At 42.7% G+C, this 72,089-nt stretch overlaps 1 pseudogene; it reads right to left on the bottom strand.

Annotated features, from left to right (window-relative positions):
- Positions 1-14,235: 14,235 nt before the first annotated feature.
- LOC141171642 (phospholipase A2 inhibitor NAI-like) lies at positions 14,236-60,228 on the bottom strand (annotated as a pseudogene).
- Between the last annotated feature and the right edge of the window lie 11,861 nt (positions 60,229-72,089).

The raw sequence follows: 72,089 nt of genomic DNA, 5'->3' as shown, positions 1-72,089 counted from the left end.
AAAAAAAGTGCAAAACCACAGATGTTTTTTATTTATTTTTTTTACCACGTTCACTGTATGCTAAAATTGACCTGCCAATCTTATTCTACAGATCATTACGAGTTCATAGAGACCAAAAATGTATTGGTTCTTTTATATTTAAGTGGTGAAAAAAAAATCCAAAATTTGGTAAAAAAATAAAATAAAAATAGCGCCATTTTCCGAGACCTGTAGCGTCTCCACTTTTTGTGATCTGGGGCTAGGTGAAGGCTTATTTTTTGTGCGCCGTGCTGATGTTTTTAGTGATAACATTTTGGGGTAGATCCGATGTTTTACTCGCCCGTTATTGCATTTTATTGCAATTTTGCGGCAACCAAAAAACGTAATTCTGGCGTTTAGAATTTTTTTCTCGTTACGCCGTTTACCGATCGGATTAATTATTTTTTATTTTGATAGATCAGGCGATTCTGAACGCGGCGATACAAAATATTTCTATGTAGGGTTTTTTTTTATATTTTATTTTGAATGGGGCGAAAGGGGGGTGATTTAAACTTTTATATTTTTTAATTTTTTTTATATTTTTAAAAACTTTTTTTTTCACTTTTTGCTTGCTTCAATAGTCTGCATAGGAGACTAGAAGCAGCAGTTGTCTGATCGGCTCTGCTACATACAGGGGACGAGCAGATCCCCTGCATGCAGCAGAAATGGTCCTGTGCTATGAGCGCCGACCACTAGGTGGCGCTCATAGCGACCAGATCATGACAACCACAGGCGTCTGCTGCAGACCCTGGGTTGTCATGCCCACCTATCGGTGACCCTCAATCACGTACGGGGTCGCCGATGGGTGGGGCTTATGACGCGCTACCCGGAAGCGCGCGTTAAATGCCGCTGTCGGAGATTGACAGCGGCATTTAACATGTTAACAGCCGCGGGTGGATGGCGATTCCACCCGCGGCTGTTGCGGACACATGTCAGCTGTAAGAATCAGCTGACATGTGCTCGGTTCAGTGAGGGCTCAGCGCAGCAGCCCTCACTGAATCGGGGGTACGCAAATGTGCGTACTAATACGGCATGGGTTGTAAAGGAGTTAATAATGTGGGACAGCCTACTTAAGTAGTCTTGCCTTTCATTGGACACACCTGCCAAACTAATTAGCACAGGTGTCTGCAATTGCTTACAGTGATATAAAGAGCCCTGACACACATCACCATCAATGAGCTTAACTGACAAACAAAAAAATTCTTACCTTATCACTCCTAAACACTTTTTGCATAATAAATTGGAAAACAGTGTACATGTGCTTTTCCACAAAACACCAGTGGTTCACGTAGTGAATCTTACAGTTCAAACTTGCCAACCGTGGTCTGTATGGATTTGTTCAATAAAGGGCCCAAAATTAAGATAACATAGACGGTAGAGGTCTCTATTAATACGAATTCCTAAGTATTTGATACCCTGTGAGGGCCAGGCAAAGGGAAAGTTGGACTGGATGGAATCCTGTATGGATTTGGGGAGGGAGACCTCGAGGGCCTCAGACTTCGCTGCATTGATTTTAAAATTTGACCATGTAACAAAGTGATCTATTTCAGCCATAACAGCAGGGATGGAGATATGTGATTGAGTGATATATACTAGGACATCATCAGCAAATGCAGAGCACTTGTACTCGGTGCCTCCCACCTCAATCCACCTAATATTGGGGTTATGGCGAATTGATGAGAGCAGGTACTCCATCACTAGGATGTATAAGAGAGGGGACAGAGGACATCTCTGCCTTGTCCCATTGGTGATTATGAAAGGTGATGAAAATGTTCCATTTATCTTCAGCCTAGGTGACCTATTGCGATACAGGGCCGTGATTTTGTCTATAAAAGGGTCCCCTAGACCCCTACCCCAAGCTTTTTAAGAGAATAATATATGGCGTGCCAGGAGACTCTATGGAATGCTTTCTCAGCATCCAACGAGAGAATCTAATTACAAATTTTTAACTGCATCTAGCCCAGGAAATACTTTGTGCCTAGTAGCAGTGTCTGCTAGTCAGCGGATTATCCCAGCTGTTACGCTAGCTACACCACCTGTAGTTTAGACACTTAATTTTTTCAAAGGAAATGGTTCGGGCACCCGGGACACTCAGTGAAGAGCATCGGGGAGGCACCCCAAGGCACAGGGGCTGGGACTGGCGGTAGGATGCCTTGCGGTGGACAGCCGAGCTCGATCCTTATAAAAGCTTTTTAACTGCAGCAGCTTTAGTGGACACTACTGGAGCTGGAATTACCACGGCTGCTGGCATGAGACTTGCCCTTCAATAGATCCTTGTAAAAGGATTTAAAGTGTACTCATTCAAATTAGAGAGACAATTTAAATTAAAAAGATTAGACCTGCCTCCACCGCAGGGGAGCTCGCTCGACCCCCCAGCGGACAGGCACCAGTATTGGGAGAGGGGGGCTGGCCGTCAGGGTCCACCGCGGCTCTGGCACAAACCCGGCGACACGGAGGTCGCACTGGCAGGAATGGACTGGCTGTGTCGGCTTCACACTTTTTTGGTTTTAGAAGGGCATGACATGCCTATATCTGTGTCTCCCCCTCCTTTTACTCCTCCGCCTCTTTTCTTTTCACATGACTATATGTACTTGTCACTTTTCCATGTGTTAGTTGTGTCTTCTGAGCAGTTTGTCAGCTTTTGGACACCTTTGAAGGTGTTTTCTATGTGTTTCTATGTGTTTTTGTTTGCCTGCATTGGTTTTAATGGTGTTCGAAGGTGTTCGACGAACAGTTCGACGAACAGTTCGGCGAACATACGGGTGTTCGACGAACCAAACCGAACTCGAACACTACAGGAGTGGCTCAACACTACTTGTTATGCTACTGTGACCTCCACATCTCTTCCAAGGTGCATTAAAACCATCTTGTTAAGCTACTGTGACCTCCAAGTCTCTTCTACGGGGCATTGCTATTGTCTTTTTATTCCACTGTAACCTCCACTACTCTTACAAGGGGCACTAAAACCGTCTTGTTAAGCTACTCTGACCTCCACGTCTCTTCCAAGGGGCATTAAAACCATCTTGTTAAGCTACTGTGACCTCCACGTCTCTTCCAAGGGGAATTAAAACCATCTTGTTAAGCTACTGTGACCTCCAAGTCTCTTCCACGGGGCATTGATATTGTCTTTTTATTCCACTGTAACCTCCACCACTCTTCCAAGGGGCATTAAAACCGTCTTGTTATGCTACTGTGACCTCCACGTCTCTTCCAAGGTGCATTAAAACCGTCTTGTTAAGCTACTGTGACCTTCACGTCTCTTCCAAGGGGCATTAAAACAGTCTTGTTAAGCTACTGTGACCTCGACGTCTCTTCCAAGGGGCAATAAAATCATCTTGTTAAGCTACTGTGTCCTCCACGTCTCTTCCAAGGGCCATTAAAACCGTCTTGTTAAGCTACTGTGACCTCCATGTCTCTTCCTAAGGGCATTAAAACTGTCTTGTTAAGCTACTGTGACCTCCACATCTCTTCCAAGGGGCAATGATAATGTCTTTTTATTCCACTGTAACCTCAACCACTCTCCCAAGGGGCATTAAAACCGTCTTGTTAAGCTACTGTGACCTCCACGTCTCTTCCAAGGGGCATTTAAACCGTCTTTTTAAGCTACTGTGACCTCAACGTCTCTTCCAAGGGGCATTAAAACTGTCTTGTTAGCTACTGTGACCTCCACATCTCTTCCAAGGGGAATTTAAACCATCTTGTTAAGCTATTGTGAACTCCACGTCTCTTCCAAGGGGCATTAAAACCGCCTTGTTAAGCTACTGTGACCTCCACGTTTCTTCCAAGGGGTATTAAAACCATCTTGTTAAGCTACTGTGACCTCCAAGTCTCTTCCACGGGCCATTGATATTGTCTTTTTATTCCACTGTAACCTCCACCACTCCTCCAAGGGGCATTAAAACCGTCTTTTTAAGCTACTGTGACCTCCATGTCTCTTCCAAGGGGCATTAAAACCATCCTGTTAAGCTACTGTGACCTCCACGTCTCTTCCAAGGGGCATTAAAACCATCTTGTTAAGCTACTGTGACCTCCAAGTCTCTTCCACGGGGCATTGATATTGTCTTTTTATTCCACTGTAATCTCCACCACTCTTCCAAGGGGCATTAAAACCATCCTGTTAAGCTACTGTGACCTCCACGTCTCTTCCAAGGGGCATTAAAACCATCTTGTTAAGCTACTGTGACCTCCAAGTCTCTTCCACGGGGCATTGATATTGTCTTTTTATTCCACTGTAACCTCCACCACTCTTCCAAGGGGCATTAAAACCATCTTGTTAAGCTACTGTGACCTCCACGTCTATTCCAAGGGGCATTAAAACTGTCTTGTTAAGCTACTGTGACCTCCAAGTCTCTTTCAAGGGGCATTAAAAACGTCTTGTTAAGCTACTGTGACCTCCACGTCTCTTCCAAGGGGCATTAAAACCGTCTTGTTAAACCACTCTGAACTCCACAGCTCTTCCCAGGGGTATTGAAATGTTGTTTTTAATTACCTCTAACCTCGACGACTGTTCCAATGGGTATTGCATTTCCTCATCATTTTATTCAGCTTTTACTTTTCAATGCATAGGCGAACACTAAGGGAGACCCACTCCCCAATAATGGGTAGAAGGTTTTTAGTACGCTGTAATCCATGTCTGTTTCAAGGGGCATTGCAGTTCCTCTTAATTTTTGGAAAGCCTTCCATTTACTGCTTAGGCCAACAGTGCACAGGAGACCCAGTTACTATAAATGGAAAAAACGGTTTAGTTAAAGCCCTCTGACCTCCATGTCACTTCCAAGGGGCATTGGAGTACCTCAAAATTTTTGGTAGGCATTGCACTCACTGTATGCCCTATAACTGTGTAGCCAAACCACTCATTTTAGTATAGAAACATATCCTACAAGACATGTGTGGTTGACTGGCCTGATATTGATGTGAATGGTCCATGTTCCTCCTGCTCTTTCTCCTTTGTCACCACCTCATCCATCATTCATCACCTGAAGCTTAGTTTTAACAGGAATCGTAGAACTGGGATAGCAGCAGGAAAACATCCAGCAATTCTCGGAGGAGGTAGGATATGCGCCAAAACGCTGACCACCTAGCCGCTACTACAAACATGCGCTTGCATTCCAAGGAACAGAAAGCTAAGGAGATGGATGGCTTCATGATCATGAATAATTTACTCTTAGTGTAGGAGGCCGACCACTGCTGCTATCTCCCTTCTGAACTTTGTGTTGAAGCCTGATTGACCCAGGACCCGCAATCCTCTATGTCTGGAGGACATGTTGCATCCCAGTGTCCAACTGTCTCCCAGCTTGCACAATATTAACTCAGTGTGAAGGCGTGAGATGGACCATCCCTGGCGATATTCACTTGTCCATGTGTTTGTGGTTAGGCTGTCCTTCCCACTAAATGCACTGGGGAGGGCACAGGTAATGTTTTGGTATGCGTGCTTCTGTTTAAAGCGCACCGGGACAAATAGGGGCGGCTGGAGACCGAGTATGGACACCCGGCCGCCCCCTGGTGGCTGGGGACCAAGCGTGGACACCCGGCTGCTGGGCGGCTGGGGACTGAGTATGGATACCTGGCCGCCGATGCAGCCATGACATGGTGGCCAGCGTATGCCTCCACAAGCCTAAAAGGCCTCATTTCAAGTGCAAACAAGCTAGCAGTATAGTATTGCAACCTGAGGTGGGTGGGTGGCAGGCTGCACACTTACGCTTGCATTCCGAGAAAACAAAGCAGATGCTAACTTCTATCATCATTATCATGCTTCTCGCCTTGGCACTCTCAACTCCCCTGATGGAGAAGCCAAGGCCCACCGGAGGAGTCTGGTTGTCTGGTGGGCTCGTCCAATGCTGCCCTAAAGCAGGCCAGGCTAAGAAAAATGTGGGGAAAGTTACCGGGCAAATAGTGGCGGCTTGGGACTGAGTATGGAGACCTCGCTGCCGAAGCAGATAGAGGTAGTGGCCAGCTTCGGCCTCCTCCAAACTAAAAGGCCCCATTTCAACTGTAAGCTAGCAGTATAGTATTGCAGCCTGCGGGTGGGTGGGTGGTTGGCTGCATATTTGCACTTGCATTGCAAATAATGTGGGAGGTACAATTGAACACTGCCCTGGGACAAGGACTTGCACGGGGATAGTTGCAAGTCGGCATCTTCTGATTCGGCAAGGATCACTTCTGATGGGCACACTTTCAGGCAGTGACCTAGGTGTCAGAGATCCTTCCAGAGGTCTTCCCCATGCTGTTCCCATATCTTTTCAGCACTGTATGCAGGTGTCACACAGCACATGGCCAGATAAAGTTGTAAAATGTTAAAATGACATTTCCCGGGAAATGCATTTGTCACGGTTGAAAGAAATACAAAAGTGCAAAAACGCATAAAAAATGCTACTTGTGAACATAGTCCAAGGTGTGGAGGAATATTTTTGTTTTTGGTTATTTATTTTACCTTATACACAAGTCTTTACCCTGGAAAGGATGTTCCTTAACATATTTCACAGGAAAACCGTTTCAGTTTCGTTTTTGAACGTTTTATTGTGAGCCCGTAAAAGTGGCTTAATACCTCTGACCACGTTGTTGACAGCAGTGACCTGGGGGTCAAAAATGCTTCTTGGGGCAATCCCCATGCTGTCCCCATGTCATTTGAGCACTGTCACTATGGTTTTGGGCACTTTTTAGGCTTTGTACAGACTGCCGAGGGTGCCGCCGCAAAAATGCTCGGGTCTCCCATAGACTAACATTGGGCTCGTTGCTCGGGTCGAGCACCCGAGTATCACGGTGAGCTCGGCCTGAGCTTCGAGCACCCGAGCATTTTAGTGCTCGCTCAACACTAGTGATATTGTGTGGTTCAACCTCCACCGAGCAGGGGCCTAAGGCCATGTGCCCACGTAGCGTTTTTGTAGCATTTTTGCGGCATTTTTACAGCTGCGTAAACGCCGCGAAATCGCTTGTAAAACCATCTGCAATGCAAAGCAATGTGAATTCGGATGTGCTATGCACATGATGCGCTAATTAGCACGCTGAATACGCATTGTGGTGCAAAACGCAGCATGACCATTTCTACTGCGATTACGCTGCAAATTCGCGGCCATTGAGGAACATTGAAACGCAACAAACCTGCAGGTATATGTGGATTTGCTGCGTTTCAATTAAATTCAATGGCCGCAAATTTGTGGCGTAATCACGGTGCGTGTGGCCCCCGGGATGAAGAGGAGACTACAACTCCTCTTCATCCCAGCTACCATGTGGTGAAGAAAAAGAAATAAAAAAGTTCAAAATAAACAAAACCTGTATATTCACCTGTCCGGTCTCCTCCAGTCTCCTCCCGGCAACGATGCGCTTTCCTCGGCGTCCCACGGTGTACTGGCAGGATCTGCGGTGACGTCATTTAGTCAGCTAATGGTCACGCGACCATCCCCTGACCACCGACGTGCAGTGGTCGTGTGACCATCAGCTGACTAAATGACGTCACCGCAGGTCCTGACAGTAAACCGCGGGATGCCAAGGAAAGTGCATCGTCGCCGGGAGGAGACTGGAGGAGACCGGAGAGGTGAGAATACAGGGTTTTTTTTATTTTTAACATTTTAATTATTTTTTTTTCTATAAATGCTGCATTTAAAGCGGTTGCATGGATTTATATTGTGTGACCAACTTGTCAAGCACTTTTCCAAGTGATGCTCAAAATCGCTTGGAAAAGTCCTTGAAAAAAGCGCATGCAAAAACGAATGTAAAAACGCTGAAAAAACGCTTCTCTCTGGCACAAGAAATGCATGTAAATCTGCATGCATTTTTTTCTGCCAGAGAGAGGCAAAAACGCTCTGCATCAAATCTGCTACGTGAGCACATAGCCTAATAATGACCAACTATCAAGGTGGTCTCGCTGGCCTGCAGACCATCCTCAGGCAGGTGAAAAGGGGAACATTTTGGAAGGGATGCAGAATCAGCTGGTCTTAATAATCAATGTCCAGATTTCAGGTGCAACAGGAAGAAAAACTCGCTTTTACTGGAGCCGTTTGGTGATGATGATATTGATTACAGCTCTCCTCATTCATTCCACTGAGCCAACAACCCCTCATAGTGTGATGAACCCAGCTTTTTTTCTGGCAATGTGTAGCAGCTCATCTCACTCCCGCTGCATATAGCACTATACGTGCACTAAAACTTCTCCTCTCAGCCTTGACCTTGGCATCTACGGCACCTCAGTCTTAACAGGAAAATACCTCAGCTCTCTTCCCACCACTGACAACTAAAGATCCTCCATAGACATCCATAGTCTGATCCCTAACTGACGTCTGGCAGTTGGGCACTTTTTGAACCCTGCAGGACACTAGGTCCCATGCGGCTGCACAGATTTCACTGTTTTACCAACATCGACCACAGCAAAGGCACTGGCTAGTCTCCTTGACCTTCAGCACCACTCAATCCCAGGAACAGGGTTGCTTCTCCTGGACTTAGTAGTTCTCCTTCAATGGCTGCTACCACCAGACTTCACAATAACCCTTACACTAATTACATGTGTGTATAAAAATGGCTGAAGAGTTGGTTTCTCACACCATCAGAGTTCACAGATATTTGTGACGCTTGTCTTTGCAGGGCGCCACACTACAGTATCAAATGAATTTGCAATGTCCAGATAAATCACATCAGCCGCATTACCAACATCCAGATTAGCGCTTACCTCCTCATAGAAGCCCAACATGTTGGTTAGACACAACTTATCTTTTATGAATCCATGCTGGTTGTCAGCTATATTATTCTCTGCAATATATTTCTGCAGGTCATCTCTTATAATGCCCTCAAAAACTTTGCACAATACTGATGTCAGACTTACCGGTCGGTAGTTGCCTGGATCCACCTTTGTTTCTCTGTAGATAACTTTGCAGCTTGATTTCTTATTTATTTATTTTACTCACTTATATAGGGTCATTAATTCCACAGCGCTTTACAGACATTATTGGCACTGTCCCCATTGGGGTTCACAATCTACACTCCCTATCAATATGTTCGGGTTTACAATCTACATTCCCTATCAGTCTTTGGACTGTGGGAGGAAACCGGAGAACCTGGAGGAAACCACGCAAACACAGGGAGAACATACAAGCTCCTTGCAGATGTTGTCCTTGGTGGTATTTGAACCCAGGACCCCAATGCTGCAAGGCTTCAGTGCTAACCACTGAGCCACAGTACAGTGCTAACCACTGATCCACCATACAGTGCTAACCACTGAGCCACCATGCAGTGCTAACCACTGAGCCACCATACAGTGCTAACCACTGAGCCACCGTGCTGCTCATATTGATATCTTTATACTCCTAAAATTCTATTCTATTCTATTCTCGGCTTTCAAGGTTTTGAATTCACGCTGTTTTTGCCTTATTTATCCATAATGGTTTATTTTCATTCCTGGACATTTTATTACCAGAGGGTATAATTTTTCTATAGGATTTTAGTAGTATATCCTTAAACATGCCCCATTTATGTTCGGTATCCCCAGTTACCACAACATGGTACCAATCTACACAATTAAGCTCTTCCCTTTATTTGTTAAAATCGGCTTTTCCCAAAGTTCCAGGTTTTTGCATTTTCCCTTTGAAATGTTTTATTGTAAATTACATTGAAACTTACCACATTTTGGTCGCTGGATCCCAAATGATACCTTACCAGTAGATCTGAAATAGTATCTGGTCTGTTTGACAGGACCAGATCCAGCAGATTATCTCCACTGGTTGGTTCATCTAACATTATTTGCTGTCTTTTTAATTTGTTGCAGCATTTCATCCTCAACCTGTTCCTACCTATATTAGATGGCTTGTAGCAAACTCCAATTAGCAGCTTTCCATTATTGCCATCCCCATGTAAATTTACCCGCACTGACTCAACATTGTCGCCGCTCCCCCAATGTCGTCATTGAGCAAAAGTCTTAACCCCTTAGTGACCAGACCAATTTTTTTAAATCTCACCAGTGTCATTTTATGTAGTAATAAATCTGGAATGCTTCAACATATCCCATTGATTTTGAGATTTTTTTTGTGACACATTATACTTTATAATAAAAATTGCAATTTTCAAATTTTGAATGACTATCCCTTTAATCCCGATTGTCATACAGCACAAATACATTAATAAATAACATTTCCCTCATGTCTGCCTTACATCAGAAACATTTGTAAATTGTTGTTTTATTTTGCATTTTAGAAGGTTTAAAAATGTAGCTGTCATTTTTCATTTTTCCAAGGAAATTTACAAAACTTATTTTTATAGGGACCTGTTCAGTTTTGGAGTGACTTTGGGGGTTCTATATGTTGGAAACCACCCAGAGTCATACAATTTTAAAAACCGCACCCCTCAACGTATTTAAAATTGCTTTCAGGTTCATTAACCCTTGTGGTTCTTTTCAGGAAGTAATGGAAAGTGGCATGACATGAATGAAAAAGTTTATTTTTACCACCTAAATTTTGATAACTTCTGAACAGGCCGCTATAGCCGTAAGACTCTAAGGCTGATATTTGGTCATGAACTGCCAAGGCAAACATCAGGACTACACAATCAAGATCTAAGGGTGCCAATGAGGTTAACTATTTAAATTCTGTATTCACTATTGACAGAATCTAATGGGTTAAACGTCCATGGTCTGTGCCAACACTGATTGTGACTGATGCAGCAAATTGTCACCTATGGTGTACAGGTGACAGCTACAGGATTGTCATCTGTCGGGGAATGCTAGTCTCTTATATCGCAGGTCAGTAAAAAGATGTCTAGTGGTCACTAAGGGGTTAAGAGAAATTTAACAAAAATACACACCCCTCTACCTTTTTCTCTCTTTCCTGTCCTTTCTAAATGTAGTGTAACCCCCTACATTTGTCACCCAGTCATGACTTTAGTCCAACCAGATTTCTGTAAAGCCCACCACATCGTATTCTGTGGTTGACATAAGAATCTCCAGTTCATTCATTTTCTTTGCAAGACTTCTTGCAATTACCTGCAGACATTTAATGCTATTAGCACATTTATTACTCTTCCTCACCTCCCTATTTTTCTACTCTATTTATTCCCAATTTTAGCACAATTACCATCCTCCCCCCAGATCCTAGTTCAAAAGCTCCTCCATCCGTCTCACCATTTTTTCCCCTAGCACAGCTGCACCTTCCCCATTAAGGTGCAGTCCGTTCTAACCATAAAGCCCGTAGCTGACAGTACCTCTAACTTTGTCATTGGTACTGATGTGTATCATGACAACTGGGGTATCCCCAGAACCACCCAGCAATCTGTCTATTTGATCCGCAATATGCCGAACCCGAGCAACCCGAAGACAACACATTGTTTGGCATTCACGATCTTGGCAGAAGATGACCCCGCTGATTCAGATAAATAGAAAAGGATTGTAGTTTATAACCAAGTGTTTCTAGATCAAACAAAGCTCTTTACCAGGGGAACCACAATTATGGAGGAAGAGGTCCATTCGACCTAGAAACGCGTTGGAAATTAACTACAATCTATTTCTATTCATCTGAATCTTGTGATTTTCTCACCAGCAGCGAAGCTCACCTGCATTTATTCCTTTTGGCATATATCAATGTCTGTTTATCCAACCAGCGGAGCAGCAACAGCTGAAATATTGTTATCTAAGTCTATTCAATTGTGGTGTTCTCAAAGCATCACAAGGTGAGTGCAAAAAAACTCAATAAAACCTCATAGTATTTGGTTATTGCCCTATGTGAATTTTTTACCTAATCCCAGAATCCTAATTCCATCCTTATATATGGTATTATCAACTTGACATAAAGTCATGCAGAGGCAACACATTGCTTAGTGAATATTTATTAAAGTGCTCAGGTAACCACATCCTAATTTAAGTCTTACGTTTCAGAATTGTCTTGTTTCAGTATTCATTCATGTGACTATGAAAATAAAAAATATATTACCTGATTGCCTTAAGGCAAATGATTCCTAACTAAAGATTCTCTATTATTAATATATATCTTTAATTTAACAACTTAATAAAATAAAATATGTGCAATGTTAAAATAAGCCTAACTAACTGATAAATAATTATAACTTGATTGAATTTTTTTTATTAAAAGTTCTCAATTATTGAATCTTACCTTATATAATCTCAAATTATAAGTATATTAGTCCCCGAGTTTCAAAAATCAAATCATGTGATTATCAAGTCTTGCTTGAATTATATACAAGTTTGAAAATATCAAATGCGCAAGCGTGGAAGGTCCTGTAACTAGCTATTGAATGGAGTAGACAAGTATCGCAGGTCCTATATTAAAAGAATATTGAGCTCACAGGTGCGGAAGGTCCTTGCAGTACATGGTTACAATTTACTAATCTCGCAGGTCCTAGAAGGATTTAGAGGACATTGAATATGCACTCGCAGTAGGTCCTGCAAGCTTGTTGGTCGCAGGTCCTAGAAGAATTTAAAGAATATTGAATGTGCACGTGCGTCAGGTCCTGTAAATTGTTAGCTACAATAGTAATATGTAAGTACTGAAGGTCCTAAGAATATTAGGACCTACATAGCAATGATTGCGCATGCGCAGACACATTCACATGATCTGAAGATTCTTTTCAGAAGTACACAGTATAATATGTATGACACGTGACCTAAAGGTCCTTAACACACTTCCCCCTTAGTCGTAATGACCTGGAAATAAACTTTAATTGGCCCTTATGTGGTGCCAATTGATACTGTTGGACGAATATTAATGGATTAACCTTGAGAGACCTTTTGATTGGAAGAAGTAAGTCAGTTCTAGCCTAATATGATTCTACTATCAGCCGGAGTTCCAAAACAAATACGTTTCGGAAGCTAGAAACGTGTACTCTACATAATAAATACTAACTCAAATTACCCATGTCTATTTACTTTCAACCTTTTTACACGATAAACAACAAAGTTGTCATAATTAATAACGGCACATATAATTGGCCATGTCCAAACACGGGCTCAGGCAAGTAAATGCCGACTCGTTCAAGTGTTTGTCCTTGAGACTTATTAATTGTCATTGCAAAAGCCATTTTTACTGGAAATTGTCATCTCTTCAATTTAAATGGTAGTCCTGTTTCTGATGGACATAAATCAAGTCTTGGTATAAATACCTTATCACCTTCAGCTGATCCTGTAAAAATCTCTGCCTCAAGAACATTTCTATTCAATGATGTTGCAACTAATTCTGTACCATTGCAGCTGATGTTTTTCTTGGACTCACCTCAACATTAAGCTCTTTAAGTAGTAAGATGGGTTGGGGATAATGATTGACATATTGTGGGCCTTTTTAACAGATTTATCTTTCCATCAGAAGCGTGGTGTGATTGGCCATTATGCCAATGCTGGTAGTTAGTTAACCTTTAAGACATCACAACCCACCTTATATAAGTTGGAGTAGCTCCGCCCATTGCTATTGCAGCCTCAATTTCCCAGAAGACGCCATTTATGGTGAAACATGTTGGGAGGCAGCTGGTTATATTTTTTTAAAAAGCAATATATGTTGTGGTCCGCCGCCACATCGAGCAGACTGATGATAGCATAATAATCTGTTTAGCTGAAGCTAAAAAGGGTACAACCAGTGGAAAGAGTTAGTCCATACTATGAATGGGACTAGATTGCACATGGGTGTGCGCATATATATGAACTCTTGACATTGACTACACTGTCAGTACTGAGAGTCAATTGTGAGTTGAATAACAACTGTTTAGACCCATACTATATGGGAAATAGTGATAGTGACTCAGTGAGTTAATGTTTTCTAGTAGGAGACGTCCTGTAGTGTACAAGATCACTGACAATGGTCATAGGTGATACCTTGAAGAAGACAATTTTGTTTCTCTCAATGGTGATGAATTAATAAACCTAGGATGCTTTACAGTGAGATTATATTAGTGACCAACACATTTATTGCAATATTAACATTGCACATATTTTTCATTAAGTTGTTAAATAAGTTATATATTAATAATAGAGAATCTTTAGTTATGGATCATTTGTCTTGTGGCAATCAGGAAATAAGTTATTAATACCCAACGCTGATTCTAAGAACAGTTGAGGTATTATGAAAAGAAAAAAGTCCCAACTCACAAATGAAAAGCCAAAAGTAATTTAGATGCCTCTATGGAAGACGCTAAACATTGTATCCTACATCATTTCCAATTAAGACAAATCAAATGAAGATTATTGGAATTGAAGGTGATTGATTCATTCTTGAAGACGTCTGGACTATGATAAGTCACCTAACACTTTAGATACTCCCTGTGCATTTCTTTTAGCGCAACGTCGATGTCAAAATTTAATCGGCAGCCATCAGTATTAACACAACCTTTAATGGAATATTTCTCCACTGTCCCATCTGCAGAGATAAAAACAGCAGACATCATTAGATAAAATAACCTATGTACAAAATCTAATTTTATGATATGATAAAATTGCTCTAAAACATTAATATTGTGAATTGAAAGGATCTAAACAATCAAATACTCCCTAGAGCTGTATGAACAAGACTGATGGATATTTTTGGGTCAAGATTATAAACTGGTTTATTTTAGATTATTTGTACAATATATTATTTATTTTACATAATTGTAAAATTAGAAAAAACATCAATTTTTCTCACCTGGATCCCTCGCTTTTCCGCTATATTCAGCACATGGGTTCATGGATCCAGTGCAGTTCATCATCTTGTCGCTCTTACATTCCTCTGAAGTGCTCTTACAGTGGGCGGTGGGACATATTACACCATTTGGCGTTGGATCTTCTTTAGGAACTGGAAATACACACATTTTATTTTAAATTAAATGTTTTGATTAAGTATTGTTTTAAAATGGAATTGTACCTCCAGCTTTGCATAATCTAGTGGTAATTAGAAATTTGAGAATCTATGTAAAAAATAATAATAGTGAAATCTACTCAGGTTCCAGAACCCAAATTTGAAATGCTGAATAAATTCACTCAACACTACTCATGAGCCACTTCTTCCCTCCCCTTCTTTCCTGAACTCATGATCCAATTGGAAGATCATCTCAACTGCAACTTGTTCAGACAAGATGGATTATCAGCTCCTTATGGTGTCATGTGGCACATTATACTCTATAGAGAGGGGAGAATAGGTAAGGAACAGAGTGAGGAAACATGGAGAGGGAGACACAGAAATTTTTTTTCAAGCTTACTAACAAGTCTTTTACCTCAACCCAAAGGTAGATTCACATCTACACTGATCATTAGGATTGTGCAATTTCCTCCATGCTGCTGCTTATTTTTGTGGGCTAAGAAATAAAATACAGGAATCCATCCCTGCATGCTGAACTGTGTATGGGAGACACAGGAGCAACTACTCTACTCCCACCAGCTCAGAGTCAATTGCAATTCAAGAAATACAACCTGCGGACTGGTGAAACTGCTGGATACAAATGAATAATGGCCAGATATAGTGTATTCCTTATAAATACATACAGGTCAACTTATTCTGAAAAGTTACTTGTCATTCCAGTAAATTCTAAGAATCTCTGCTTGATGTCAAAAAGTTTATGCTTCTTGTTTACCTTCTTAGTCCCAATTTGGAACAAAAAAGTAACTCAGATTACATAACTTTTCAATTACATAACACTAATACCTACAACACACCAAATTGGAGTCATAAAAGGATCCAGAAGTCAATAAATTTAGAAATAAGCACCATTTTATTGAACAATACTCATACAAACAGGATAAAAGAACGGTGTTCATTTGAACACCAGAGCAAGAGGAAAGTTCCTCATAAATAGTGTTGAGCCACCCCCGTAGTGTTCGAGTTCAGTTCAGTTAATCGAACACCCGTATGTTCGCCGAACTGTTCGTCGAACTGTTCGTCGAACACCTTCGAACACTGTAAAAACCAATGGCAGGTAACCAAAAACACATAGAAACACATAGAAAACACCTTCAAAGGTGTCCAAAAGCTGACAAACTGCTCAGAAGACACAACTAACACATGGAAAAGTGACAAGTACATATAGTCATGCGAAAAGAAAAGAGGTGGAGGAGTAAAAGGAGGGGGAGACACAGATATAGGCATGTCATGCCCTTCTAAAACCAAAAAAGTGCGAAGCCGACACGGCCAGTCCATTCCTGCCCGTGCGACCTCCGTGTCGCCGGCTTTGTGCCAGAGCTGCGGTGGACCCTGACCGCCAGCCCCCCTCTCCCAATACTGCTGCCTGTCCGCTAGTGGGTCGAGCGAGCCCCCTGTGGTGGAGGCAGGTCTAAGCTTTTTAATTTAAATTGTCTCTCTAATTTGAATGAGTACACTTTAAATCCATTTACAAGGATCTATTGGAGGGCAAGTCTCATGCCAGCAGCCGCGTAATTCCAGCTCCAGTAGCGTCCACTAAAGCTGCTGCAGTTAAAAAGCTTTTATAAGGATCGAGCTCAGCGGTCCACTGCAAGGCGTCCTACCGCCAGTCCCAGCACCTATGCCTTGGGGTGCCTCCTGATGCTCTTCACTGAGTATCCCGGGGTCTCGAAGCATTTCCTTTGAAAAACTGAAGTGTCCAAACTACAGGTGGTGTAGCTTGCTTAACAGGTGGGATAATCCGCTGACTAGCAGACACTGCTACTAGGCACAAAGTATTTCCTGGGCTATATGCAGTTAAAAATTTGTAATTAGATACTCTAGTTGGATGCTGAGAAAGCATTCCATAGAGTCTCCTGGCACGCCATACATTATTCTCTTAAAAAGCTTGCGGTAGGGGTCTAGGGGACCCATTTATAGCCAAAATCACGGCCCTGTATGGCAATACGTCACCTAGGCTGAAGATAAGTGGAACTGTAGCACCCCGAGGGCTCGGTTGCTACAGAGGTATTGCACCTAACCCAGAGGTGTGATATCTCACTCTCAGGTAAGGATGGAGTGTGGATCAGGACCCCGACACCTGCATGCATTACACCACATTGCCGTGGGGCAGGGTGACCAATATGCCCCTGAGATGGGCACGACAGTTCCTGTCCCTGGCTGGAGTGGGGGAAGGGAACACCGAGGAAGGGGAACCCTGTAGTGCAGGAGCAGGGAGGAAGCAGTTCCTGGGTGCATTGAAAAGGGAGTATAAAAGCTGGGCACCATCTTAGTTCAGTGCAGAGAAGTCTGAGCAGAAGTGACAGGGAGCAGGGGCTCTGCATGAGCTCTGCTCCAGAGCCGGGCCTAGTAACAGAGGCCCTGGCCTGGAAGAGGGAGAAGGAAGGAAGAGGAGCGGAGAAGGCTCCAGGAACGAGGAACGAAGGGATCCCAGGGGTGCGGACGGGCGAGTCGCCACCGCACGCCCGAATCCACCTGCGTGGAGGGGTCAGGCCAAAGGGGGAGACCGGTCCCCGAAACTAGTGGAGGCGGGAAACGACCCTCAGCTAGAAACCGGAGGCTGTGACATTTTATGTGGCGCAGCCCCTTGCTACACCCGCTAGGAAGGCACCACATAGGGTCAGGGAAACTGGCGCCAAGTTTACCAAGAGGAGGCCCGAGGCAGCCGGACAGAAGCGTTGGTAAGAAAGGCCAGACAAAGGACACACAAAGGGGGTCCTGTGAAGCGCTCCAAAGTTATCTGGGAGTTGTCTGAGCCCCTCACCTGGTGAGCACAGCACAACGTGGGCAGCCGTTACCTGCAGAAGTGGTCTGGATAATAAGAACTGTGAGTAAAGGCCCTGGACTGCATCACTGACTCCGTGTCGTTACTGCTGCTGCCCTGCACCATCACCACCATCCTCCGCATACACTGCCCTGAGGCTATACTCCTCCCGTGGGGAGTTATACTACGCTCTGCTGCACCCACAACACCAGCCTCAGCTATCTGTCCTGCAGTGGCGGATCACTCTAAGCGCAATCCACGGGTGGAGTAGTCGGACATTTAAACATCAAAACCACATAAATAGTTCCGCCACTGGTTTGACCGCCCTGAGCCACGGAACCGGGTCACCGCCACGGAGACTACAACCACCAGCATCCACCAAAAAGGGTCCGGCTCCGGGTGTCCCAAGGCCCAGGGGGCGCGTCAGAACATTTTCATCACCTTTCATAATCACCAATGGGACAAGGCAGGGATGTCCTCTGTCCCCTCTCTTATACATTCTAGTGATGGAGCACCTGCTCTCATCAATTCGCCATAACCCCAATATTAGGTGGATTGAGGTGGGAGGCACCGAGTACAAGTGCTCTGCATTTGCTGATGATGTCCTAGTATATATCACTCAATCACATATATCCATCCCTGATGTTATGGCTGAAATAGATCACTTTGTTACATGGTCAAATTTTAAAATCAATGCAGCGAAGTCTGAGGCCCTCGATGTCTACCTCCCCAAATCCATACAGGATTCCATCCAGTCCAACTTTCCCTTTGCCTGGCCCTCATAGGGTTTCAAATACTTAGGAATTCGTATTCATAGAGACCTCTCCCGTCTATGTTATCTTAATTTTGGGCCCTTTATTGAACAACTCCATACAGACCACGGCTGGCAAGTAAGAACTGTAAGATTCACTACGTGAACCACTGGTGTTTTGTGGAAAAGCACATGTACACTGTGTTAAAAATTATTATGCAAAAAGTGTTTAGGAGTGATAAAGGAAGAATTTGTTTGTTTGTCAGTTAAACTCATTGATGGTGATGGGTGTCAGGGCTCTTTATATGACTGTAAGCAATTGCAGACACCTGTGCTAATTAGTTTGGCAGGTGTGTCCAATGAAAGGCAAGACTACTTAAGAAGGCTGTCCCACATTATTAAGCAGCCTACATTTTCTACCCAAATGGGAAAGAAAAAGGATGTGTCGGCTGATGAGAAGCAACAAATTGTGGAGTGTTTAGGTCAAGGCATGACTACAATCAACATTGCCAAGACACTTCATCCTGATCATCACACAATCAAGAAGTATGTATCTGATTCACAGTACACACATGTGCGTGCTGATAAGGTAAAATTGAGGACTCTTTCCTCCAGGCAATTACGTCAGGTTAAAAGAGCAGCGGCAAAAAAGCCTTGTCATAGCAGCAGACAAGTTTTTGAAGCTGCTGGTGCCTCCAATGTCCCCCGAACAACAAGATGCAGAGTCCTTCAGAAGTTTGCAGCTGTGCGTAAGCCATCCTGTAGACCTCCTCTATCCACTGCACACAAGCAGAAACGGCTCCAGTGAGCCAAACAATACATGAAGACTGACTTCAAAACTGTTTTGTTCACCGATGAGTGCCGTGCAACGCTCGATGGTCCAGATGGATGGAGTGGAGGATGGCTGGTTGATGGACACCCCACACAAACACGGCTACAGCGCCCACAAGGAGGAGGTGGAGTAATGTTTTGGGCTGGAATCATGGGGAGAGAGATTGTCGGCCCCTTTAGGATCCCTGAAGGGGTAAAGATGAACTCCATAATGTATGTGGAGTTCTCAAACAGCACTTCCTGCCATGGTTCAAGAAGAACAAATGTGTATTCCACAGCAAGATCATTTTCATGCATAATAATGCACCATCTCATGCTGCACATAACACATCTGCATCTCTGGCTGATATGGGCATAAAAGGGGACAAACTTATGGTGTGACCCCCATGCTCCTCTGACCTCAACCCCATTGAGAACCTCTGGAGCATCATCAAAAGGAGTGTCTATGATGGCGGGAGGCAGTTCACATCTAAGCAACATCTCTGAGGGTATTCTGTCCTCATGCAAAACAATTGAAGCAGAAACCATCCAAAACCTGACAAATTCAATGGACGAGAGAGTTCAGAAGCTCCTTTCGAACAAGGGGTCCTATGTGCAAATGTAACATCACCTAGAATAAAGTTTTGAGTTGAAAACTGTTTGATTTCAGTTTCTAATAACCTGCTAATGCTTATAATTTCAAAAATGACCATTTTTTGTTCTTTATTAAAATGAAAAGGTTGATCAAAGAGTGTGGGGGATCTAAGAGTGTGGCAACCCAGTAGTCAGGATTACTTCGAATTCTGACAATCTGAGGGTCATGTTGCAGGTAGTGCAGCAAGAAGGCACTCATGTGTCTTGCGCATCTAGGAGACCCAAAATTATTTTCCGGGCTAGATGCAGCTAAAAATTATTAGTAATTTGAAAGCTGGTGGAGTTTAGTATAGATGGCCTCATAGAATCAGTACTGCACACTGCTACAAAGCCCAAATTATTTTCCAGCCAAGATACAGATAAACATGATTAGTAATTTTAAATCTGGTGGAGCTTAGTATAGATGGCCTAATAGAATCAGTACTGCACACTGCTACAAAGGCCAAATTATTTTCCAGCCAAGATACAGATAAACATGATTAGTAATTTTAAAGCTTAAAACGATTGGTGAGGTGATTTTAACAAATCATCAAGCTTTTACTCTCCCCAGGATGACACAGGGGTAGAAAAGTCATTTCGGATCCATGATTTGTTCATCTTTATGAACATAAGTCTGTCTACATTATCAGTGGAGAGCCGCGTGCGCTTATCTGTCAGCACACCACCAGCAGCGCTGAACACACGTTCAGACAGAACGCTGGCTGCGGGGCATGACAAGATCTCCAAGGCATAAGTGGCGAGCTCCGGCCATTTATCCAGATTGGAAGCCCAAAAAGAGCAAGGGTCTAGTGACACAGTCATGGCTTCAATGTTTACTTGGAGATACTAGTGTACCATCGTCTCTAGGCGTTGACTATGTGTCAGACTTCTTGTCTCCTGTGGCCTTGCAAAGGATGGGCTAAAAAAGTGGTGAAATGATTCCGCAAAATTGATGTTACCAGCAGATACTGTGTTTCTGCTACGGTTTGAGTGCTGAACACTCGACGGTCCCACGGTTGGCAAGTTGGAACTGTGAGATTCACTACGTGCACCGCTGGTGTTTTGTGGAAAAGCACATGTAAGATTCCGCAACAGTCTCTGCTGATACTCCTGTATGCGTGCATCCCTTTCTATGGCAGGAATAATTTCTTCAAATTTACTTTTGTACCGGGGATCTAACAGTGTGGCAACCCAGTAGTCAGGATTATTTCTAATTCTCACAATTCGAGGGTCATGTTGCAGGTAGTGCAGCAAGAAGGCACTCATGTGTCTTGCGCATCCAGGAGCACCAAGTCCCTGTTGTGTTGGTGGCGAGGTAACAATCATGCTTCCTTGCCCTGCCCTCTCCCCCCAACCTCGCACAACAGAAATGTGATCAAGGTCTCCCTCATCTGATGAGTCTTCCATCAGTTCGTCCTCCACTTCTTCCTGGGCTCCGATACCTTCCTCACTAGTTTGGCTGCTACCATGCGCCCTGGTAAAACCATCTCCCCCACCCTCACATGCCTGCCGCCTTGGTGCAGTCTGGACCTTGCAGATGTTAGCCCTTCCGCATACAACTCCTCCTCCTCTACTTCCTCCACCTCCTCTTGTGCCACCACCTGACTCCGCATTCTGTTTAACATGTGCGCCAGCATGTAAATCACCGGAATAGTCATGCTGATAACGGCATCATCAGCACTAAACATCTTCATCGCCATTTCGAAACTGTGCAGAAGGGTGCATAGGTCCCTGATCTGAGACCACTCCTCCAGCGTGATATGCCCCACCTCTGGATCTCGTTGGCCCAGGCTATACGTCAGAACGTATTGCACCAGGGCTTGTCGGTGCTGCCACAGTCGCTGCAACATGTGCAGAGTTTTATTCCATCGGGTAGGCACATCGCATTTTAGCCGGTGAAGTGGCAGGCCCAACGACTTCTGTAGAGATGTAAGTCGCTGAGCTGCCGGATGCGAACGGCGGAAGTGAGCATACAGCGACTTTGCCCTCTGCAGAAGGCCATTTAGTCCAGGATAGTGGGCTAAAAATTGCTGGACAACCAGGTTCAACATGTGAGCCATACAAGGCACGTGTGTGACATTGCCCCGGCGAAGGGCCGCACCCAGGTTTGCAGCATTGTCGCACATGGCCTTCCCTGGGTTCAGGTCCAGTGGAGACAACCATTCATGAAACTTGTTCTCCAGAGCTGACCTCAACTCCTCAGGTGTGTGACTCTCATTTCCCAGACATTTCAAAGTAAAAACCGCCTGATGACCTTGAGCCCTGCTGCCAGCATAGTAAGGAGGTGTGCAGGATGCCTTCTGCGCAGTTAGAAAGCTAGTGGCATGACCAGACAGGCTTTGGGTGCAGGTGGAGGACCGAGAGGAGGTTGAGGAGGCAGAAGCAGTGGAGGAACTTTGACATAAAGAGGATTGACACACAACTCGTGGGGACGGCAAGACTTGGACAGCAGCCCCTTGTCCTGCTGTCACCATAGTTACTCAGTGTCCAGTCAGCGACATGTAACGCCCCTGTCCATGCCTACTCGTCCAAGTGTCTGTGGTGAAATGCACCCTGTCACACACAGAGTTTCTCAAAGAAGCGGTGATGTTGTGTGCGACTTGCTGGTGAAGCGCAGGCACACCTTTCTTTGAGAAGTAGTGCCGACTGGGCATCTGGTACTGGGGCACTGCGACGGACATAAGGTCTCGAAAATCCTCTGTGTCCACCAGGCGGAAAAGCAGCATTTCTGTAGCCAAGAGCTTGCAGATGGTGAAATTCAACCTCTTAGCTTTCACATGGCTAGGAGTAAATGGTCTTTTACTTGTCCACATCTGAGGGACCGAGGTCTGGCTGTTGTGCTTACATGGGGTTGAGAAGGGAGTCTCCGGCAAACTGCCGGTCTGTGAGGAAGATGCAGGCGGACATGTTAAGTTGCCTTGATCCAAAGGTGGTGCTATCGATGTCAGACAGCGCTCAACACCAGCTGATGTTAGCACCTCCAAAGAAAATGTTGACCTGCCAATCACGCTGGCTGTTGCGGGTAAAGAGGTGGCAGGTCTGCGTCCCAAAACAGGTGTGACTGCTGTCCCGCCAGTCACAGAGGATGAAGAGGCCGTGGATGCACAAGATGTGGCAGACGGTTGTGGGCCCGGCCGGCTAGGCCGCATTGTAGCACAGTGAGCTTCCCACTGCAACTTATGCTTCATGTCCATGTGCCGGTTCATGCATGAAGTACTCAAACTATGTATTTTTTGGCCTCTACTTAGCTTTTGCTGACAAATGTTACAGATAACATGAATTGGGTCATCTTTATCGATCTGAAAAAATGCCCAGGCTATGCAAGGCTTAGCACCCATGCGACCTGAAGAGACACCACGACTTGTGGTAAGAGGCAGAGTTGTGTTTGAGGATGCAGTTGTTGACGTGCTTCCAGTACTACGTCTCTGTCCAGGAAGGCGCAACCTGACCTCGTCTTCACTAGCATTCTCCTCCACCTCCTCTGCTGACCTCATCTCTTGGCTGACTTTGGGTTGACAGTAAGTGGGATCTCCAACCTCATCATCATCACCCTGTGTGTTATCACACCCATCGTCCTCAGAGCCAACCTGTTCCTGCCCTGACAAAAAACTAAAGTTGTCACTCCAATCAGGTAATTGAGTCTCATCATCGTCTTCCTTATTGTCTCCACCAACAGGAGTTACAGTTTGGGAACGAGGGTCTACATTATGGTCAGAACCTTCTGCGTCTGGTCCTGGATCCAACTGATAAAGATTCTGGGCATCAGTGCAGATCATTTCCTCATCTGGATTCACAGAAGCTCTGGAGCCGACCTCTGATTCCCAGGCTATAGTATGAGTAAACAACTCTGCAGACTCAACCATCTGTTCTACCCCATACTCAGACGGGCAGCTGGAGACCTGGGAGCTGTGAGGAAGCAAGTGCGATTGGGGTGACCCGTCTGAGGACTGGAGTATTTGTGATGTTGAAGTTGAGGTGGAGGAGAGCCCACTTTAAGGAGCACTTGATATCCGTTGAAGCACCTGCTGTTTTTGTGCCTCATTTGGAATTTGTAGCGTTTGGCGTGGCCGTAAGAAAGGGATCTTATCACATTGTCCGCTAAAAGAAGTAGACATTTTAGTTTGGCTGGAAGATGGTCTTTCTTCTGCCGATGTTACTGTTGCTTTAACACCTACCCCACGGACAAAACCTTTTTTCCCCTTCCCAACATACCTAATACCCTTTCCACCAGCAGCAGGCCTTTTTCCACTCATTTTGGTGGTTAACTAATTCAAAACTCTGGAGTTGTTTGCTCAAAAAAACAATGGATGGGAACCGAGCAGAGCTGAGTGGCCAAAATATGGTATTAGGCCAAAAGTATTGGCTGGGTTAGATGCAGATAAAAATTATATTGAATTTACAACCTGATGGAGGTCAGTATAGATGGACTAATAGAACAAGTCCCACACACTGCTACAAGCTGAAATATTTTATCAAAGCTACATGCAGAAAAAAATTATATTGAATTTGCAACCTGATGGAGGTTAGTATAGATGGACTAATAGAACAAGTCCCACACACTGCTAGAAGCCTAAATATTTTTTCAGAGCTAGATGCAGAAAAAAATCATATTGAATTTGCAACCTGATGGAGGTTAGTATAGATGGACTAACAGAACATCTCCCACACACTGCTACAAGCTGAAATATTTTTTCAGAGCTAGATGCAGAAAAAAATTATATTGAATTTGCAACGTGATGGAGTTCAGTATAGATGGACTAATAGAACAAGTCCCACACACTGCTAGAAGCCGAAATATTTTTTCAGAGCTAGATGCAGGAAAAAATTATATTGAATTTGCAACCTGATGGAGGTCAGTATAGATGGACTAATAGAACAAGTCCCACACACTGCTACAAGCCTAAATATTTTTTCAGAGCTAGATGCAGATAAAAATTATATTGAATTTGCAACCAGGTGGAGGTTAGTATAGATGGACTAATAGAACAAGTCCCACACACTGCTAGAAGTCGAAATATTTTTTCAGAGCTAGATGCAGAAAAAAATTATATTGAAATTTCAACCTGATGGAGGTCAGAATAGATGGACTAATAGAACAAGTCCCACACACTGCTACAAGCTGTAATATTTTTTCAAAGTTACATGCAGAAAAAAATTGTATTGAATTTGCAACCTGATGGAGGTTAGTATAGATGGACGAATAGAACAAGTCCCACACACTGCTAGAAGCCTAAACATTTTTTCAGAGCTAGATGCAGAAAAAAGTTATATTGAATTTGCAACCTGATGGAGGTTAGTATAGATGGACTAATAGAACATCTCCCACACACTGCTACAAGCTGAAATATTTTTTCAGAGCTAGATGCAGAAAAAAATTATATTGAATTTGCAACCTGATGGAGGTCAGTATAGATTCACTAATAGAACAAGTCCCACACACTGCTAGAAGACAAAATATTTTTTCAGAGCTAAATGCAGAAAAAATTATATTGAATTTGCAACCTGATGGAGGTCAGTATAGATGGACTAATAGAACAAGTCCCACACACTTCTAGAAGTCGAAATATTTTTTCAGAGCTAGATGCAGAAAAAAATTATATTGAATTTGCAACCTGATGGAGGTCAGTATAGATGGACTAATAGAACAAGTCCCACACACTGCTACAAGCTGTAATATTTTTTCACAGCTAGATGCAGAAAAAAATTATATTGAATTTGCAACCTGATGGAGGTTAGTATAGATGGACTAATAGAACAAGTCCCACACACTGCTAGAAGCCTAAATATTTTTTCAGAGCTAGATGCAGAAAAAAATTATATTGAATTTGCAACCTGATGGAGGTTAGTATAGATGGACTGATAGAACAAGTCCCACACACTGCTACAAGCTGAAATATTTTTTCAGAGCTAGATGCAGAAAAAAATTATATTGAATTTGCAACCTGATGGAGGTCAGTATAGATGGACTAATAGAACAAGTCCCACACACTGCTACAAGCTGAAATATTTTTTCAGAGCTAGATGCAGAAAAAAATTATATTGAATTTGCAACCTGATGGAGTTTAGTATAGATGGACCAATAGAACAAATCCCACACACTGCTAGAAGCCTAATTATTTTTTCAGAGCTAGATGCAGAAAAAAATTATATTGAATTTTCAACCTGATGGAGGTTAGTATAGATGGACTGATAGAACAAGTCCCACACACTGCTACAAGCAGAAATATTTTTTCAGAGCTAGATGCAGAAAAAATTATATTGAATTTGCAACCTGATGGATGTCAGTATAGATGGACTAATAGAACAAGTCCCACACACTGCTAGAAGCTGAAATATTTTTTTAAAGCTAGATGCAGAAAAAAATTATATTGAATTTGCAACCTGATGGAGGTCAGTATAGATGGACTAAAAGAACAAGTCCCACACACTGCTACAAGCTGAAATATTTTTTCAAAGCTACATGCAGAAAAAAATTATATTGAATTTGCAACCTGATGGAGGTTAGTATAGATGAACTAATAGAACAAGTCCCACACACTGCTAGAAGCCTAAATATTTTTTCAGAGCTAGATGCAGAAAAAAATTATATTGAATTTGCAACCTGATGGAGGTTTGTATAGATGGACTAATAGAACAAGTCCCACACACTGCTAGAAGCTGAAATATTTTTTCAGAGCTAGATGCAGAAAAAAATTATATTGAATTTGCAACCTGATGGAGGTTAGTATAGATGGACTAATAGAACAAGTCCCACACACTGCTAGAAGCCAAAATATTTTTTCAGAGCTAGATGCAGAAAAAAATTATATTGAATTTGCAACCTGATGGAGGTCAGTATAGATGGACTAATAGAACAAGTCCCACACACTGCTAGAAGCTGAAATATTTTTTCAGAGCTAGATGCAGAAAAAAATTATATTGAATTTGCAACCTGATGGAGGTTAGTATAGATGGACTGATAGAACAAGTCCCACACACTGCTACAAGCTGAAATATTTTTTCAGAGCTAGATGCAGAAAAAAATTATATTGAATTTGCAACCTGATGGAGTTCAGTATAGATGGACTAATAGAACAAGTCCCACACACTGGTACAAGCTGAAATATTTTTTCAGAGCTAGATGCAGAAAAAAATTATATTGAATTTGCAACCTGATGGATGTTAGTATAGATGGACTAATAGAACAAGTCCCACACACTGCTAGAAGCTGAAATATTTTTTCAGAGCTAGATGCAGAAAAAAATTATATTGAATTTGCAACCTGATGGAGGTCAGTATAGATGGACTAATAGAACAAGTCCCACACACTGCTACAAGCTGAAATATTTTTTCAGAGCTAGATGCAGCAAAAAATTATATTGAATTTGCAACCGGATGGAGGTAGTATAGATGGACTGATAGAACAAGTCCCACACACTGCTACAAGCTGAAATATTTTTTCAGAGCTAGATGCAGAAAAAAATTATATTGAATTTGCAACCTAATGGAGGTTAGTATAGATGGACCAATAGAACAAGTCCCACACACTGCTAGAAGCCTAATTATTTTTTCAGAGCTAGATGCAGAAAAACATTATATTGAATTTGCAACCTGATGGAGGTTAGTATAGATGGACTGATAGAACAAGTCCCACACACTGCTACAAGCTGAAATATTTTTTCAGAGCTAGATGCAGAAAAAAATTATATTGAATTTGCAACCTGATGGAGGTCAGTATAGATGGACTAATAGAACAAGTCCCACACACTGCTAGAAGCTGAAATATTTTTTCAGAGCTAGATGCAGAAAAAAATTATATTGAATTTGCAACCTGATGGAGGTCAGTATAGATGGACTAATAGAACAAGTCCCACACACTGCTACAAGCTGAAATATTTTTTCAAAGCTACATGCAGAAAAAAATTATATTGAATTTGCAACCTGATGGAGGTTAGTATAGATGGACTAATAGAACAAGTCCCACACACTGCTAGAAGCCTAACTATTTTTTCAGAGCTAGATGCAGAAAAAAATTATATTGAATTTGCAACCTGATGGACGTTAGTATAGATGGACTAATAGAACAAGTCCCACACACTGCTACAAGCTGAAATATTTTTTCAGAGCTAGATGCAGAAAAAAATTATATTGAATTTGCAACCTGATGGAGGTTAGTATAGATGGACTAATAGAACAAGTCCCACACACTGCTAGAACCCGAAATATTTTTTCAGAGCTAGATGCAGAAAAAAATTAAATTAAATTTGCAACCTGATGGAGGTCAGTATAGATGGACTAATAGAACAAGTCCCACACACTGCTAGAAGCCTAAATATTTTTTCAGAGCTAGATGCAGAAAAAAATTATATTGAATTTGCAACCTGATGGAGGTTAGTATAGATGGACTAATAGAACAAGTACCACACACTGCTACAAGCTGAAATATTTTTTCAGAGCTAGATGGAGAAAAAAATTATATTGAATTTGCAACCTGATGGAGGTCAGTATAGATGGACTAATAAAACAAGTCCCACACACTGCTAGAAGTCTAAATATTTTTTCAGAGCTAGATGCAGAAAAAAATTATATTTAATTTGCAACCTGATGGAGGTTAGTATAGATGGACTAATAGAACAAGTCCCACACACTGCTAGAAGCCAAAATATTTTTTCAGAGCTAGATGCAGAAAAAAATTATATTGAATTTGCAACCTGATGGAGGTCAGTATAGATGGACTAATAGAACAAGTCCCACACACTGCTAGAAGCCAAAAATATTTTTTCAGAGCTAGATGCAGAAAAAAATTATATTGAATTTGCAACCTGATGGAGGTCAGTATAGATGGACTAATAGAACAAGTCCCACACACTGCTAGAAGCTGAAATATTTTTTCAGAGCTAGATGCAGAAAAAAATTATATTGAATTTGCAACCTGATGGAGGTTAGTATAGATCGACTGATAGAACAAGTCCCACACACTGCTACAAGCTGAAATATTTTTTCAGAGCTAGATGCAGAAAAAAATTATATTGAATTTGCAACCTGATGGAGGTTAGTATAGATGGACTAATAGAACAAGTCCCACACACTGCTAGAAGCCAAAATATTTTTTCAGAGCTAGATGCAGAAAAAAATTATATTGAATTTGCAACCTGATGGAGGTCAGTATAGATGGACTAATAGAACAAGTCCCACACACTGCTAGAAGCCAAAATATTTTTTCAGAGCTAGATGCAGAAAAAAATTATATTGAATTTGCAACCTGATGGAGGTCAGTATAGATGGACTAATAGAACAAGTCCCACACACTGCTAGAAGCTGAAATATTTTTTCAGAGCTAGATGCAGAAAAAAATTATATTGAATTTGCAACCTGATGGAGGTTAGTATAGATCGACTGATAGAACAAGTCCCACACACTGCTACAAGCTGAAATATTTTTTCAGAGCTAGATGCAGAAAAAAATTATATTGAATTTGCAACCTGATGGAGGTCAGTATAGATGGACTAATAGAACAAGTCCCACACACTGGTACAAGCTGAAATATTTTTTCAGAGCTAGATGCAGAAAAAAATTATATTGAATTTGCAACCTGATGGATGTTAGTATAGATGGACTAATAGAACAAGTCCCACACACTGCTGGAAGCTGAAATATTTTTTCAGAGCTAGATGCAGAAAAAAATTATCTTGAATTTGCAACCTGATGGAGGTCAGTATAGATGGACTAATAGAACAAGTCCCACACACTGCTACAAGCTGAAATATTTTTTCAGAGCTAGATGCAGAAAAAAATTATATTGAATTTGCAACCTGATGGAGGTCAGTATAGATGGACTAATAGAACAAGTCCCACACACTGCTAGAAGCTGAAATATTTTTTCAGAGCTAGATGCAGAAAAAAATTATATTGAATTTGCAACCTGATGGAGGTCAGTATAGATGGACTAATAGAACAAGTCCCACACACTGCTACAAGCTGAAATATTTTTTCAAAGCTACAAGCAGAAAAAAATTATATTGAATTTGCAACCTGATAGAGGTTAGTATAGATTGACTAATAGAACAAGTCCCACACACTGCTAGAAGCCTAACTATTTTTTCAGAGCTAGATGCAGAAAAAAATTATATTGAATTTGCAACCTGATGGACGTTAGTATAGATGGACTAATAGAACAAGTCCCACACACTGCTACAAGCTGAAATATTTTTTCAGAGCTAGATGCAGAAAAAAATTATATTGAATTTGCAACCTGATGGAGGTTAGTATAGATGGACTAATAGAACAAGTCCCACACACTGCTAGAACCCGAAATATTTTTTCAGAGCTAGATGCAGAAAAAAATTATATTAAATTTGCAACCTGATGGAGGTCAGTATAGATGGACTAATAGAACAAGTCCCACACACTGCTAGAAGCCTAAATATTTTTTCAGAGCTAGATGCAGAAAAAAATTATATTGAATTTGCAACCTGATGGAGGTTAGTATAGATGGACTAATAGAACAAGTACCACACACTGCTACAAGCTGAAATATTTTTTCAGAGCTAGATGGAGAAAAAAATTATATTGAATTTGCAACCTGATGGAGGTCAGTATAGATGGACTAATAAAACAAGTCCCACACACTGCTAGAAGTCTAAATATTTTTTCAGAGCTAGATGCAGAAAAAAATTATATTTAATTTGCAACCTGATGGAGGTCAGTATAGATGGACTAATAGAACAAGTCCCACACACTGCTACAAGCTGAAATATTTTTTCAGAGCTAGATGCAGAAAAAAATATATTGAATTTGCAACCTGATGGAGGTTAGTATAGATGGACTAATAGAACAAGTCCCACACACTGCTTGAAGCCTAAATATTTTTTCAGAGCTAGATGCAGAAAAAAATTATATTGAATTTGCAACCTGATGGAGGTTAGTATAGATGGACTAATAGAACAAGTCCCACACACTGCTAGAAGCCTAAATATTTTTTCAGAGCTCGATGCAGAAAAAAATTATATTGAATTTGCAACCTGGTGGAGGTTAGTATAGATGGACTAATAGAATGATGCCCAAAAGGTTTTACTTCACTAGGTGCAGTAAAAAAAATTGTATTCTATACACAGGTGGTGTAGCTTGCAACACAGATAGTCTACTCCACTGACTAACACACTCTGCAATAGGCCAAAAAGGATTTGCTTTGCTAGATTTAGCCAAATGCTGTGAAAAAAACTTGCACAGCACTGGCACAGACCTGCCTGGCAAAAAGTGATAGGAACTGATGTAACCTAGTCCTGAAAAGGACTCCAATTACAATTAGTCTTTACTCCCAACCTATCTATTTAAGAGCACAGACCTGCCTGATAAAAGTCGTGTGAAATTATGTAACCTAGTCCTTAAAAGGACTGCAATCACAACTATTCCCTACTCCCAAGCTATCTGTAGATTTGTGCGAAAATTGGCTTGAAATTAACAAAGTATAGCGCACACAGCAACAGTGGTGCCATCTAACACGCAGCTGCAGCAGTGAGAAAATGGTGGCGACGGGGAAAATGGCTGGGTCTTATAGGGCAAAGACATGTGACATGCACTGCCAATGACACATGCCCTTGCTTGTGTGAAAAAAAGCAGTTCGCTCCGTGTGTGCGCTGCTGATAGGCTGACAGACTGCACCTCCCCACTGTAAATGCGGGAAAGAGAAAAAAAATGGAGATCTTCCTTATTCCTGCAGAGATCCATCCCCTGCCCCTCCCCCCGCCCCGCTGTACACTCAAACTGCGTATTAACATTAATTTTCAGCATTACTGAGAAAAAATCCAGTTATGATTTTGGTGCACAAACAGTTGTCGAACATAACCTCGAACAGCCGAATTTTTTTCAAATCGTTCGTGTTCGCCGAACGGCTCGAACACCGCCCAAAACAGCTCGAATTTGAGATTGGCGAACAGTTCGAGTCGAACACCGCTCATCTCTACTCATAAAGTTAGAACGAGGTCCAGATATAGGTTTCACAAAATGCAGTGCAAATCACATATGTGCAGGAAGGTAAAAGAGACCAAGGAAACTCACTAGTCACAAATCACTAGATCTCTGCCATATATCATGAGTCACAATTGTACCTATAAAGTGCATGTTATATATATATTGTATTAAGGGGACTCAGCCTTTGAGCAGAGAAAGTTTTTGTTAGTAAAACAAAGTTCCATGGAGCATAGTGTATGCACCCAGGTCCCAAATTAAACCAAAAAACAATTACACAGATTACAGGTCATAAAATGAAGAAATCTCCATATAATGATTACGTACCCTGCGTATCTGCACTGCTGGTTCAGTACCCCGTACTTACACCAGGGAGTTACTTAATATCCTTGAGGTAGCAGTCGAGGGAAATATCATTCCCAAGCGCATTTTAGATGGACTTTTGGCAAATCAACCGAAGATACCTACTTTTTATTTGCTGCCAAAGGTCCACAAAAATGTGTGTGAACCACCCGGGCGTCCTATTGTCTCTGGCATCGGAGGGCTGTGTGACCCAATTTGTAAGTTCTTAGAACATTACCTGCATCCCATGGTTGAGACTTTGCCCTCCTATGTCAGGGACACTATGGACGTCTTGGCCAAAATGGACGGGATCTATATGGAATCGGACATGTATTTTGTTGTGGCCGATTTGGAGCCCCTCTATACTTGCATTGACCACAATGATGGTCTTAGAGCTACCCAATTTTTTCTGGGTATGAGTGGATTAGATCAATCTTTGTGTGACCTTCTCTTAGAGCTATTGCGGTTCATCCTGACGCATAACTTCTTTACCTTCAAAGATCGTTTCTATCTTTAGAAATTGCGCACTGCCATGGGCGCGGCGTGTGCGCCGTCGTACGCTAATCTCTTCCTGGGTTACTGGGAGAGGGAGATTTTCGGCGTCGGTGCTCCCGTCACCTCCCATGTGCAGTGCTGGTATCCATACATTGATGATCTATTGATTATATGGCAGGGCCCTGAATCTGGGATTAATGAATTTGTGACTGGGCTGAATCATAACGGCTCCAACATTAGGCTCACACACAGATATCACAAAAAATCCATCGATTTCCTGGACATCCAACTCAGTATTGCACAGGATGGCTATATTGAAACGGATGTTTTTCGCAAAGAAACATCCGTAAATTCCTTGTTGCACGCATCTTCTGCACATGACCCTACCACAATTAGGGCTATTCCTATCGGCCAATTTTTACGGATGAGGGGAAATTGCTCCTCTGATGCCGGTTTTGAGAACCAGGCTCTTGACTTAAGAGAATGGTTTCTCTCTCGGGTTTACAGCAGGAGATGCGCCAACAGGGGATACACTAGAGCCAAGAAAACTTCTAGAGTACAATTACTGAGTAAGAAGGTGGAAAGGAAATCGATGGATAACTCTATATGTTTCATATCTACATGCAATTCTGAGTGGAACACCATCTGCTGTATCTTGGAAAAACATTGGAACATTTTGAGGATGGACTCCACTTTGGCCACCACTTTGTCTGACCATCCTTACTTAACCTCAAGGCGCAATAGGAATGTCAGGGATTTGTTGGTAAGGAGCCAGTATGTTGCTTGGCCTGCTGCCCCTTTCGGATCCGTTGGTCCCAGGTGGGGCTTCTATCCATGCAGCGATTGTGCAAGCTGCCGGAATATGATCAGGGCACATGACTTTCAATCGTCGGATGGTACTAAACAATTTAAGATCACCCATCATATTTTGTGCAGCACTGCATATGTGGTATATTATGCCACCTGTGCTTGCAATTTAATTTATGTTGGCCTCACATCTAGGGAGCTTAGGGTCCGAACGAGGGAGCATGTGCGAGACATCCTGGCAGCCAAGGAAGCCCTGGACCTATCTGGTCTTAAGACCATACCAAGACATTTTCGAACCCTTCATGGCTGTGACCCTTCTTCATTCAGGGTCCGAGGCATCGATCGTGTTCGCTGTGGCATCAGGGGAGGCGACATGTAATGCCTCCTTGCCCAAATGGAGTGTCGCTGGATCGTCACACTTGACACAGTGACACCCAAGGGACTAAATGAGAAACGTAGTTTTTCCTCCTTCATTTAGTGCGATCCCCCCTCTCTCGTTGTGCTTCTAACATTTTTTTATTTTAATTGTTGTGTTTTTGTCCTTATTTTAGAAACTTGTACTTCCTGTCGGAGTGACAGCTTACACTGATGAACCCCTACATGTTGTTCGTGATACTAAATCCGGATAATCGATACTGAACAAGATATTTATAAGCAGCTCTGCATTTTACTCTGGGAGGGAGAACCAAAGAAATGGGAAGAAAATTATGACCCATATTCCTTCCCTGCCCCCCCATGTGTGTGTGATTAATGAACAGACACTTAACAGTTGAGGGGACCTCAATCTGACATGCGTGTTTGATCATGTTGATGTTCATATGTGATGTGCTGATGCGTATATGTGATTCCCTGGTGTGAGCCTATGTGTATGTACTAACGCCTATGTCACATGCTTGTGACCGGTATCACACTATGGGAAGTTCATAATATGCATTCCTGGTGATAAATGGAGTTTATGAGGGATGGATGTGCCATTTGATTTCATCATTATTATCATCTTTAGAGTTATACTCCATTTACACACCATTCTTGTGATCTCCACCACCCACTAATGATTTGATAAAATACCCCATTTATGGAATCTCCCCTTTATTTTATACTCCCTTTTTTTGCTGTATCTAGTTCTGTATAAGGAATATAGCTTGTTTTCAATCTCTAAAATTCTAATCAATGTATGCTTACCTGTACTGTGGCATTTGTTTGGGGGTTTCTTCTCTGCTCTCCGTCTCAGCTGGACCTGCGCGTGCGCTTCTGCACACCTCTGCTGCTGTTCAGTCTCCGGCACTCACGCGACGCGCGCACACGTGGGTCGGGGGAAGTGTACCCTCTGACCCATGCGCGTTGCTGTGATCTCTCGGATGCTGTGCTTGATGCGGCATGTGTGCTGGTGCGCACGCGCTACTCCGTCCAGGCATTTGATTGTACAGCTGCGTTTGCAGCATAAAAGAAACACACGTTACTAGCATTACCAGGTCACTTCCCCCTTGAAAAAGGTGCTATATGCACCGAAACGTGCGTAAGGGCACGGGGTACTGAACCAGCAGTGCAGATACGTAGGATAGGTAATCATTATATGGAGATTTCATTTTATGACTTGTAATGTGTGTAATTGTTTTTTGGTTTAATTTGGGACCTGGGTGCGTACACTATGCCCCATGGAACTTTGTTTTACTAACAAAAACTTTCTCTGCTCATAGGCTGAGTCCCCTTAATACAATATATATATAACATGCACTTTATAGGTACAATTGTGACTCATGATATATGGCAGAGATCTAGTGATTTGTGACTAGTGAGTTTCCTTGGTCTCTTTTTCCTTCCTGCACATATGTGATTTGCACTGCATTTTGTGAAACCTATATCTGGACCTCATTCTAACTTTATGAGGAACTTTCCTCTTGCTCTGGTGTTCAAATGAACACAGTTCTTTTATCCTGTTTGTATGAGTATTGCTCAATAAAATCGTGCTTATTTCTAAATTTATTGACTTCTGGATCCTTTTATGACTCCAATTTGGTGTGTTGTAGGTATTAATATTTATGAGTCTTGATCCATAATGAAAATTGTTGCCCTAACCTATTTTTGGTTCAATTACATAACACTGTAGCTTTTGGCACCAGTCAATAATAGCTCTATAACATAATACATTTATAATCAGTCTATTAGGATTATGACACTTACGTTCATATTTATGGGTATTGCATAGTTTCCCATTGCAGCAATTCGCTTAGAATAGATATGTGATATTTTCCATCATTATTGCACCCTTAGTTTCACACAAAGTTTCATTGGCACAACCTTTATATATCGACTTGGTTTCAGTTTCGCCTACAAAATAAGTAAATAGGCATCACAGATCCAGGGCTAAAATGCTAATGCTGTATGTTTGTTAAAGGGAATAATGAGCTGTACTCACCAGTGTAAAAGTATTGGGATGTGGTCATGCATCGATTTCCGAGGCACTCAGTCTCAGACACATTACATTCTGGAGATAAGCGGGATAAGCCTGAATAGCATCTATTGGAAATGACTAGAAAGTAAGGAATAATATTCAGTAATATTATATGAGATCAGAAAAATGAGGCATCCAGGTGAAATAGCAAATATTCTGGTTGTCAGTAGAATTGTGTTTTTCGTAATCACAGCCAAAGAGACCTGGACATCAGTCATGGCCAACGCTAATAACTTGGTCCTACAGTAACTTGACTCATAAATTATTTCTATCATTGCGAGAGAACAGATTCTAATTTGTGTCTGTGGTCTCCATATTGTCTTATAACTTCTGTGTCATGGTGATCAAATAACACTGATGGACGGAGAAATTTCATATTTCTATTCACGCCTCTAAAGTTCCTATTGGATAAATATTTGAATGGAACTTTTCCTTTTGTTTGTGATGGTGCTGAAGTATCTTGCATGTGCTAATAAAGCAGAAATCCTGAATACACCATACAAGGTTGTGCAGCATTGATATCCTGAGCGCTTGTAAAATAAATCTTATGAATTTTGTGTTAAAAAAAGGCATAGAAGAAAGTTGATTTTACTCACAATCGTGATACATCCCTAATATTTCTTTGTTAGCTTTTCTTCTTTTTTTTTTCCAGTTATTACAAATATGATTCGTGCTTCAATGATAACTTGCATTGTATTGGAATTAATCTTTTAGAACTATCGCAAATGTGCAAGGATTGACTCCATTAAATGTCATTGGATGTGTAAGAGATGGGTCCATTTATACAATGAATACAACACTAGACAGCTAAAAGATGAGCGTTTTTAAACGTTCTAATGTTGGCAAAAATTATTTGCCCATCTTTGAAAATGGCTTAAATAGTGATGAGCATAGCTTTTAAGATTCGATTTGCTGAATTTTTCCACCAATAATTGATCTGAGGCGAACAAATTTGCTCAAATTTCAATACTGGAAAGCTTGTTATTGCTTGTAAAATATACATCGGAGAGAGGAGAGAAAGCAAGAACCTCGCTAACCATAAGAGTTTACATTTTAGAGGTGAGGGAGAGAGCACCCTGTTGACCATAAGAGCATATATTCTATGGGAGAGAGAAGACCCTGCTGAGCATAACACCTTAAACTCAATAGGAGAAAGGATGTTGCTGACCATAAGAGCTTATACTTTACAGGAGAGAGAAGATGTTGCTGACCATAAGAGCTTACATTCTACAGATCAGAGAGACTTACCCTGTGACTCTGAAGATTGACAACAACTCTGCCATGCAAACTGTGCTCCACTGGGAACAACTGATCTGTGATGGCCCAGATACTGACCACCACTGCACACAGTATGATAGTCAGCTACATGTGATTGTTGGTGGACATTATGGGGAGGCCATGTGTCAAAGCAAAATGATGTTTGCCTGCTCTCTGATGCTTCAGCATTGTTGGAAATTGTGCCAGGAAATGTTTTTTTGTGGAATTGAATCTCAAAGTGTTCGAATTCTCTTGAAACCATTAATATCAGGAAATTCGACTCAAACTTGATAGATTCATTTATTTGAAGACTTAATGTCACCTCATTTACAGTGCTACTCACCATTATTGGCACCCCTTAATTTTTTCATAGACTGTACAATATCTTCAGAAATAAATGGAAATGTACCAAAGTTATATCCTCAGGATTTTTTAATTAATGGTCCAAAGTAACACAACAATAAAACATTATTTTTCAACTTCCATTTTTCAATTTCAAAGAAAAAATGGCATGTGCAGCAATAAAGGCACCCCTAATTAATAGTTGATTGCACACCCTTTGGGATTGCTGACAGCCTCCACACGTTTCTTGTAGCCATCAATAAGCTTCTTGCACTTCTCAGAAAAAAATTTCTACCACTCTTCCTTTGCAGTTTGTTAAAGCTCTTGAATGTTTGCAGGGTTCTTTCTCCCAGTGGCAGATTTCAGCTCACCACAAAGATTTTCAATGGGATTGAGGTCAGGACTCATTGCTGGCCATTTTAAAACAATCCATTTTCTTCTTTTTCAACCATTCCTATGTACTTTTGGATGTGCACTTTAGGTCATTGTCTTGCTGGAGGACCCATGATCTTCCATTCAAACCAAGTTTTCTTACATTGGGTAGGACATTTCTCTTGATAATTCTCTGATTTCATGATTCCTGTGATACGGTCAAGGCCTCCTGTACAAGAAAACCCTCAGCATTATGGATCCTCCACCATGCTTAACTGTTGTCAAGGTGTTATTTTCCTAATAAGCTTCATTGCGCCGTCTGTGAATAAACTGTTGCTTTGCATTTCAAAAAATGCTCAACTTTTGTTTTATCTGTCCACAGAATATTTTCCGAAAAAGATTGTGGTTTGTCAAGGTACTCTTTGGCAAAGATCAGTCTTTTATTTTTATTTCTTTTCTTCAGCAATTGTTTCTTCCTTAGCTTTGCCTATAAATCTCTGCTTGGTTTAGTGTGCGGCGTATGGTACCATAACCGTATACTGTTCCAGGTTGACCTTCAGGTCTTTGGATGTTTGATGTGGTGCTTTTTCCACCATTCGTACCAACCTTCAAAGACATTTGCACTGTTGAAACTGGGATACAAAGGTCTTTGTAAGTGGCCTTATATCCTTTGGAAGTCTTGTGTTTGCTAATAGTAGCAGTTCTGATGCCCTCAGACAACTCCTTTGACTTCAACATTGTGACAAAGGAACATTGTTTTTGTTTTAAATTATTGTTTATCATTTGCTCTTTTGTATTTAACACGAGTCTCTACAAAAAAAACTGTTTCACTTGATTCATTTTTTTCAGGAGATATTCCACATTATGTACTTAAACTTGATGGGTGCCAATTATGATGAGCAGGACCATACTAGAGAGATACAAGAACTATTGCAATTTGAATTTGAAATTAGCATAGTGCTGTTGAAAATCATGGAAAAACATTGCAATAAAGTTGCTGGCACTCCTCATTATGTTATGTAGTGAAGTGACTACACTAATCTTACCTGAGACAACAAGAAGAGAGAGGATGCAAAAGAAAGTGACCAGGTTCTTCATTGTGGATGATTTGGTGGCTTCTCGGATTCTTTGCTGCCCGTCCTGTTGTCTGTACACAGGGATCATATACAGTTATATGAAAAAGTTTGGGCACCCCTATTAATCTTAAGCTTAATGTTTTATAAAAATTGGTGTTTTTGCAACAGCTATTTCAGTTTGATATATGTAATAACTGTTGGACACAGTAATGTTTCTGCCTTGAAATGAGGTTTATTGTACTAACAGAAAATGTGCAATCTGCATTCAAACAAAATTTGACAGGTGCATAAGTATGGGCACCTCACCAGAAAAGTGACATTAATATTTAGTAGATCCTCCTTTTGCAAAAATAACAGCCTCTAGTCGCTTCCTGTAGCTTTTAATGAGTTCCTGGATCCTGGATGAAGGTATTTTTGACCATTCCTCTTTACAAAACAATTCCAGTTCAGTTAAGTTTGATGGTCGCTGAGTATGGACAGCCCTCTTCAAATGATCCCACAGATGTGCAATGATATTCAGGTCTGGGGACTGGAATGGCCATTCCAGAACATTGTAATTGTTCCTCTGCATGAATGCCTGAGTTGATTTGGAGCGGTGTTTTGGATCATTGTCTTGCTGAAAGATCCATCCCCTGCGTAACTTCAACTTTATCACTGATTCTTGAACATTATTGTCAAGAATCTGCTGATACTGAGTGGAATCCATGCGTCCCTCAACTTTAACAAGATTCCCAGTGCCGGCATTGGCGACACAGCCCCAAAGCATGATGGAACCTCCACCAAATTTTACTGTGGGCAGCAAGTGTTTTTCTTGGAATGCTGTGTTTTTTTGCCGCCATGCATAACGCCTTTTTGTATGACCAAACAACTCAATCTTGGTTTCATCAGTCCACAGGACCTTCTTCCAAAAAGAAATTGGCTTCTCCAAATGTGCTTTTGCATACCTCAGCCGACTCTGTTTGTGGCGTGCTTGCAGAAACGGCTTCTTTCGCATCACTCTCCCATACAGCTTCTCCTTGTGCAAAGTGCGTTGTATAGTTGACCGATGCACAGTGACACCATCTGCAGCAAGTTGATCCTGCAGCTCCCTGGAGGTGGTCTGAGGATTGTCCTTAACTGATCTCACCATTCTTCTTCTCTGCCTTTCTGATGTTTTTCTTGGCCTGCCACTTCTGGCCTTAACAAGAACTGTCCCTGTGTTCTTCCATTTCCTTACTATGTTCCTCACAGTGGAAACTGACAGGTTAAATCTCTGAGACAGCTTTTTGTATCCTTCCTCTGAACAACTATGTTGAATAATCATTGTTTTCAGATCATTTGACAGTTGTTTTGAGGAGCCCATGATGCCACTCTTCAGAGGAGGTTCAAACAGGAGAACAACTTGCAAGTGGCCACTTTAAGTAGCTTTTCTCATGATTGCATACACCTGGCTATGAAGTTCAAAGCTCAATTAGGTTATAAAACAAAAAAAAAGTGCTTTAGTAAGTCAGTAAAAAGTAGGTAGGAGTATTTAAAACAAGAAAATGATAAGTATGCCCATACTTATGCACCTGTCAAATTTTGTTTGAATGCAGATTGCACATTTTCTGTTAGTACAATAAACTTCATTTCAAAGCAGAAACATTACTGTGTCCAACAGTTATTACATATATCAAACTGAAATAGCTGTTGCAAAAACACCAATTTTTATAAAACATTAAGCTTAAGATTAATAGGGGTGCCCAAACTTTTTCATATAAATGTAAATACTCTTTGGAAAGGTAAAGAAACTATTGTATCATGGGAGGGATGAGATCACTCCCATAACCCAATATGAAAATTTTAAGCTTCCAAGAAGACAATGCAGGGAGACCTACAGTACTAGTAATTATTCAAAATGTCAGTCAATTTACTCTTGCCAAAGAGTGAAGAACAGTTGTGTCTTGTTTGTTTTTGTGTAAAGTTTAATTAAGGTTTATCTCCCAATATTATAAAATTGCAAGTGGACCATTCACTTTTCACCAGTGGAGAGAACTTTGTTAAAAAACTGTTGTCCTGATATAATATAGATGGCTTGCTTCCAGATGTTCTTCCACTCTTCTTTTGGGACCCCAAGAATTAGGTCTTTGGGATCCAACTTTTGGAACACCATGAATGTCATCTCTTTTCAGCACATTAATGTAGAACATATGCTTGATGCTCACAGTCATTTTCTCAACCACCCATTTGATTTTTGGAAGGTGCTGAAAAATCGCAGCACTCAATCTGACAGGTTAACCATTCCTATGCTCCTACCATAGACAATGTTGTCTGGCTTGGGGGTTTCTGGTACAAGATACTGGTATCTTGTTGTTTACAGAAGCTTTGAATTGATGTCACTATAAAGATCTACAAAGGTACAAGTACAAGAACTTGAACCACAATAGGATGTTCGAAACCTAGGATAAAAGCAAAATCCCCTGCAGTAAGTAAATAAATGGTAATAGTACACGCAAATATCATATGGAACTTAGTTAACACTATTTTCATCAAATGAGTGTAAAAAAATTTCAGTGCGACAAGGTGTAGCCATTCAGGATGGACCCTAACTCTTGAGGCTCACGCCCCTATGTGTCAGCAGACCTCAAAATAGAAGGGGGCAGAGCAGAATCCAGACCTGACTGTTTTGCACCTGCCTGTGCAAATATATTTAGACATGATGCACAGCCAAAAGGTAAACTCAGCACTCCGTACTCTCATGATGTACTATTAATATTTATTTTCTTTAGGGCATTTGATCATTTGTTTTTATCATAGGTTTTCTGTGTGAAATGGCCACTGTGTGAATGTGCAACTACACATTACACTTATATGCAGTGGTATAACTTGTGTCCGACAAGCCCCGGGTGCAAAATTTGGACCTGGGTCCCCTCTGCATGGTGGTCAGCTATTTGGGCCCTTTGGTTTTATACCTTTATGTGTAGGGCAATGCAGGGAGCCGGAGGGTCCCTACTCTGCAATACACTTCAGATGAAAGGTGCGTCCTTGGACACACATCCAACTGATGAGGGCGCTGGGTCAGCAGGCCCACCTCCCGCACAGGCTTTAAACTTATTTAGGTCGAAATGGTGTCCCTGGTCCATCAGTGGATACAACAACTTCCAACCACATTTTTTTTATTTCTTCAAAATCAATTGTTGGAGGGTTAAAAAGTAAGATGGATTCTTCTGATCAAAATAGTTCTGAAATTGCCTTGAGCTCATTGTTATCTTTTTGACTACCATCTCCTTTTTGTGATTGCTCTAGATTACCGTAGACCATGTTGATGTGGAAATATTACCTGGTTATTTACGTTATAGCCATATATGTACAATGTAACGCTGTGACTTGTAATGTTGCTATGCAATGTATAATTATGGCTAAGTAGTAAACTTGGTTAGAGGTGAACAAATTTGCACCAATCTCAATAATTGCTTGCAACAATCTCTTGTAATTGCTCGGAAAATACATGTGGAGGAGAAAGAGAGATCCCTGCTGACCCAAAGAGCTTACACTCTACAGGAGAAGGAGAGTCACTGAAAGGAAAACATTGACCTCTTAGGCTGTGAAAGAAATGTAATATTCCTAGCCATGATTGTTGCTCCACTTGTCAACATTTGTCGCTCCTTGTCACACAATGACATTTCCAATGAGCAACACATGATCTCCATCATGTGAAAATATAAAACAGAGGTGGCTTTCTTTAAAAAATAATGGTGGTGAGGTTCTCCTCCAATGAAGTTTAGTGCACACCTCCATGATCAGAGCCTTCACGTGCTTTTGCGCCTACTCCACCTGTTTCCAATCTGACCATAGTAGAAGCAGATCTGATCCTGAAAGATTTAGAACTTTTCGCTGAATATCAGCTCAGCTCCTTATCGATGAGACCACTACCCTTCTCCTCTGACATCACCTACTCATCACCCCAATCTGGACTTGTCTATTACGCAATCATCATCATAGTCATCAGCATTTTCTCTGACAGTGGTCTCTGGTTGGGAAATGTCTTGGGCTCCTCTAATGATTCCAATTCTAGATTTTCTCTGACTCTGTGCCCTTACCACTATGGCTCCCTGGACTCCTACAACGCCAGCTGGCACTGCCATTATTACCATCATGAACGAGCTAAGCATTTAATTCATGTTATCCTTCACTACCTATACCTCTGCCCCCTCCCAGTCCAAACTCTGACTGTTCTTTTCCAATGCATTATCTAGAACAGTGGTGGGGAACCTCAGGCCCAAGGCAGCCCTCAGTGACCTTTTATCCGGCCCTTGGGTAGATTCCTGCTGACTGCAGTGCTTGAGCTGGCAGCTGTATTTTTCCGGCCTCCGGCTCACTAATTTCTTCTTGCTCTGTGAGTACGCGTATGCAGTCTTCACTACTGAACACTGAGGTGTATGCAATGTAATATTATGTCCTGACACCAGTGCCAGTGCCTGAGCATACTTTGTTGTGTTATTATTTTACAAAATGGAAACATAGGGATTTAGCAGTGGTTGTCCAAGTAGTGGACAACCCCTTTAACTTTTCCAGGAGGAGGTATGGGCATAACAATGACTCAAACTGACAATGTCAGCATTCCTCCGATTGCTCTCTGTGACAAAACAGATTCTAATCTTAATCAGCAAGATGTTTACATTTGTTAAGCCAAGAGAAATGCACTATTATGCTTGTGTTGAGATTAGAATGTGTGTGTGTTTCTTTGGTGGGTCAAGAAGGACACACCAGTATTTGTATAACCCTGAATGTTGTTTTTTCTTGGTTCTGAAACAATTATGTTTGTTACTATACTAATTGCATATTGCACTAAAGCCAGCTATATGTTTATTTACAAGAGCCCCCTTCTATACCAACTATGTAAATTGATTAAATGCTCAAACAATGAGACATGAGCCCGGTGGAATAATACCCTCTCTAACCCTTGCCCTGTGGATGTGTAGTTGAAGTAACAAATGTGAACTATTTAAGGAACATATGCCTCTGTAGCAGACAGAATTGAAAGAGACTTTACAAGGAGAATCAAAGATCAGAGTGAATCTTCATGAGAGTAGCTGGTAGCATGGCTTTATCCAAAGAGACACAGATTTGGATTCTACATGATTCCAGCCTAAGTGAATATGGCCCGGACTGGAAAGATACGGATCTGCTCCATTGATCATCAGAGAGCCCATGGATACATTTGGGGGAACCAGGTTGGGACGATGAAGTCACCTGACCACATGAATATGTTGTTTGGGGTTGCCAGGTGGGACCCTCCGGTCACCTGAAACCCATGGAGACATTCAGAGAAGTCAGATTGGGACCAGCCGGTCATCTGGCCCCATGGAAACTCTTGGAGAGGCCAGGGTGAGACCCTCGGGTCTCCTGGCCTTGTACCTCGATGGACTGTTAGCTTCCTAAGCTTCCTAAGCTTGCCACAACCTTTTCAATTTGGGGACCCACCGAAAGAGGGGGACCACTGGTTGAGGTAGTTTTCCCTGTAAGTCTCAAAGTCGCATCTGTTCTATTCCCAGGCGGGCCATCGGAAAGGTGAGACTGTATAATGTTGTACCAACTTGGGACTGTTCTGTGTGTTTATTGCCTGTTTTGTGGTTCAATAAAGTATTGCCACACTGTTTCACCATCAGCCTATGTTGTCTGAGTAGTATTACGCCCACGGAAGACCCCGGGTCTTCACACTCTCCATGACCCCTCTGTTGCACAGCCTCTTCCCATACCACCTTACATAGACTGCCCACATCCCCCCTCTGTTACTCAGACTGCTTTATGTGTCCTTATATTACAAAGAGTTTTTTCCATTTCTCCACTATTACCGCTTGCTCCCCATCTCTCCTCTGTTACAAATTGTTCCTTATGTAACAGACTGTTTACCATGTCTCCTCTGTTACTGACTGTTCTTCATGTCCTTTTTGTTGCAAACCCAGTTCCATATTTACCCTCCATTACACAGTCTGCCCCACAAGATCCCTTTACTGAGCTGCAGCTTTGAGCAGTAAACAGTAATCCAGAAATCTACTTTACCCCAGCCTCATAGGGACAAGAATCCTGACTCAGAAATCTCAGAAACGAATGCACTGAGTTGTACTGAAGAATGTTGTGAGCAGAAATTAAAATCTTCTTGATCCTGTGTGTTATAATATTGTCTTTAAATTTTACCCTTAAAAAAATTTGTTTCCTGTAGAATATGTAATAAACATCGAAGAAATCAATTCCACCTCTCCAGCTCTGCAGTAGTCGGGAACTGTAAATACACACGTTTTATGTTTAAATTAAATGATTTGATTAAGTATTGTTTTAAAATGAAATTGTACTCTTATACTGTATATTACAAAGCTTCTTATATTTAAAGGTACAGCTAAATTATGCAAAGCTGGATATGATTAGAGAAATCTATTACTTTTCCCACTCATGAGTAGTGTTGGGCAAATTTGTTCGGCATTTCAAATTCGGGTTTGTGTTCGGGGTTTCGGCTTGTTCGCGCCAAAAATTCAGCTCCGCCCATGAACATCAACGATTTGCCACACTGTCACGCAGATAACATTATCTGTGTGACAGTGTGGAAAATCATGGATGTTCATGGGCGGAGCTGAATTTTTGGCACGAACAAGCCGGAACACCGAACACAAACCCGAATTTGAAATGCCGAACAAATTCGATCAACACTACTCATGAGCCACTTCTCTCCCCCCCACCGCTCCTGAATTTATCATCTACTTTGAAGAATAGCTCAACTGCAACTTGTTCAGACAAGACAGATTGTCAGCTCACTGTGGTATCATTAGACACTGCCCATTATACTCTATAGAGAGGAGAGGGGGAGAAGGAGTGAGGAGAAGAGTGAGTTAACAAGCAGAGGGAGTCACTGAAACATCATTCTAAGCTTTATAACAAGTCGTTTAGTTAACCTTTTTAGTTGGATTCACTACTACACTGAACACTACTGCCATGTAATTTCTTCTTTGCTGCTACTACTGTCTGTGTGCTAAGAAATGAAGAGCAGGAATCTATCCCTGCATGCTGCACTATGTAAGGAAGACATAGAAACAACTACTCATTTTACACCTCAGAATCAACTGTACTTTATAAAGAAGGGATGCTGGAGGAGGAGTAAGGAGCAGAGTGAGGAAGTAGAGGGAGACACAGAAACATAATTCCGAGCGAGCTTACTAACAAGTCTTTTACTTCTCCCCAAAGGTGGATTTGCATCTAAACTGATCACTACTGCTGTGTAATTTCCTCCATGCTGCCGCTTCTTTTTGTGTGCTAAGAAATAAAGTACAGGAATCCATCCTGCGTGCTGTACTGTGTATGGGAGACACCGGAGCAACTACTCTCCTCTCACCAGCTTGGAGTCAATAGCAATTTAAGAAATACAACCTGTGGACTGGTGAAAATGCAGGATACAAATAAAAAATGGCCAGATATAGTGTATTCACTATGAATACATACACGACAATTTATTCTGAAAAGTTACATGTCATTCCAATAAATTTCGGGAATCTCTGCTTGCTGTCAGAAAGTTTATGCTTCTTGATTACCTTCTTAGTGCTAATTTGGAACAAAAAAGTAACTCAGATTACATAACTTTTCAATTACATAAGACTGTAGCTTTTGGCACTAGTCAATAATAAATCTATAAGATAATCATTTTATAATCAGTTTAATAGCATTATGACTAGAGATGAGCGTTGTTCTACTCGAACTGTTCGCCAATCTCAAATTCGAGCTGTTTTGGGCGGTGTTCGAGCCGTTCGGCGAACACGAACAATTTGAGAAAAATTCGGCTGTTCGAGGTTATGTTCGATAACTGTTCGTGCACCAAAATCATAACTGGATTTTTTCTCAGTAATGATGAAAATTAATGTTAATACGCAGTTTGAGTGTACAGCGGGGTGGGGGGAGGGGCAGGGGATGGATCTCTGCAGGAACAATGAAGATCTCCATTTTTTTTTCTCTTTCCCGCATTTACAGTGGGGAGGTGCAATCTGTCAGCCTATCAGCAGCGCACACACGGAGCGAAGTGCTTTTTTTCACACAAGCAAGGGCATGTGTCATTGGCAGTGTATGTCACATGTCCTTGCCCTATAAGACCAAGCCATTTTCCCCGTCACCACCATTTTCTCACTGCTGCAGCTGCGTGTTAGACGGCACCGCTGTTGCTGTGTGCGCTATACCTTGTTAATTTCAAGCCAATTTTCGCACAAATCTACAGATAGCTTGGGAGTAGGGAATAGTTGTGATTGCAGTCCTTTTAAGGACTAGGTTACAGCATTTCCTACGACTTTTATCAGGGAGGTCTGTGCTCTTAAATAGATAGGTTGTGGTAGTAAAGACTAATTGTAATTGGAGTCCTTTTCAGGACTAGGTTACATCAGTTCCTATCAGTTTTTGCCAGGCAGGTCTGTGCCAGTGCTGTGCAAGTTTTTTTCACAGCATTTGGCTGAATCTAGCAAAGCTAATCCTTTTTGGCCTATTGCAGAGTGTGTTAGTCAGTGGAGTAGCCTATCTGTGTTGCAAGATATACCACCTGTGTATAGAATACCAATTTTTTTACTGCACCTAGTGAAGTAAAATCTTTTGGGCATAGCATCATTCTATTAGTCCATCTATACTGACCTCCATCAGGTTGCAAATTGAATATAATTTTTTTCTGCATCTAGCTCTGAAAAAATATTGGGCTTCTAGCTGTGTATGGGACTTGTTCTATTAATCCATCTATACAGACCTCCATCAGGTTGCAAACTGAATATATTTTTTTCTGCATCTACCTCTGAAAAAATATGTGGCCTTCTAGCAGTGTGTGGGACTTTCTCTGCTAGTCCATCTATACTGACCTCCATCAGGTTGCAAACTGAATATAATTTTTTTCTGCATCTAGCTCTGAAAAAATATTTGGCCTTCTAGCAGTGTGTCGGACTTTCTCTATTAGTCCATCTATACTGACCTCCATCAGGTTGCAAATTAAAAATAATTTTTATCTGCATCTACAGTACCTCTGAAAAAATATTTGGGCTTCTAGCTGTGTGTGGGACTTGTTCTATTAGTCCATCTATACTGACCTCCATCAGGTTGCAAATTAAAAATAATTTTTATCTGCATCTACAGTACCTCTGAAAAAATATTTGGGCTTCTAGCTGTGTGTGGGACTTGTTCTATTAGTCCATCTATACTGACCTCCATCAGGTTGCAAATTGAATATAATTTTTTTCTGCATCTAGCTCTGAAAAAATATTTGGGCTTCTAGCTGTGTGTGGGACTTGTTCTACTAGTCCATCTATACTGACCTCCATCAGGTTGCAAATTGAATATAATTTTTTTCTGCATCTAACCCAGCCAATAGTTTTGGCCTAATACCACAGTTTGGCCACTCAGCTCTGCTCGGTTCCCATCCATTGTTTTTTTGTGCAAACAACTCCAGAGTTGTGAATTAGTTAACCACCAAAATGAGTGGAAAAAGGCCTGCTGCTGGTGGAAAGGGGAATAGGCGTGTTGGGAAGGGGAAAAAAGGTTGTGTCCGTGGGGTGGTGTTAAAGCAACAGTAACATCTGCAGAAGAAAGACCATCTTCCAGCCAAACTAAAATGTCTACTTCTTTTAGCGGACAATGTGATAAGATCCCTTTCTTACGGCCACGCCAATCGCTACAAATTCCAGATGAGGCACAAAAACAGCAGGTGCTTCAACGGATATCAAGTGCTCCTTTAAGTGGGCTCTCCTCCACATCAACTTCAACATCACAAATACTCCAGTCCTCAAAGGTGTCACCCCAATCGCACTTGCTTCCTCACAGCTCCCAAATCTCCAGCTGCCCGTCTGAGTATGAGGTAGAACAGATGGTTGAGTCTGCAGAGCTGTTTACTCATACTATAGCCTGGGAATCAGAGGTCGACTCCAGCGCTTCTGTGAATCCAGACGAGGAAATGATCTGCACTGATGCCCAGAATCTTTATGAGTCGGATCCAGGACCAGACGCAGAAGGTTCTGACCATAATGTAGACCCTCATTCCCAAACTGTAACTACTGTTGGTGGAGACAATGAGGAAGACGATGATAAGACTCAAATACCTGATTGGAGCGACAACTTTAGTTTTTTGTCAGGGCAGGAACAGGTTGGCTCTGAGGACGACGGGTGTGATAACGCACAGGGTGATGATGATGAGGTTGGAGATCCCACTTACTGTCAACCCACAGTCAGCCAAGAGATGAGGTCAGCAGAGGAGGTGGAGGAAGATGCTAGTGACGACGAGGTCAGGTTGCGCCTTCCTGGACAGAGACGTAGTACTGGAAGCACGTCAACAACTGCATCCTCAAACACAACTCTGCCTCTCACCACAAGTCGTGGTGGTCTTCAGGTCGCATGGGTGCTAAGCCTTGCATAGCCTGGGCATTTTTTCAGATCGATAAAGATGACCCAACTCGTGTTATCTGTAACATTTGTCAGCAAAAGCTAAGTAGGGGCCAAAAAATACATAGTTTGAGTACTTCATGCATGAACCGGCACATGGACATGAAGCATAAGTTGCAGTGGGAAGCTCAGTGTGCTACAATGCGGCCTAGCCGGCCGGGCCAACCACCGTCTGCCATATCTTGTGCATCCGCGGCCTCTTCATCCTCTGTGACTGGGGGGACAGCAGTCACACCTGTTTTGGGGCGCAGACCTGCCACCTCTTTACCCGCAACAGCCAGCGTGATTGGCAGGTCATCATTTTCTTTGGAGGTGGGAACACCAGCTGGTGTTGAGCGCTGTCCGACATCGATAGCACCACCTTTGGATCAAGGCAACCTAACATGTCCGCCTGCATCTTCCTCACAGACCGGCAGTTTGCCGGGGACACCCTTATCAACCCCGTCTAAGCACAATAGCCAGCCCTCGGTCCCTCAGATGTGGACAAGTAAAAGACCATTTCCTCCTAGCCATGAGAAAGCTAAGAGGTTGAATTTCACCATCTGCAAGCTCTTGGCTACAGAAATGCTGCCTTTCCGCCTGGTGGACACAGAGGATTTTCGAGACCTTATGTCCGTCGCAGTGCCCCAGTACCAGATGCCCAGTCGGCACTACTTCTCAAAGAAAAGTGTGCCTGCGCTCCACCAGCATGTCGCACACAACATCACCGCTTCTTTGAGAAACTCTGTGTGTGACAGGGTGCATTTCACCACAGACACTTGGACGAGTAGGCATGGACAGGGGCGTTACATGTCGCTGACTGGGCACTGGGTAACTATGGTGACAGCAGGACAAGGGGCTGCTGTCCAAGTCTTGCCGTCCCCACGAGTTGTGCGTCAATCCTCTTTATGTCAAAGTTCCTCCACTGCTTCTGCCTCCTCAACCTCCTCTCGGTCTTCCACCTGCACCCAAAGCCTGTCTGGTCATGCCACAAGCTTTCTAACTGCGCAGAAGGGATCCTGCACACCTCTTTACTATGCTGGCAGTAGGGCTCAACGTCATCAGGCGGTTTTTACATTGAAATGTCTGGGAAATGTGAGTCACACAGCTGAGGAGTTGTGGTCAGCTCTGGAGAACCAATTTCATGAATGGTTGTCTCCACTGGACCTGAAACCAGGGAAGGCCGTGTGCGACAATGCTGCAAACCTGGGTGCGGCCCTTCGCCGGGGCAGTGTCACACACGTGCCTTGTATGGCTCACGTGTTGAACCTGGTTGTCCAGCAATTTTTAGCCCACTATCCCAGACTAGATGGCCTTCTGCAGAGGGCACGGTCGCTGTGTGCTCACTTCCGCCGTTCGCATCCCGCAGCTCAGCGACTTACATCTCTACAGAAGTCGTTGGGCCTACCACTTCACCGGCTAAAATGCGATGTGCCTACCCGGTGAAATTCAACTCTGCACATGTTGCAGCGACTGTGGCAGCACCGACAAGCCCTGGTGCAATACGTTCTGACGTATAGCCTGGGCCAACGAGATTCAGAGGTGGGGCAAATCACGCTGGAGGAGTGGTCTCAGATCAGGGACCTATGCACCCTTCTGCACAGTTTTGAAATGGCGACGAAGATGTTTAGTGCTGACGATGCCATTATCAGCATGACTATTCCGGTGATTTACATGCTGGAGCACATGTTAAACAGAATTCGGAGTCAGGTGGTGGCACAAGAGGAGGTGGAGGAAGTAGAGGAGGAGGAGTTGTATGCGGAAGGGCTAACATCTGCAAGGTCCAGACGGTCGGCAGCACCAAGGCGGCAGGCATGTGAGGGTGGGGGAGATGGTTTTACCAGGGCGCATGGTAGCAGCCAAACTAGTGAGGAAGGTGCAGGAGCCCAGGAAGAAGTGGAGGACGAACTGATGGAAGACTCATCAGATGAGGGAGACCTTGATCACATTTCTGTTGTGCGAGGTTGGGGGGAGAGGACAGAGGAAGGAAGCATGATTGTTACCTCGCCACCAACACAACAGGGACTTGGTGCTCCTGGATGCGCAACACACATGAGTGCCTTCTTGCTGCACTACCTGCAACATGACCCTCGAATTGTGAGAATTAGAAATAATCCTGACTATTGGGTTGCCACACTGTTAGATCCCCGGTACAAAAGTAAATTTGCAGAAATTATTCCTGCCATAGAAAGGGATGCACGCATGCAGGACTATCAGCAGAGACTGTTGCAGAATCTTACATGTGCTTTTCCACAAAATACCAGTGGTGCACGTAGTGAATCTCACAGTTCCAACTTGCCAACCGTGGGACCGTCAAGTGTTCAGCACTCAAACCGTAACAGAACCACAGTATCTGCTGGTAACATCAATTTTGCGGAATCATTTCACCACTTTTTTAGCCCATCCTTTGCAAGGCCACAGGAGACAAGAAGTCTGACACATAGTCAACGCCTAGAGACGATGGTACAGGAGTATCTCCAAGTAAACATTGAAGCCACGACTGTGTCACTGGACCCTTGCTCTTTTTGGGCTTCCAATCTGGATAAATGGCCGGAGCTAGCCACTTACGCCTTGGAGATCTTGTCATGCCCCGCAGCCAGCGTTCTGTCTGAACGTGTGTTCAGCGCTGCTGGTGGTGTGCTGACAGATAAGCGCACGCGGCTCTCCACTGATAATGTAGACAGACTCACGTTCATAAAGATGAACAAATCATGGATCCGAAACGACTTTTCTACCCCTGTGTCAACCTGGGGAGAGTAAAAGCTTGATGATTGGTTAAAATCACCCTACCAAGCTTTCAAATTACTAATCATGTTTATCTGTATCTTGACTGGAAAATAATTTGGGCTTTGTAGCAGTGTGCAGCACTGATCCTATTAGGCCATCTATACTAAAGCTTCACCAGATTTAAAATTAAAAATAATTTTTAGCTGCATCTAGCCCGGAAAATAATTTTGGGGCTCCGAGATGCGCAAGACACATAAGTGCCTTCTTGCTGCACTACCTGCAGCATGACCCTCATATTGTCAGAATTCGAAGTAATCATGACTACTGGGTTGCCACACTCTTAGATCCCCCAAACTTTTCGATCAACCTTTTCATTTTAATAAAGACCAAAAAAATGGTCATTTTTGAAATTATAAGCATTAGCAGGTTGTTAGAAACTGAAATCAAACAGTTTTCAACTCAAAACTTTATTCTAGGTGATGTTACATTTTCACATAGGACCCCTTGTTCGAAAGGAGCTTCTGAACTCTCTCGTCCATTGAATTTGTCAGGTTTTGGATGGTTTCTGCTTCAATTGTTTTGCATGAGGACAGAATACCCTCCCAGAGCTGTTGCTTAGATGTGAACTGCCTCCTGCCATCATAGACACTCCTTTTAATGATGCTCCAAAGGTTCTGAATGGGGTAGAGGTCAGGGGAGCATGGGGGTCACACCATAAGTTTGTCCCCTTTTATGCCCATATCAGCCAGAGATGCAGATGTTTTATGTGCAGCATGAGATGGTGCATTATCATGCAGAAAAATGATCTTGCTGTGAAATACACGGTTCTTCTTCTTGAACCATGGCAGGAAGTGCTGTTTGAGAAAATCCACATACATTATGGAGTTCATCTTTAGCGCCTTCAGGGATCCTAAAGGGGCCGACAATCTCTCTCCCCATGATTCCAGCCCAAAACATTACTCCACCTCCTCCTTGTTGGCGCTGTAGCCGTGTTTGCGTGGGGTGTCCATCAACCAGCCATCCTCCACTCCATCCATCTGGACCATCGAGCGCTGCACGGCACTCATCCGTGAACAAAACTGTTTTGAAATCAGTCTTCATGTAATGTTTGGCCCACTGGAGCCGTTTCTGCTTGTGTGAAGTGGATAGAGGAGGTCGACAGGATGGCGTATGCACAGCTGCAAACCTCTGAAGGACCCTGCATCTTGTTGTTCGGGGGACGTTGGAGGCACAAGCAGCTTCAAAAACTTGTCTGCTGCTATGACAAGGCTTTTTTGCCGCTGCTCTTTCAACCTGACGTAATTGCCTGTAGGAAAGAGTCCTCAATTTGCCCTTATCAGCACGCACACGTGTGTACTGTGAATCAGCTACATACTTCTTGATTGCCAAGACACTTCATCCTGATCATCGCACAATGTTGATTGTAGTCATGCCTTGACCTAAACACTCCACAATTTGTTGCTTCTCAGCAGCCGACACATCCTTTTTCTTTCCCATTTTGGCAGAAAATGTAGGCTGCTTAATAAAGTGAGAGAGCCTTCTTAAGTAGTCTTGCCTTTCATTGGACACACCTGCCAAACTAATTAGCACAGGTGTCTGCAATTGCTTACAGTGATATAAAGAGCCCTGACACACATCACCATCAATGAGTTTAACTGACAAACAAACAAATTCTTCCCTTATCACTCCTAAACACTTTTTGCATAATAATTTGGAACGCAGTGTACATGTGCTTTTCCACAAAACACCAGCGGTTCACGTAGTGAATCTTACAGTTCTAACTTGCCAACCGTGGTCTGTATGGAGTTGTTCAATAAAGGGCCCAAAATTAAGATAACATAGATGGGAGAGGTCTCTATGAATAGGAATTCCTAAGTATTTGATACCCTGTGAGGGACAGGCAAAGGGAAAGTTGGACTGGATGGAATCCTATATGGATTTGGGGAGGGAGACATCGAGGGCCTCAGACTTCGCTGCATTGATTTTAAAATTTGACCATGTAACAAAGTGCTCTATTTCAGCCATAACAGCATGGATGGATATATTTGATTGAGTGATATATACTAGGACATCATCAGCAAATAGAGAGCACTTGTACTCGGTGCCTCCCACCTCAATCCACCTAATATTGGGGTTATGGCGAATTGATGAGAGCAGGTGCTCCGTCACTAGGATGTATAAGAGAGGGGACAGAGGACATCCCTGCCTTGTCCCATTGGTGATTGTGAAAGGTGATGAAAATGTTCTGACGCAACCCCTGGGCCTTGGGACACCCGGAGCCGGACCCTTTTTGGTGGATGCTGTTGGTTGTAGTCTTCGTGGCAGCGACCCGGTTCCGTGGCTCAGGGCGGTCAAACCAGTGGCGGAACTATTTATGTGGTTTTGATGTTTAAATGTATGACTACGCCACCCGTGGATTGCGGTCAGAGTGAACCGCCGCTACAGGGCAGACCGCTGAGGCTGGTGTTGTGGGTGCAGCAGAGCGTAGCATAACTCCCCACGGGAGGAGTATAGCCTCAGGGCAGTGTATGCGGAGGATGGGGGTGATGGTGCAGGGCAGCAGCAGTAATGACACGGAGTCAGTGATGCAGTTCAGGGCCTTTACTCACAGTTCTTATTATCCAGACCACGTCTGCAGGTAACGGCTGCCCACGTCGTACTGTGCTCACCAGGTGAAGGGCTCAGACAACTCCCAGATAACTTTGGAGCACTTCACAGGACCCCCTTTGTGTGTCCTTTGTCTGGCCTTTCTTACCAACACTTCTGTCCGGCTGCCTCGGGCCTCCTCTTGGTAAACTTGGCGCCAGTTTCCCTGACCCTATGTGGTGCCTTCCTAGCGGCTGTAGCGAGGGGCTGCGCCACATAAAATGTCAGAGCCTCCGGTTTCTAGCTGAGGGTCGTTTCCTGCCTCCACTAGTTCGGGGACCGGTCTCCCCCTTTGGCCTGACCCCTCCACGCAGGTGGATTCGGGCGTGCGGTGGCGACTCGCCCGTCCGCACCCCTGGGATCCCTTCATTCCTCGTTCCTGGAGCCTTCTCCGCTCCTCTTCCTTCCTTCTCCCTCTTCCAGGCCTGGGCCTCTGTTACTAGGCCCGCCTCCGGAGCAGAGCTCATGCAGAGCCCCTGCTCCCTGCCACTTCTGCTCAGACTTCTCTGCACTGAACTAAGATGGTGCCCACCTTTTATACTCCCTTCTCAATGCACCCAGGAACTGCTTCCTCCCTGCTCCTGCACTACAGGGTTCCCCTTCCTCAGTGTTCCCTCCCCCCACTCCAGTCAGGGACAGGGACTGTCGTGCCCATCTCAGGGGCATATTGGTCGCCCTGCCCCACGGCAATGTGGTGTAATGCATGCAGGTGTCGGGTCCTGATCCACACTCCATCCTTACCTGAGAGTGAGATATCACACCTCTGGGTGAGGTGCAATTTGTCTGTAGCAACCGAGCCCTCAGGGTGCTACAGTTCCATTTATCTTCAGCCTAGGTGACGTATTGTGATACAGGGCCGTGATTTTGGCTATAAAAGGGTCCCCTAGACCCCTACCCCAAGCTTTTTAAGATAATCATATATGGCGTGCGAGGAGACTCTATGGAATGCTTTCTCAGCATCCAACGAGAGTATCTAATTACAAATTTTTAACTGCATCTAGCCCAGGAAATACTTTGTGCCTAGTAGCAGTGTCTGCTAGTCAGCGGATTATCCCGGCTGTTAAGCAAGCTACACCACCTGTAGTTTGGACACTTAATTTTTTCAAAGGAAATGCTTCGGGACCACGGGATATTCAGTGAAGAGCATCAGGAGGCACCCCAAGGCATAGGGGCTGGGACTGGCAGTAGGATGCCTTGCGGTGGACAGCCGAGCTCGATCCTTATAAAAGCTTTTTAACTGCAGCAGCTTTAGTGGACGCTACTGGAGCTGGAATTACGCGGCTGCTGGCATGAGACTTGCCCTCCAATAGATCCTTGTAAATGGATTTAAAGTGTATTCATTCAAATTAGAGAGACAATTTAAATTAAAAAGCTTAGAGCTGCCTCCACCACAGGGGGGCTCGCTCGACCCACCAGCGGACAGGCACCAGTATTGGGAGAGGGGGGCTGGCCATCAGGGTTCACCGCGGCTCTGGCACAAACCCGGCGACACGGAGGTGGCACGGGCAGGAGCGGACTGGCCGTGTCGGCTTATCACTTTTTGGATTTTAGAAGGGCATGACATGCCTATATCTGTGTCTCCCCCTCCTTTTACTCCTCCACCTCTTTTATTTTCGCATGACTATATGTACTTGTCACTTTTCCATGTGTTAGTTATGTCTTCTGAGCAGTTTGTCAGCTTTTGGACACCTTTGAAGGTGTTTTCTATGTGTTTCTATGTGTTTTTGTTTGCCTGCCATTGGTTTTAACGGTGTTCGAAGGTGTTCGACGAATAGTTCGACGAACAGTTCGGCGAACACACGGGTGTTCGACGAACCGAACCGAACTCGAACACTACGGGGGTGGCTCAACACTAATTATGACACTTACTTTCATATTTGTCAGTATTGCAGAATTCCCCATCACAGCAATTTACATAGAATCGAAATGTAAGATTTTTCATCATTCCTGCACCCTTAGTTCCACACAAAGTGTCATTGGCACAACCTTTATATATTGACTGAAACTCATTTTCACCTAGAAAAAAGTAGATTTACATCACAGAGCCAGAGCTGAAATGCTGATACTGTATATTTGTTAGGGAAAACTGAGTTGTACTCACCATTGTCAAAGTATTGGGATGCGGTCATACATCAATCTCCAAGGCACTCAGTCTCAGACACATTACATTCTGGAGATAAGCGGGAAAAGCCAGAATAACATCTATAGGAAATGACTAGAAAGAAAGGGTTAATATTCAGTAAAATTATATGAGATCAGAAAAATGAGGCATCCAGATGAAATAGCAAATATTTTGGTTGTCAGTAAAATCATGTTTTTTATAATCACAGCCAAAGAGACCCAGAAATCGGTCATGGCCAACGCTAATAACTAAGTCCTAAAGTAACTTGACTCATAAAGGTCTTCTATCATTGTGAGTGATCAAATTCTATTTAGCATCTGTGGTCTCCAACTTGTCTTATAACTTTTGTGTCATAGTGATCAAATAACACTGATGGGCGGAGAAGTTTGTGACATTACTTAAATATCTTGCATTTCCTAATTGAAATCCCGAATACACCATACAAGGCTGCCCTGTATTGATTTCCTGAGCGCTTGTAAAACAAATCTTATTAATTTTGGATTCAAAAGGCATAGAAGAAAGTGGATTTTGCTCACAATCGTGATACATACCTAACATTTGTTTGTTTGTTTTTATTCTTTTTATTTTACTTATTGCAAATATTGAGATGTGCTTCAATGATAACTTGCATTTTATTGGAATTAATCGTTTAGAACTAACGCTAGTATGGATGGATTGACTCCATTCAATGTTACTGGATGTGTAATAGATGGATCCATTTATAACACTCACTGCACATGAAACGTGAAGTTCAATGAACACAAAACTAGGCAAGTAAAAGATGGGAATTTTTAAAAGTTCTAATATTGCCAAACATTTTTTGCCCATCTTTGAAAATGCTAGACAGCATTAAAGTGAGAATATAAAACATAACTTTTAATATTTATAGTCCCCAAATAATCTACAAAAAAGACAGGTCAATGAATGACAGATTAGTACACAGCCATTTCAAAAAGGAAATTAATAATACGTGGCTGGTAAACGATAGCAAGGGATGCTACAAATGTGGCCATTGTGTGGCCTGCCCTTACATTCTAGTAGGCAAAGAATTCAGTAGTAACGTAACCGGGAAAAACTACAAAATAAAGGAATTCATTAATTGTAGTACAAAGGGGGTAGTCTACAAAGCCTCCTGCGAATGCGGGATGGAATATATTGGAAAAACCATCAGAGAGTTTAAAAGACGAATAGTTGATCATGTAGGAGACATCAGCCATAAAAGAGACACGCCCCTAGCCAGACATATCAATAACCAGCATGGGGGCAATTTGGGTGTTCTCAAATTTATGGGAATTGAAAAAGTGCCTAGTCCAATTAGAAGAGGAGACTGGGATAGGGTCATATTACAGAAGGAAGCCAAGTGGATATTCCACATGAGAACGATGTCACCGACAGGCCTGAATGAACAAATTAATTATGGGTGTTTTATTTAAAGGGAAGAATTTTACCATCATTATCCTTAATAGTCACTTAGCCATTTTATGTTTTGAATTATCTAAAAAGATTCCGCCAATAGCCTTAAATTCCGCGATACTGGAAGTGGTGAATCTGAGTGCGTTCCAGGTAACCAGGAAGGCAGGCGCGCGTGCGGGTCATACAATGGAGGAGGGAACAGATGGCACATGGTGTGGGCGCTCATGAAGGGGTGTTATTGCTCCAGGTAAGGCTACATGATTTTAATCACAGCTGTATACTTCAGGGTATTTATATCAGCCCTGTTTAAGCACTCCACTCTCTGCAGACCAGGACAGAGAGCGGAGGGACCCTTATTAATTATGCACCTAGCACTTTAGTATCTGACTTCTCTGAAAACAAGATAGTCCCCTGAGGATTTCACTTGGATGAAACGCGTAGGGACACCAAAAGGGAAAGTGCAGGGTCTTCATACAGGGATAGCTGCGGACTGCCCTTGTCAGGGCAGGAGTTTTGTGGGGATAGTTTAAGCTTGAGCCTAAAGGGACTAATAGGGGCAGCTTGTACAACTACTTGGTCCAGAAGGATCTCCCCGGACAGCAACTCCCATCCCTGAGAAACAAAGAATGGGTGAGAGAATTCCATTTTGTTGACACAATCATGTATAAATTATTTTAAATATGTAGGATCTGCACTCAGACCTCATACTTATTTTTTGAGAAACCTCTGGTCTTCTTTTAAGTGTTTGGATTCCTGGAGATAGAAACAAATGATTAATCCATGGAATAAAGGGAAGAACAGAGATTTTCCCCTACTTTAATTGATGTATATCTGGATCTGTCAAAAAAGTTGGTGTTTCAAGGGAGGGTGATTGACTGTTTCTCCTGCACACACCCTCTTTCCTTTGCAGATTCTATCAAGAGCCTGGTCTTACCATCTGAAGATAGAGTTTAAGCTCTTTGTATCTTTTTACACTTATCTAATACAGAAACGGTCCCTTGACTGTGTTAACGGTAATAATCATTCCAGCGTTGAGGCCTATCTCTTTGTATGGGTGGCATTTTTTGTTTATTGTTCTTAACTATAAATATTAAAAGTTATGTTTTAGATTCTCACTTTAATGCTGTCTAGTATCTAATCCTTAGTGAGAACATATCTCAATATTGGTGGGTGTTACTCTCACTGTTTTGCTTGTTGTACCATCTTTGAAAATGGCTTATTTAGAGATGAGCTTAGCTTTTAAAATTTTCCCACCAAAAATTGATTTGAGGAGAATAAATTTGTGCAAATTTCAATACTGCAAAGCTTGTATTTGCTTGTAAAATGCACATGGGAGGACAGGAGAGAAAGCAAGAACCTCACTGACCATAAGAGTTTACACTTTACTGGTCAGAGAAAGAGAGAACATTCTGTTGACAATAAGAGCTTACACGCTGTAGAAAAGAGAAGACCCTGCTGAGCATAAGACCTTACTCTCTACAGGAGAGAGACAATGGCGCTGACCATAAGAACTTACATTTTACAGGAGAGAGAAGATGTCGCTGCCCATAAGATCTTACACTAGACAGATGAGGGAGACTTCCCCGATGACTCTGGAGATTGAGAACAACTCTGCTGTACAAATGGTGCTCCACTGGGAACCTCTAATCTCTGATGGCCCAGGTACTGAGCACCACTGCTTGATGTGATAGTAGAAGCGAATTATAAGAAGGCCATACGGCAAAGCAAAGTGATGGTTCAGCATTGTGGATAATGGTGTCAGGAAATTTTTTTTGAAGGAATTGAATCTCAAAGTGTTGAATCCACTGGAAACCATAAATATCAGGAAATTTGACTCAAACTTAATTGATCCATTCATTTCCAGGCTTAATGTCACCTCATTTACTAGAGAGACACAAGATCTATTGAAATTTGAGTTTTAAATTAGCATAGTCCTGTTGAAAATCATGAAGAATCATTGCAATAAAGTTGCTGACACTCCTCATTGTTTCTAAGTGACTACACTAATCTTACTTGAGACAACAAGAAGAGAGAAGATGCAAAAGAAAGTGACCAGGTTCTTCATTGTGGCTTCTCGAATTCTCTTCAGCTCATCCTGTTGTCTGTACACCGGGATCATATAAATGCTCTAAGGAAAGGTAAAGAAACAATTGTATCACGGGATGGATGAGATCACTCTGATAACTCAATAGGATATTTTTAAGTTTCCAAGAAGACTATGCAGTGATGACCTGCAATACAAGGAATTCAGCAAAATGTATGTCAATTTACTCTTGCCAAATAGAAAAGAACAGTTGTGTCTTGTTTGTTTTTGTGTAAAGTTTAATTAACCCCTTAGTGATGGAGCCAATTTTGACTTTAATGACCAAGCCAAAGTTTAAATTTCTGAACAGTGTCACTTTATAAGGTAATAACTCTGGAGCGCTTCAACGGATCCCACTGATTCTGAGAATGTTTTTTCATGACACATTATACTTCATGATGGTGGTAAAATTTGTTTCATATGACTTGCGTTATTTGTGAAAAAATCAGAAATTTGGCCAAAATTTGGAAAATTTCACAATTTTCAAATTTTTTATGTTTTTCCCTTAAACCCAAGAGTTAGGTCACGCAAAAATAGTTAATAAATAACATTTCTCACATGTCTACTTTACATTAGCACAATTTTTGAAACAATTTTTTTTTGGGTAGGAAGCTAGAAGGGTTAAAAACTGACCAGCGATTTCTCATTTTTCCAACAAAATTTACAAAACCATTTTTTAGGGACCACATCACATTTGAAGGGACTTTGAGGGGTCTATATGACAGAAAATACCTAAAACTGACACCATTTTAAAAAATGCACCCCTCAAGGTGCCCAAAACCACATTCAAGAAGATTATTAACCCTTAGGGTGCTTCACAGGAACTGAAGCAATATGGAAGGAAGTAATTAACATTTTTTTTTCTCACAATGTATAATACAAAGTTATATTGTGGTACAGTTTTAGTCAGAAAAATCGATGTAAATACTTTTATGCTGAAAAATCACAAAAGCATTTTCGGAGTGATACCTTTATTGGCTAACCAGAAAAAATATATTTGCAAGCTTTCCGAGCACAGAGACTGCTTCTCTGCGTTCAGTTGTTCCTACTCCAGTCCTTGGAACGCAAGCGCAAATACGCAGCCAACACCCCACTGGCCGCACTACTAAATTCACACATTTCACAAATGTTTGCGCTCGAAATGTTGGCTTTTAGGCTCGTGGAGAAGGAAGCTTTCTGCAACTTGATGGTGGCAGCCGTCCCTCGGTACTCGATCCTCAGCCGCCACTATTTCTCCCGGTGTGCCGTCCCCGCATTACACAAGCACGTGTTCCACAACATTAGCCGTACCCTCAACAACGCATTTACTTGGAAAGTCCACCTAACCACGAAAACGTGGACAAGTGCTTGTGGGCAGGAACGGTACATCTCGCTGACGGCACACTGGGCTAATATAGTGGAAGCCGGGACCCAGTCAGACCTTGGGACGGAACACAAGCGCAAATACACAGCCAACCACCAACAGTTAACAATACTAAACTGCCATATTTCTGTACTAGAAATTTTGCATTTCAGGCTCGTTGAGGCGGAAGATTTCCGCAACCTCATGGCGGCAGCTGGTCCTTGGTACTCTGTTCCCAGCCACCACTATTTCTCCCGGTGTCATCCCCGCCTTATACAAGCATGGGTCCCAGAACATTACCCGTACCCTCACCAACACAGTTAGTGGGAAGGACCTCCTAAGAACAGACACGTGGACAAGTGCTTGTGGCCAAGGACAGTACATCTCACTGACACATCACTGGATTAATATTGTGGGCGCCGGGACCCAGTCGGACCCTGGGACAGAACATGTCTTCCCGACACATAGGATTGCGGGCCCTGGGTCAATCAAGCTTCAACACAATGTTCACAAGGTAGACAGCAGCAGTGATCAGTCACCTAGACGACAAGCAAATTATTCATGATGATAGAGGCTTTCCATTTAATAAGCTTTCTGGTACTTTTCTGTTGGAATGAGCTTATCTCCGACCAGCCAGGAATATTTCCAGTGAGTTATGGCATGCCATGATATTAGCAGTACACCCAGTACAATGAGCAAAGCCATCCACAATTTCCTTCTCAGGAATTTTATTTGGTAGACTGAGTGGCTGCCCAAACATTAGTTTCTCAAAAAGGAGCTGAAGATGCTGAGTGGCAGTAGGTGCAAGTTACTCCTGCATGTTAGACCGGAGATTACGTAAGGGAATATATCAGGAGATTAGTTCAGAGATGTTTGGAGGAGAAAGGTTATGGATGGCTTTGTAGGTCAGTGTTAGTAGTTTGAACTGGATACGCTGGGCAACTGGGAGCCAGTGAAGGGATCTTATAGATTGCAATCTTATAGATTGCTGGAGCCAGTTGACATTAAAAAAGCAGCCATAGAGTGTCCGTGAACCTTAACACAGACTTTTCTTAGTCAGGGCTGCTTCTCGGCAGGGTTGGACTGGCCCACCAGAGAACCTGAGAATCCTCCAGTGGGCCCTGGCTTCTCCTTCAGGAGAGTTCATAGCACAAACCTTGCAGCTGCTGTGGGGCTCTTGAGTGGGGGAGAAAGGTGGGCCCTCAGAATCAAATCCTCTGGTGGGCCCATTGTTCTTCAGTCTGACACTGCTTCTCGGTGAGAGTTGTATTTCACCACAGCCATATTCTCTAGCTCAGTGAAAGGACTGGCATAGACGGAAACCGTATATACTCCGGCTGTCATTTCTCCCAGGAATTCCTCTAATGCAGCTTGTTGCATAAGCAATGGCAGCCCATCCAACATCAACTCACACTTCTCGGTGGTGCTTCGATACACAAAGATCTTTCTTTACACCTTGAATTTCATGACTACAGGGTGGGGCAATGGCCTGATCTGCAATGCGTTTTGAGAAATAACCTGCATAAGCATGTCCAATCCACAGTAAAAAAGCGGCCATAGAATGTCCGGGAACCTTCACACAGACATTTCTTAGCCAGGGCTGCTTCTCGGAGAGAGTTATATTTCACCACAGCCATATTCTTTAGGTCGGATGAAAGGACTATCATACAGGGAAACCGTATCTATTCCAGCTGTCCACCACCAGGTTCCGGACATTGTTGCACACGACTATGCGTGGCTGTATGTTCAGCGATGAGAGTCACAGATCTGCCTGCTGTGTTACAGCTTTCAACAACACTGTAGTGGTGTGCAATTTGTCACCTAAGCATTAAGCATAATATCTTCAGCACAGCCTGTTGCCGCTTGGCCGAGGCAGTTCTGCAGTGTTTCCAGCTTGTGACTGATGTGGTCATTTCAGAGATGGAGGCCGAAGAAGAGGAGGAGGAGGTGCAGGAGCTGTACAATGTGATTACATTGAGGTTACATTAGCAAGTCTGGTTTTTATAGTAAATATCCTGCTGTGTTTTTATATTTTTTTGTTGTTGTTTTTTACGTCTCTTCAAATGCATATTTGAGTGCATCCTAATTGTGACCCGCCTTTCTAATTGCTACATATACGGAATAACAGTATAGGAGACCCACTCTTTAATAATGGGAAGGACAATTCAAATAGATTCTATATTCTAGAATATTACCTGTCTTATCTGAAATTTGTTTACGGGTGAGGTATTGCAGTATGAATAGCGTATTACACCAATCCAGCCAGGTATTATTGCCTTATACTGGGTGCTGCTGGTGCTGCTAAAAATAAAATCTATTCTATTCCCTATCTATAACGATGTTAGATTCATTTACAATAGGGACAAGTGCTAGGTGGTATCATCAGCTCAAGATAAGTGTTCATTTTGGTTGCATAAATCTCTTCCACAGTCCATAACTTTTTTTTTATTATTTCTTTGGCCTAATGTACAAGTTATTACCCTGGAAAGAATGTTTCTTGACATTTTTTCCAGGAAAATCCAGTTAACATTGTTTTTTGCATGTTTTATTTTCAGTCAGTAAAACTGGCGTAATACTCTGACAACATTGTTCACAGATATGCTATTTGTTAGCGACGAACTGTAAATAGGTTTGAACACACAACTGCCATACTTTAAATGCAGTGTAATATCTGACACCTTCCCAAAAATGTCTGTATTATTGCTGCAGTAATATGGGATCATGTCTGATGGCCATGGTTTCAGGCAGTCACCTAATAGTATGGTATTTGTCAGAAACCAACTGTAAATAGGTTTGAAAACACACCTGGCAGACTTTAAATGTAGTGTAATATCTGACACCTTCCCAAAAATTTCTGTATTATTACGGCAGTAATAAGGGATTATGTCTGATGGCCACGGTTTCAGGCAGTCGACTAATAGTATGGTGTTTGTCAGCGACCAACTGTGAATTGGTTTGAACACACAACTGCCATACTTTAAATGGAGTGGAATATTTGGCACGCTCCACAAAATGTCTGTATTATTACGTCAGTAATATGTGATCACATCTGATCATGGAAAAGTTTTTCTGCTTCCATAATACAGTAATGTGAATATAATCAAAAAATATGGCTGTACTTGGCTAACAGCAGCAGTAAAATGGTGTACTCTGGATTGCTTTTTAAGAAAATAATCAGGATTAAGAGCAAAAAAAACAGCAGCAGCAGACAAAACGTGCAATGGAACCTATTGTGGTGTATACACTGCCACAAACCATGCCTGCCTGCCTAATAGTGTTGAGCCACCTCCGTAGTGTTTGGGTTCGGTTCGTCGAACACCAGTATGTTCGCCGAACTGTTTGTCGAACTGTTCGTCGAACATCGTTAAAACCAATGGCAGGCAAACAAAAACACATAGAAACACATAGAAAACACATAGTAAACACCTTCAAAGGTGTCCAAAAGCTGACAAACTGCTCAGAAGGCACAACTTACACATGTAAAAGTGACAAGTACATATAGTCATGCGTATAGCATCCACTAAAGATGTTGCAGTTAAAAAACTTTTATAAGGATCGAGCTTGGCGGTCCGCCGCAAGGCGTGCTACCGCCAGTCCCAGCCCTATGCCTTGGGGCGCCTCCCAGATGCTCTTGACTGAGTGTCCCGGGGGCCCAAAGCGTTTCCTTTGAAAAAATTATGTGTCCAAAGCACAGGTGGCGTAGTTTGCTTAACAGCTGGGCTACTCCGCTGACTAGCAGACACTGCTACTAGGCCCAAAGTATTGCCTGGGCTAGATGCAGTTAAAAATTTGTAATTAGATCTACAGGCGGTGTAGCTTGCAAAACAGCTGGGCTACTCCGCTGACTAGCAGACACTGCTACTAGGCCCAAAGTAATGCCTGGGATAGATGCAGTAAAAAATTGTTATTAGATACACAGGCAGTGTAGCTTGCTTCACAGCTGGTCTACTACGCTGACTAGCAGACACCGAAGCTTTGGAGCAGACCTCTGATTCCCAGGCTATAGTATGAGTAAACAGCTCTTCAGACTCAACCATCTGTGTTACCCCAAGCCATAGTGTATGTAGTTTCTTACGGTTAAAAGGGGGGGGAAGGGACCCGACCCACCTGGAATTGACGATGCCAACATCACGTAAAACACAGCTAGGGGACTCCAAAAAGAGTCTCCATTTTTTCCAAAAATTGTGGCACAGACACCACTTAAGTGGCATCAATTGCCCCAGAGTTGCTTAAAATGGTTGGTGAGATGATTTTACCAAATCCTCAAGCTTTTAGTCTCCCCAGGATGACACAGGGGTAGAAAAGTCCTTGCGGATGCATGATTTGTTCATCTTTATGAACATGAGTCTGTCTTCATTGTCAGTGGACAGCCGAGTGCGCTTATCTGTCAGCACACCACCAGCAGCCCTGAACACACGTTCAGAGAAAACGCTGGCTGAGGGGCACGACATGATCTCCAAGGCGTGAGTGGCGAGCTCAGGCCATTTTTCCAGATTGGAAGCCCAAAATGAGCAAGGGTCCAGTGACACAGTCATGGCTTCGATGTTCACTTGGAGATACTCCTGTACCATCCTCTCTAGGTGTTGACTATATGTCAGTCTTCTTGTCTCCTGTGACCTTGCAAAGGATGGTCTAAAAAATTGATGAAACGATTCCACAAAATTGTTACCAGCAGATACAGTGCTACTGTTACGGTTTGAGTGATGAAGACTCGACAGTACCACGGTTGGCAAGTTAGAACTGTGAGATTCACTAGGTGCACCACTGGTGTTTTGTGGAAAAGCACATGTAAGATTCTGTAACAGCCTCTGCTGATACTCCTGCATGCGTGCATCCCTTTCTATGGCAGGAATTATTTCGTCAAATTTACTTTTGTACCGGGGATCTAAGAGTGTGGCAACCCAGTAGTCGGGATTACTTCGAATTATGACAATCCGAGGGTCATGTTGCAGGTAATGCAGCAAGAAGGCACTCATGTGTCTTGCGCATCCAGGAGGACCAAGTCCTTGTTGTGTTGGTGGCGAGGTAAGAATCATGCTTCCTTCCTCTGCCCTCTCCCCCCAACCTCGCACAACAGAAATGTGATCAAGGTCTCCCTCATCTGATGAGTCTTCCATGCCCATCGCCAGTTCGTCATCCACTTCATCGTCGGCTCCTGCATCTTCCTCAACAGTTTGGCTGCTACCATGCGTCCTCGTTAATCCGTCTCCCCCACCCTCCCATGCCTGCCGCCTTGGTGCTGCCGACCGTCTGGACCTTGGAGATATTATCCCTTCTGCATACGACTCCTACTCTACTTCCTCCCCTTCCTCTTGTCCCACCACCTGACTCCGAATTCTGTTTAACATCTGCTCCAGCATGTATATCACCGGAATAGTCATGCTGATAATGGCATCGTCAGCACTAAACATCTTCGTCGCCATTTCAAAACTGTGCAGAAGGGTGCATAAGTCCCTAATCTGAGACCACTCCTGCAGCGTGATTTTCCCCACCTCTGGATCTCGTTGGCCCAGGCTATATGTCAGAACGTATTGCACCAGGGTTCGTCGGTGCTGCCACAGTCGCTGCAACATGTGCAGAGTTGAATTCCACCGTGTCGGCATATCGCATTTCAGCCGGTGAACTGTCAGGCCCAACGACTTCTGTAGAGATGTAAGTCGTTGAGCTGAGGGATGCGAACAGCGGAAGTGAGCACACAGCGACCGTGCCCTCTGCAGAAGGCCATCTAGTCCGGGATAGTGGCCTAAAAATTGCTGGACAGCCAGGTTCAACACATGAGCCATACAAGGCACATGTGTGACATTGCCCCGGCGAAGGGCCGCACCCAGGTTTGCAGCATTGTCGCACACGGCCTTCCCTGGCTGCAGGTCCAGTGGAGCCAACTCGGTCTCCAGAGCTGACCACAACTCCTCAGCTGTGTGACTCACATTTCCCAGACATTTCAAAGTAAACACCGCCTGATGCCGTTGAGCCCTGCTGCCAGCATAGTAAGGAGGTGTGCAGGATTCCTTCTGCACAGTTAGAACGTGGGTCGCATTACCAGACAGGCTTTGGGTGCAGGTGGAGGACCGAGAGGAGGTTGAGGAGGCAGAAGCAGTGGAGGAGCTTCTAGATAAAGAGTATTGACGCACAACTCGTGGGGACGGCAAGACTTGGACAGCAGCCCCTTGTCCTGCTGTCACCATAGTTACCCAGTGCCCAGTCAGCGACATGTAATGCCCCTGTCCATGCCTACTCGTCCAAGTGTCTGTGGTGAAATGCACCCTGTCACACACAGAGTTTCTCAAAGAAGCGGTGATGTTGTGTGCGACATGCTGGTGTAGCGCAGGCACACCTTTCATTGAGAAGTAGTGGAGACTGGGCATCTGGTACTGGGGCACTGCGACAGACTTAAGGTCTCGAAAATCCTCTGTGTCCACCAGGCGGAAAGGCAGAATTTCTGTAGCCAACAGCTTGCAGATGGTGAAATTCAACCTCTTAGCTTTCTCATGGCTAGGAAGAAATGGTCTTTTACTTGTCCACATCTGAGGGACCGAGGGCTGGCTGTTGTGCTTAGACAGGGTTGAGTAGGGTATCCCCGGCAAACTGCCGGTCTGTGAGGAAGATGCAGGCAGACATGTTAGGTTGCCTTGATCCAAAGGTGGTGCTCTCGATGTCGGAGAGCGCTCAACACCAGCTGGTGTTTCCACTAGAGATGAGCGTTGTTCTACTCGAACTGTTCGCCAATCTCAAATTCGAGCTGTTTTGGGCGGTGTTCGAGCCGTTCGGCGAACACGAACAATTTGAGAAAAATTCGGCTGTTTGAGGTTATGTTCGATAACTGTTCGTGCACCAAAATCATAACTGGATTTTTTCTCAGTAATGATGAAAATTAATGTTAATACGCAGTTTGAGTGTACAGCGGGGTGGGGGGAGGGGCAGGGGATGGATCTCTGCAGGAACAATGAAGATCTCCATTTTTTTTTCTCTTTCCCGCATTTGCAGTGGGGAGGTGCAATCTGTCAGCCTATCAGCAGCGCACACACGGAGCGAAGTGCTTTTTTTCACTCAAGCAAGGGCATGTGTCATTGGCAGTGTATGTCACATGTCCTTGCCCTATAAGACCAAGCCATTTTCCCCGTCGCCACCATTTTCTCACTGCTGCAGCTGCGTGTTAGACGGCACCGCTGTTGCTCTGTGCGCTATACCTTGTTAATTTCAAGCCAATTTTCGCACAAATCTACAGATAGCTTGGGAGTAGGGAATAGTTGTGATTGCAGTCCTTTTAAGGACTAGGTTACAGCATTTCCTACGACTTTTATCAGGCAGGTCTGTGCTCTTAAATAGATAGATTGTGGGAGTAAAGACTAATTGTAATTGGAGTCCTTTTCAGGACTAAGTTACATCAGTTCCTATCAGTTTTTGCCAGGCAGGTCTATGCCAGTGCTGTGCAAGTTTTTTTCACAGCATTTGGCTGAATCTAGCAAAGCTAATCCTTTTGGCCTATTGCAGAGTGTGTTAGTCAGTGGAGTAGCCTATCTGTGTTGCAAGATATACCACCTGTGTATAGAATACCAATTTTTTTACTGCACCTAGTGAAGTAAAATCTTTTGGGCATAGCATCATTCTATTAGTCCATCTATACTGACCTCCATCAGGTTGCAAATTGAATATAATTTTTTTCTGCATCTAGCTCTGAAAAAATATTGGGCTTCTAGCTGTGTGTGGGACTTGTTCTATTAATCCATCTATACAGACCTCCATCAGGTTGCAAACTGAATATATTTTTTTCTGCATCTACCTCTGAAAAAATATTGGGCTTCTAGCTGTGTGTGGGACTTGTTCTATTAATCCATCTATACAGACCTCCATCAGGTTGCAAACTGAATATATTTTTTTCTGCATCTACCTCTGAAAAAATATTGGGCTTCTAGCTGTGTGTGGGACTTGTTGTATTAGTCCATCTATACTGACCTCCATCAGGTTGCAAACTGAATATATTTTTTTCTGCATCTACCTCTGAAAAAATATTGGGCTTCTAGCTGTGTGTGGGACTTGTTCTATTAATCCATCTATACAGACCTCCATCAGGTTGCAAACTGAATATATTTTTTTCTGCATCTACCTCTGAAAAAATATTGGGCTTCTAGCTGTGTGTGGGACTTGTTGTATTAGTCCATCTATACTGACCTCCATCAGGTTGCAAACTGAATATATTTTTTTCTGCATCTACCTCTGAAAAAATATTGGGCTTCTAGCTGTGTGTGGGACTTGTTCTATTAATCCATCTATACAGACCTCCATCAGGTTGCAAACTGAATATATTTTTTTCTGCATCTACCTCTGAAAAAATATTGGGCTTCTAGCTGTGTGTGGGATTTGTTCTATTAATCCATCTATACAGACCTCCATCAGGTTGCAAACTGAATATATTTTTTTCTGCATCTACCTCTGAAAAAATATTTGGGCTTCTAGCTGTGTGTGGGACTTGTTCTATTAATCCATCTATACAGACCTCCATCAGGTTGCAAACTGAATATAATTTTTTTCTGCATCTACCTCTGAAAAAATATTTGGGCTTCTAGCTGTGTGTGGGACTTGTTCTATTAGTCCATCTATACTGACCTCCATAAGGTTGCAAACTGAATATAATTTTTTTCTGCGTCTACCTCTGAAAAAATATTTGGGCTTCTAGCTGTGTGTGGGACTTGTTCTATTAGTCCATCTATACTGACCTCCATAAGGTTGCAAACTAAATATAATTTTTTTCTGCATCTACCTCTGAAAAAATATTTGGGCTTCTAGCTGTGTGTGGGACTTGTTCTATTAGTCCATCTATACTGACCTCCATCAGGTTGCAAATTGAATATAATATTTTTCTGCATCTAGCTCTGAAAAAATGTTTGGCCTTCTAGCAGTGTGTGGGACTTGTTCTATTAGTCCATCTATACTGACCTCCATCAGGTTGCAAACTGAATATAATTTTTTTATGCATCTACCTCTGAAAAAATATTTGGGCTTCTAGCTGTGTGTGGGACTTGTTCTATTAGTCCATCTATACTGACCTCCATAAGGTTGCAAACTGAATATCATTTTTTCCTGCATCTACCTCTGAAAAAATATTTGGCCTTCTAGCTGTGTGTGGGACTTGTTCTATTAGTCCATCTATACTGACCTCCATCAGGCTGCAAATTGAATATAATATTTTTCTGCATCTAGCTCTGAAAAAATGTTTGGCCTTCTAGCAGTGTGTGGGACTTGTTCTATTAGTCCATCTATACTGACCTCCATCAGGTTGCAAACTGAATATATTTTTTTCTGCATCTACCCCTGAAAAAATATTGGGCTTCTAGCTGTGTGTGGGACTTGTTCTATTAATCCATCTATACAGACTTCCATCAGGTTGCAAACTGAATATATTTTTTTCTGCATCTACCTCTGAAAAAATATTGGGCTTCTAGCTGTGTGTGGGACTTGTTCTATTAATCCATCTATACAGACCTCCATCAGGTTGCAAACTGAATATATTTTTTTCTGCATCTACCTCTGAAAAAATATTGGGCTTCTAGCTGTGTGTGGGACTTGTTCTATTAATCCATCTATACAGACCTCCATCAGGTTGCAAACTGAATATAATTTTTTTCTGCATCTACCTCTGAAAAAATATTTGGGCTTCTAGCTGTGTGTGGGACTTGTTCTATTAGTCCATCTATACTGACCTCCATAAGGTTGCAAACTGAATATAATTTTTTTCTGCATCTAGCACTGAAAAAATATTTGGCCTTTAGCAGTGTGTGGGACTTGTTCTATTAGTCATCTATACTGACCTCCATCAGGTTGCAAATTCAAAATAATTTTTTGTCTGCATCTACCTCTGAAAAAATATTTGGCCTTCTAGCAGTGTGTGGGACTTGTTCTATTAGTCCATCTATACTGACCTCCATCAGGTTGCAAACTGAATATAATTTTTTTCTGCATCTAACTCTGAAAAAATATTTGGCCTTCTAGCAGTGTGTGGGTCTCATTGTATTAGGCCATCTATACCAAGCTCCACCAGCTTTTCAATTAATCATAATTTTTCGCTGCATCTAGCCCTGAAAATAATTTTTCTTCCCAATAGTGGTAGCAATAGAAATATGGGGCGCGCTCCTGGCTTACAAAAATATACGCTTCATAACAAAAAACACCAGCTAAGCGCACAGCATTAATAAGATGGCATCATCGTCTCTCCCAGTGCTAGGCCTACTACCCAGGCTAGCATTCCTGTGCCTAAAACACAATGTATGGGTCCGCGCTAGCCACTAAGCTGAGGGGTCTAAAGCTGCTGCTAACGCTTTATAACAATTCAATTGGCAGATTTTCACAGAGCTCTTCCACAATGCCCACCCATCGGGACAACAGTTGCCCACCTTCCCTATGGGATCTAGTGGCGAATAGTTGATGCCATTAATCAGAGCGTCAGTTGCCCCGTCGACGTGGCAAGCATACGGTAAGGCATGGGAGGAGTGAACACGAATAGTAG

This window comes from Phyllobates terribilis, unplaced genomic scaffold (assembly GCF_046119375.1).
Source record: "Phyllobates terribilis strain yellow unplaced genomic scaffold, ASM4611937v1 Scaffold_12__6_contigs__length_324123572, whole genome shotgun sequence".
Taxonomy (NCBI): Eukaryota; Metazoa; Chordata; class Amphibia; order Anura; family Dendrobatidae; genus Phyllobates; species Phyllobates terribilis.
This window is presented reverse-complemented; position numbering and strand designations above follow the sequence as displayed.